Genomic DNA, 72,089 nt, shown 5'->3' on the forward strand with positions numbered 1-72,089 from the left:
GTAGAAGCTATAAAAAAATTCTCCACCCTTAGGAGAAAACCCAGGAATAGCCTTTTATGCCTGTGTAACCAGATATGGAGCATCACACATCAATCCCTGTGCTTTAATAAGAGGGTGAGGAAGTTGCAGTGCTACTGACAACCAGTTGATAGAACAGGGAATGCTCTAAGAAATCCTCATGAGAGTCTGTCCACAAAGAAATCCTGGTAGATAGGGTCCCATTCAGCCTACACTTCATTACAAAAACCATATTAACACAGACTTGAGCAGCCAAAAAAGTGTCACTCCTTGGCCACATAGCTGGACAAGAGTGGCCATAAGCATGTTCTTCTTTCTTTTTGAACAGTGGAAAGAGGGACAGCCCCCTGCCAATTGCATACAACATCACCATTCCCCCTGAAGCGGGACCCATTCTTTTTAACACATTTGGGTGGGGTACCAGAGGGACCTTGCTCTCTGCTGCTTCAGCATGCAAAAATCTACACCTAGATCACCCAGACATGTCTGTAACACAGAGAGGACAAAGTGTAGGTGAGCCCTCCTCTTGCATGGATATGTTGTTGTGCTCAGGCAAAGCAGGTTAGTTCAGATTAGTGACTGACAAAAGGTTTTTATTCCTTTCTACATTTGCTGTAGACACCTCACTGCCAACTGATCATGGAGCAAAGAGAACATGATGGTAGGATGAGCTATTTTGTGATTGTGATTTGTGAATTTGTTTGTCAAACTCTGATCAAGCCATTTAATCCATGAAAAGAAAGAGAATTGGATCCGTAAAGCCATACTGATGGAAACAGCTTCATGATCAAAAACATCCTGCAAAGTCAAAGACCTTGTTTGGCTTTATTCATGGCTTCATACTGTTCCCCAAAGTAAGTAAATAGATAACAACAGACATTTAACTAAGATTTACTGAGAGTAGTTGATCAAAATAGAGAGAGAGAGGAAAGAGTAATTAGGTGAAATGCTCTCAAAGACACTGTCAGGGCACTGCATGGGGCAAGGGCTCCCCAGGAGCCATGGGGATTTCCTTGGATCCATCCAATGGCAGGTCCTGGCAGCAAAGGTCCTGGCAGCCAAGGCACATCCCACAACCTCTGCCAGAAGCAGGGCTGACAGAGGGCACTGGGGCAGCCCCATTCCTGGGTATCCCTGGGACCAGTGACAGGCTGGGATGCAGGCCTGCAGGCCTGAGCCTGGGGAGTCCCATAGCTTCAGCCCCATATTTCAGCCCCATAATCCCACTGTCACTTATGTCCAATGCTTGTGCCAACTGCTTACACTCTGCTCGTCCATTTCGGGCTGGGTTCATTCATCCCAACATCCAAACCTCTCTTCTTCAGCTCTGCACTGACTCAGCCCATCCATTTCCAAATGTCAATCATCTCTCCTCAAGATCTGTAAGAGATATAAAACCTGTTTCAACATATATGTTTTCAAGGGAAACAGCTTCTGAAACTTCCAGCTTTATCCCATTCCTATTGCATACTGTCCTCCAATAATACCTGTGTTTTCCACTATCACTAGCTGAGCCATATGGAAGAATGGTAGATCACCTCCAGATGTTCTGCTAACTTTTAAGTAACAAAATGTTACATTCTCCCAGGGAGAGTTTATTTATTATCACCTGAACTCATTCCCTCTTGCGTTAGGCTCTAACTTTACATGCACACAAACATGGGGTTTTGTGCTTTTTAACACGCCATTTGGCCACCAGTGACAACCCTGAACTACCCCCTTGATCCAAAAGGGCTTCAGATAGTGACAACTTTTCCATAAAAAGTAATTTCTTGCAATGAAGTTTTTCATTGTATCACGTCCTCCCGAAAGACAGTTCGGAATGCTTCCCTCTGTAGGTTTTTAAAAAGGTAGAGGCACAGACAACCTTGTCTACATAGGGCCAGGCTCGAGCAGACAAGCATGGGGAGTCCATGGCTAGTTTCTGCTGCTGATACGTGCACAGGACTTCATCTTCTGGCCTGCTGGGACCCACCCTGACAAAATCCACATGACAGCTGGAGCAGTAAAGCAGTGCTTGTGCAAAACAACAGCAGTGAGGCTGTGCCTGTGTCAGGACCACTCATTTTGTTCTGCTGATCCTTAAACAAGAGGTACAAGCCTGGGAGTCTTCACCATCTATCTGGCCTGCTTGCTTACAAGAATTTCAGGGTCATTACACACAGTTCCTCTTTCAGCTCAGTAAATCCCACACAGAACAGCAGATGACATTTTAAACACTCCAGAGCTGTAGCAGGCAAACTTTATGTGCATTATGAAATTTTACTTCCTTTCCTGATGAACATTTTCCTGACGATCCTGTTTGCAACGCAGATATGGATTTTTTTTTACTAGGACAATTGAGCCTGTATTTCCCAGACAGTGATACACCACAACAAATGGAAGTCCCAACAGACCTCGCTTCTCCCTAGGTGTACTTTATAAATGATCTGTCACAGAGAATGAGTTGAAGTCCCTTTTCAGATATGGTCATATGTTCTTTTATCTCTTCTCAAGACATGTTTCAAGATTTGAGAAAAGCATAATGATGTTTGAGTCACATTAATAACCCTGTGCTGTTGTGTAGCACACTGTGCACAAAATTCCACAAACAGGATGGGACTGGAAACTCTGGTCTCTTTGCTGGCCTCCCACCATGGGAAACTAAAACAAAGCTTTAAAAAGCTTGAAATAAGTTTTTATTGTTGCCTTTAGAACATCTGTCTAAATTAAGAGCCTTTTAATTCAATTTTAATGCTGGAAGAACAAGGTCTGCCCTGGTCACATCTGCTCATTAAAGTAAGTAAGAAAGTGTTCTGGGGGGAAAAGATGCAGAATGTGTCCTTCCTATGCCGTCAGTCCTGCTCATTTATTACACACCTATCAAAGTTGAGAGAGGCTCATGCAAGTGAGTACCAGCAGCAGTTCTTTCACTGTGCTCACTCTCCTTACTGCATACCTGCAGCTCTGGCCCTGCAGGGAAGCTGCAAGTAATCAGGCAGTGAAAGACTGTATAGCACAGCACACACTTCAGCCAAAAGGGATCCTGTAATATTCACTGCTGTAGTTTGGGAGACACCCCTCCACATGGAAATGCAGTACACGGATTCTTAGGCAGTGCTCAGCTGAGCCAGCGTTCCCACACTCACTGTAGCTATGTTGCCCCCAAATGTGGATGTCCTGCAAAGACATTCAGACACCTCTGCCCCTGGGGTCTATTACTTAAAAAATTAAATGCCACTTCTTTTCTTCTGTCTGTTGCCTGCATAAAGAAAAGATTTATTAGTAGGTCATAAAAGTGATCTGATTAAACCTGTTTCGGAAGGGCAGGAAAATCTCTGTAAGACATCAAAAATTCTAGTTCAATGTCCATGTTCTTTACTCTTAATAAAGTCCTGGAAAATAATTTTTAAATTCCTTTTATAGAACCTCTGCAGCTAAAGTGTTGCAAATGCAAGCTAAGCAGCATGCTAGAGAAGCCAGAGATGGGGTTTGTGAATATTCCCAGGGTTCACATGCATTTTGGAGAAGATTTCTTTTTCTGAAGCACTGCATGTCCAATTGCAATTGCATAGAAAAAAATCCCAGGAATAGAAGCAAGGGTATTGCGTCAGCCAGACTCCATTATCCTTTATCCTTCTGTCATAAGGATAGGCAATGTTTTCATCTTACTGCAAGACTGTTGAATTATCATAACCACAACAGTGGTTTCTGTCTGTCCCTTGCCCCGAGTTCATTTCCTGCCAAGCTATGATTTTAGCCCTTTGCTCACGTAGTCTACTTACTCAGCTTTCCTCTCCTCACTTTTTGTGCTGTCGTGTGTATACGTCAGACATACATTCCTCACAAACCCACTGTGCTGCTCAACCAGGCAAGGAAGAGAAAATGCCAGAACTCCTTGGGGAGACTTTGAGGATGGGTGAAAAAGGTCACAGGCACAGCAGAGGATCAGCAAAGGGCAGAGGATCAGCATGGAATTTGTGCTGTCAGCCTGCAATCAGATGTTTTGTCTCAGCACTCATCATACATAAGGACTCCTAAACTTAAAGCATCACTCTGAAAAGAGAGGACAATCTGTGATTCAAGGTATCACATAGCTGTGTCTTTTCTTTGATGCTAAAATAATATCTATTTATTGTCATCCTCATTTTATTTGCTTTACTCTCCACACTGGTGATTGTGCAAAATCAATATCAAACTAAAAAGAATCAAATTTTTGACCCTTTGGAAATGAAAACATTATAAATGTTGTAGAGGCATTTAATAAAAGCTCACTACAACCAAAATGATTGTATGAAAAGCTCTTCTGAGTTAAAGAAAGTGAAAAGTCAATACATATTGCAATTGCAAGTTGTTCAGTTCATGTTTAATTTCATATTTAAAGTGAAGCATGTGATTTTATATTGGTTTTATTCAAAATTTCTGGGGGAAATAATTAGTAAAAATAATCAAAATTAATATCATGATACTTTTTCATTTTTTCTTCAACTATGATGCACCAAATTCATTAAAAACTGTTCCATAGATATTTATTTTTGATTCAGACAATGTGCTTTCCTATATATCTTACAGTAAATTCCTCTATGCCAAGTCATCAAACTATGTTTTGATGTATGAGAAAATGTGTTAGTATGGAAGATTTACTTCAGGGAGATATGAGAGTAATAACTTCCACTTTAAAAAGATTCAAAGTTCTCTTGTGTATAATGGTAAACTATAAAATAAAGTGTAATTCTGATATTAAAAATACTAGGGATTTCTACTCACATACACATCAGGTCTTACTTAATACTCAGAAAAGCCATGCACACCTGTTCTGATAACATGAGTTGAAAAGAAACTGTAGATGTTCACTAATAATGTTCACTATTTACTGGTTTTCAGCAGGAATACACATAACTAACTATGCCATCTTCTTCTTAAATTCTGCCATTAGGAAAAAAGGAATAGGTGAAAGAGGATAATTTCCAAATATGAGGGAAGCAATAGACACAGAGTTGTGCATAAAAAGAGAACAGACTTTGAGAGTAGAAGAAGAAGGAAATAGAACAGAAACATTTTCACACATGTATTTGCCAATTCTGCCTTCCATAAACGTTTGGAAGTCAAATTGCACCCTCAAAATGTCCATTAAGAATCTTGCTTCATCTAACTTCTGTTTGATGTTTCTTCACTTAACATCCTTACATCCAAGCTATGGTTTCAGAAGAATTACTCCCACTGAGGAAAAGCTGCTTTATAAATTGTTAATGCAATTAAAAATATTAACAGAATAAAAACATTTTTAAATCCCAGGGGAAAAAAAGCCAGTCCAAAAGTGTAGCTAGCATCAGCCAGAAAGAAGCTAGTTGGCCTCCGGAATGGTCAAGGGAGGTGATCCTTCCCCTTTGTTCAACTCTGATGAGGCCACAGCTGGAAAACTGTCTCCATTTCTGGACTCTTCAGTAAGAGAGATGTATGAACATACTGAAGAGAGTTCATCAAAGGCCCACAGAGATGACTGAGCATCTTTCATTAGAAAAATCTGAAAGACCTGGGACTCCTCAGACTTGAGAGCAGATGGCTTGGGGGGATCTTGTCAATGAGGTAAATACCTGATGGGAAAGCAAAGAGAAGATGGAGCCATTTCCAGTTCTGCCCAGTGTCTGGACCAGAGACAACCAGCACAAACTGAAATGTGGGCAGTTCCTTCTGAACATCAGAAAAAAAAATTTCTGCTGTGAGGATGACCAAGCTCTCGTACAGGTTGTACAGGGTGGTTGTGCAGTCACCATCCTTGAATAAAAGTTTTGACATGGCCCTGAGCAACTGGCCCCTGGTGGCCCTGCTTCAGCTGGAAGGTTGGAAAAGATCATCTCCAGCAGCTCCTTTTGTCTTCAACCATCCTTCAGTTCTTCTGTGAAAGATATTTCTAGCAAAATCAAACAATTTTTCCAGATGCTATGTTTGTACACAGCAAAAAGAGAGGAAACATGCAACTGGCAGCTCAAATACATGTCTTCATTGAAAAGTTTTTCTGTGAAAAGAGTGTGATTTGGTGAAAGATGAAATCCAAGGTGTAAAAAACTCCTCCAAAAATTATTTTGAAGGGGAAAATAGGTTTGGGAATATTTATCTTAGAAATTACAGCAGTCTGTTGGTACCTATTTAATAAAAAAAATAAAAGAATAGGTATTTAAAAAATACAGTAACTAGGAGACTTTGATTTGTCCATTTAAAAAAGATCAGATTAATAAACAAAAATTGAACATGCCTCTTATAATGTCTATTAGCCCTTTTCACATCTCCAAAAACGCAAGATTTTGCTGGAAGACCAATCCTGTCCTTTGATAGTGATTCATTACAATATGCTGCAAAGTTCTGCTACAAGAATGTGCTGCTATAATGTGACCTTCTTCCTGTTAAATAATGCCAAGATTTAAGTAATATGCTTGTTCAAACTTTTAAATTAATCAAATCCAAGCATATTTTTCTAATTCTTGTATTATCTTAAGAGAGTGAAGTGAGAGAGTTCACACAATCAAGAATTTTTCCACAGCAGTGCTCTGTGGCCTATTGCAACACAGCCTCATTATTAGAAGACCGGGAGTAGGAACTTGCATGGTAAATTCTGACATTAAAAAAAAAAAAAAATCTGAAATCTTCTGTAAAGCAGATTCAACTGTTTCCTACAAGGTAACTTATGACCTACCCCCCCCCCCCCATTTTTTTCATATGAGATTTTTCTAAGTTCTTAAATATTATTAAATAGCACCAGATCACAGCTACTTTCTGAAAGATCTAAGCCTGAAAATCCTTTTTTCTGAAGTGATTTCTCTGTACTCTGTGCAATTTCTTTGATATATGCCATCAGATATGAAATCTGAACCACGAATAGTCCAAGAAATAAAGTAGTCCTGCAAATATGGCTTTTCCAAACCAGTGAGTCCAAATGCACAGTGAAAAAAAAAATTTAAAAATAAATTGAATACTAAGTTATTTGTTTGTTTGTTGAAAAAAGAAGTCACACTATGAAAAATACAGTCGTCTAAATTTCCTCAGTTATGTGGAATCCTGAGAAAATACTTAACTTTACCAAAACACTGTTCTTTAGAACGGTTAAGTAACAAAACTTCAAAATTGATCTTTCCACCAAGCTTTCTATAGCCTACACCTTCCCTTCCACCCCAGCAGCATTATTTTAAGAGCCAGGCTGTCTTCATCAAGCCAAGTTCTAAACCATAATCTGAAGTTAGCAGCAACATACTTCACTGGCATATCTGTAGAATTACGTAGAAATTTGCATGAGCTAAGTCATTATTTCTTTCATGTAGGAATATCAAAATACAGCTCACTGAAATTTTTCTCAAGATTACTTTCAAGTAAGATTTAAAAATTACCCCAACTATGCATTGCCCTTCCGGGGATTTCATTCCTGAAATCAGTTTGTTGAACTGATGCCTTCAGAATGTTCTTACAGAAACAGGTGACTCTTTTTCTTTTCCAAACTACTTCATGCACATTGTAACACATTCCACAGTAGAATATTATTCATCTTTCTACAGATAGAAAAGTGTCAATTTTCACATTTTGTTCCTCAGGCATCTTCTTGAACAAACCAGCTCAGTGAGTGGTGCCTATGTGTTACTGCTCTGAGCACTGAAATAAGTGGGTTTGGGTAGAGAGGAAAAGGGTTCTTACTGCCAATCTATTTTATTTGGTTTTGCCTCCTGCTGAGCTCACACAGCACAGTGCTGGTTACATATACATAAAAACACTGTGCTGGAGAACAAGAGGAGTAAAATGGCAGGCTTTTTGAAATAGTAGAGAGTATTTGTAGCCCGCGGCAGAGGCCAGTGTCAGGCAGAGGATTTTGATGTAATTTTTTCACTTTTCAGTTCCTTGCCACATTTCCTCCTTGAGCTGGAAAATTCGCTGCAGAATTTCTGTACATTTCTTTTTACCTAATGTTCCTCAGGAGCAGGACAGGACTCCATCCATAGTTCAGCCATCAATACCTCTTTCCTCAGAGCACTGCCACTGGCAACTATTTACAGACTCGAACAGGACAGGACACTCAAAAATCAGTGTCTTGAGCCGCTTTATTTCAACATCAGTCTCATCACTTAACAATGGAGACACTCGATGTGAACAGCTCACTGATTTACACAGAATGCCAAAGAAATGTGATGTTACAACACAGCATAAAGCAAAATCTTTCCAAGTTTCAGCCAATCACACATAGAGCAAAAGCATATGGACATTACTTCTACCCAATTACATGGAACACACGTAGCTTCAGTTAAAACAACAGCGGCCTATTTTCTAACACAATGGCTCGTTCACATTAGCCTTCTAAAATTTACATTAAGTAAATTTGTTGCAACCAAAAAGGACAAACCACATAGGCTTATTGTTCTATTTCTCATGTCTAAGCTGCAGCCTAAAACTCTTTCTGCTATCTTGGCATTTCTCTGTCCTTGCTGGCCTTTTGGGGCCTGCTTTTTTACCATTTTCTCAAAACCCTCTAACTTTATGGATTCCAGCAATTCCCCCTCTCTGTTGACCTAAAAAGAGACCCTCATACTCTTGTCGTTTACTACTTGCGTTCCATAGCTCTACTCTAAACTTTTTGCTTAATGTCTGCTGAAGGCCTATTTTTGCTGATACTAAGCATAGCTATATTACAGCGCAGCAACTTAATGCTGTGAAGGCCCAGTCAGTGAAAGAGATTTGAATCACATCTGACATTGGTTACATGTCATTGTTCAAAAAATTCTTGTCGATTCCAGGGTCTTAATTCAAAACCTTCCTCCATTTCTATACCTTCGTCTACCATTTCTGTCAGATTTCGAACACTCTCTGTGCTTCTACTTGCTAATTCTCTCTCTTGTATGACAAAAACTTCTCTGACTGTTTTGTTCATCATTCGCCGCACACAATGAAGTATGCTGGGAATTACTATCAATATCACTACTAGAACACCCAATACATCCACAGGCAAATCTGCATGACAAAAAGCAGTTAAAACTCACCAATACCAACATACAACTTGCATTTGCTCCATCTTTTTCATGAGCTAAGTTTTGGCAGAATCCTTACATGTATATCAATTTCAAAATTTTGCTCTCAACAAAAACAAAAATTTCAACTTTTTCCAAAAATTAGCTCTGTTAAATAAACATTTAACATACAATTGACACACTTATAAAAAACATTAACACGAAATCAGAGTTTGCAGGTTCTGCTGATGCTCAAAGGATGTCAGGCACAAGGAACGTCAGGCGTGACCCGGGATCCCTCTGCTCGGCTCACGTCTGCGTACTTGCTTCCTCGGTTCTGGGCCCATCAACACGTTCTGGGGTGCGATACGGTTTGATGTTTTTGGTGGGGACCCACTTAATTCCAGCACCTGTAGAGACAGAAGCATACCCTTTGCCCCAAGTGATTAATTGAAAAGGACCTTCAATTTGACCAGACTCAGGGTTTTTAATTAGAACAGGAGGATTTTCTTTCAGTTTTGCCTGAGAATTATTTGAAAAGTGCCTAAAGATTGGTGGATCAGGTTCTGCACCCGAACTGTTTAGAAAATTAAAAACATACAAAGCTTTGTTCAGCCTCATCTGTGGTGTCACCTCAACTCCCCCTCTCTGCTAATCTAAGATGCATTTTAACATTTGTTGTGTCCTTTCAATAATTGCCTGGCTTGTGGGAGAGTGAGGAATACCAAAGATGTGACTAATGCCCCATTCGTTCAGAAAGGTGGCCAATTTTTGAGATATATATGCGGGACCATTGTCATTTTTTACCTCTTGAGGTACACCCAATGAAGCAAAAGCTTGCAAAAAATGATGACCAGCATGGTTGCCTGTTTCACCTGTGTGAAGAGAAGCAAAAATTGCACTGGAGAATGTGTCCACTGAGACATGAATATTTTTAAATTTACCAAAGAAAGGATATTTAGTGATGTCTGTTTGCTATAAGGTCTGCAGACTTTGCAAACCTTGTGGGTTAACAGCTCCTGTAGAAACAGGAGGTTGCACAAGCTGACAGTCAGGGCAAGTGCTGAGAATAGCTTTAGCTTGACTTTTAGAAATTTGAAACATTCGCACAAGTGCTTGTGCTTTTTGATGGAAAAAAGCATGACTCAGTTTTGCTTATTCAAAAATGTTTGGCAAAGTATTTGAAATGACCATTGTGAGTTTGTCTGCTCTCACGTTTCCCTCCACTAAAAATCCAGGAAACGAAGAATGAGCCCTGATGTGAGAAACAAAATATGGATTAGTTCTATATTGCAAAGTTGTAAAATGACATGAAAGCCAACGATATAAAGTATCTGATCAACATGTTTTAAAATTGACCCTTCTAATCTCTTAACTACATTAGCAACATAAGCAGAATCTGTGATTAAGTTAAAAGGTTGAGGGAAAAGCTGAAAGGCCCGAACCACAGCAGCAAGCTCAACAATTTGAGGGGATCCTTCTACTGTTTGAATGTTGGATTCCCAAGCATTATTTTATTGATCCAACCAAGTTACGACTGATTTGTGACTTTTGCCAGAGCCATCAGTGAAGAGAGTCACTGCATTTAAAGGTTCTTCACTTAATTTAGGATTTTCTCTGAAACTCCATTTTGCTTGTAATAGTTTGTGAGCTGGGTAGTGAACAGAACAAATACCTGGGAAACCCAAGAATGCATATTGTAAATCATCAGAATTTTGCATTGCCCAATTAAGGTAATCTTTTTTCAATCGTAAATAAATAACTGAAAACTCCTGGCCTGCTAACGTTAACAATCTGGTTCTGGCCTTCATTACAATGTGTGCAATCATTTCTAAAACTGTGAAAATAGTCTTTGAAAACCTGTAAGGAGGAAAAATCCACTCTATTATCAGCAAAGGTTCTGTCTCAGAAGGGTCCCACTGAAAAATGAGACCACAAAGTTGCGTCTTTTCTCCTAAAACTGCAAAAAAGAAAGGACTTTCCGGAACACAGCAATGAGCTTGTCTTTTCTGAAGAGCTTCTGTGATCTTGTCGAGGGCTGCACGAGCTTCAGGGGTTAAAGTTCTTGGAGAAGTGATGCCGCAGCTTCCTCTAAGCAAATCAAAAAGTGGACTCAGTTCATCATTGGCAATTCCCATCACCGGTCGGACCCAATTGATTTCTCCCAAAAGTTGTTGTAATTCTTGCAGGTTGTTGACACTGGCCCGGATCTGTATCTTCTGTGGTGTTATTGTTGTTTCAGTCATCTTCCATCCCAGGTACTTCCAGGGTGGAACTTCTTGAATTTTTGTTAGAGAGATTTCAAGTCCAGCCTTTTGGATTTCAGCAACAACACAATCACGGGTTTCTTCCATCTTTTCCTGTGTTGCAGCGTGTAATGAGCAGATCATCCATGTAGTGTAGAATCATGGATCTTGGAAATTTTTGGCAAACAGGAAACAAAGCTTGAGCGACGAAATAATGGCAAATTATAGGCGAATTCTTCATTCCTTGTGGCAACCATTTCCAGTGATATCTTTGGACGGGTTCTCTTCGATTGATGACGAGAACGGAAAAGGCACTTCTTGGAGTGTCATCGGGATGGAGTGGAATGTGGAAAAAACAGTCCTTTAAATCAGTTATGACGAGAGGCCAATGTTTTGGTATCATTGATAAAGAGGGAAGTCCAGGCTGAAGAGATCCCATGTCTTCAATCACCTCATTGATCCTTCTCAAGTCATGCAGCAATCTCCAGGAATCCGATGTCTTCTTGTGGATGACGAAGACTGGAGAATTCCAGGGACTGTTTGTGGGAGCGATGTGACCTTATTGTAATTGTTCCTTTACTAATTTATTAAGAATGTTTAATTTTTTCTCTGTCAAAGGCCATTGATCAATCCATATAGGATGATCCGTTTTATAGGTCAGCCTCAAAATGGATTGGTGGGGGTTTCATCACAGGCTCACTTCCAGTTTGACTCCCCATTGGGACAGGACGTCTCTCCCCCAAACAGTGAGAGGCTTCTGAACAACAAAAGGACGCACCGCTGCAGTCTTTCCCTCAGGACCTGTAATGTTAATCATGGATGCACTTTGCAAGTACACAGTAGCACCCCCAATACCTGAAAGAGAACCTGAGGGAACTACCAATTCCCAGTCATTGGGCCAGAACATGTGAGAGATTACAGTAACATCTGTGCCAGTATCTGGCATGCCTGTAGCATAAATGGTTTTACCATAATGAGTTAAGCTACAAGTCAATTGCGGTCTGCCACAGTCCGAACACTGCACCCAAGAGACCTCGGGATCTGAGGTATTAGAAGGCAGATACATAAATGAATTCTTGGAAAAGTTGCTTTGCTTGGGTATAGTTACAGGTGATAGAAAAGCAATAGCAATAGGTGTTTTTGGTGGAATTACCATAGGAACCTCAAGTGCAAGAGCCAAAATCATTAGTTCTTCATTAGTGTTTACTGAAATAATAGTAGGAAGAATTGAGAGTCCAAGAAGTTTGTTGTTTGCTTTACCTAGAATTAAAAAATCTTGTCCTTGTTGACAAGGATTGACAACTCCAGTGGGAATGTTCACCCAGCATAAATTATTTAAAAGATTAATTAATTTGGAGGAGGCCAATTCGAACCTTGCACTTGAGAGTATTGAATGGGAACCATTTGAGGATTGGTTGATTGAGGGCCGAATGGCTGAGGTACTAACATAATTTGATTGGGTCCCTGATGGCCAGGGGGTGCCACTACTTGTGTCTGAGCGCGGTGGTAATTCGTGCTGTTTTTGAAGTTTAACGAAAGAGGCCTACCATCGATGTCAAACTGAGAATGACACTGTTTGGCAAGATGCCTCCCTTTTCGGCATCGAGGGCAGATAGAAGGTTGATTCGAAAAAAATGTTTTCACACGGCAATCCTTTTTAAAGTGACCTGCTTTTCCACAAGCAAAGCAGCAATGCCTTTTATCAGAATCCAACTGCACAGTGCTAACAGATTGTTCCATATTTTTTTCTTGTTTTTCTAAAAGCTTTTCAATTTTATCCATTCGTTGTGTCAAATTATCTTCCAATGTTTTAGTCAAAGCCTTGATTTGTAAATTGGCAAGGTGCTGGGGTCCACCCAGTCTGCTGCAAGCTGTTAGCATCTGCATGACAGTTGGAGGTTGATCAGGCAAAGTTAAAATAATTTTTCTACATTCATCATTAGCATTTACAAAAGCAAGATTTTGAACAATATAGGAATGAGCTTGTTCATCTGGGCATTGTCTTTCAACTGCTTGAGTCAACCTATCCAAAAAGGAACCATAGGATTCTGCTTCACCTTGTTTAATCAAGGTATAAGAATTTATATGTGTGCCAGCTGGCTCTACAGAAAACAGGGCCTTCCTAGCAGCATCTTTAATGTCTGCTAATACAGGCCGGGGTAATTCTACTGCTTGATTTTCTGCTCTATGGTAAGGTGGGTCACCTGCTAACTGAACAACGTCTAAATTTGCATAATCAGTATCTGCATATTTTTCAACCAACTTATTAAGAGTTTCTTCCATTGTAATTCCCATAATAGATACTGTGAATTGGTTAAAATTAGAGAAGCCAAATTTCGACAATCAGCAGGAACTAAATCATAAGAGTTAAAAGTACTTTTCAGCACATTGTTAAAATAGGGAGAAGAGAACCCACTTTCTTTTAAAGCTTGACGTAGATCCTTTATGTCATGGTGAGTAAGTCTTTCATAATGAGGATTGCGGTCATTACGTCCATACCTCACAGGTAAAGCAAGAAGCTGTTTCTTAGAGTCCGAATCTTTTTCTAATTTTTGATTAATAGAAGACCAATCAGGCAATTTTAATGGGAATTCAGAATTGGAGCTGGCATTTTCACTGACTGCAGCTGTTCTGGGAACTCTGCCAGTGTCCGAATTTGAGACACTGTAGCAACAAACTTTTCCGGGAACTCTGCCAGGATGGACAGAACACACCCCCCTTGGAGCACTGCCCTGAGGGACGGAGGAGGAGGGCTCAGCCAAACAACACACCCCCTCCGAAGCCCTGCCTACGGGGCCGGGCAAAGGGCGTGCCCCCTGTTTTGTGGAGGGAAGTCAAAATTCAAGCTCCCCTGGCTTCCCTGGGAAACCGACCTTGAGTTGTTACTTTTAATAATTTCTACCGCACAATGACACGTTTCACAAAGTTCCTTTGCCTGTGAAAACTCAGCTGGAGAACAGCCAACATCTTTTCTCTCAACAGCAAAAGAAATAGCTTTCGAATTCCCTAAAATCTCAGTTTCTTTTTCTCCAGAAACCTTTCGAAAATCTCCTGCTCTTATTTCAAACCTCTGTCCGGGCAGAATCCCTCTAACTTGGCTTAATTCCTGACTGCTGTCCATTGCATGTGTCCCCCGCCCTGCTCTGCTCTCCGAAAACTGAGCCACAGTTCAGCCATTTCATTATCTGTATCAAAACTTTGACAAACAACAGAAAAATCTGGCACCGACTTATTTGACCAATTTACCAAAAAAGAACTCCCTGAATCACAAAGCACCCTATTTTTCTGAACCGAGTCCGAGGGGGTCCCTTCCCGAGAACAACAAACAGTCACAGGAGTGGTCCCCACAGCCCCCCGAACAGGCAAAGCAGATTCTAAATCAGTTTCAGTTGTCCCTACTGGTACAAATTGAGAACACATAATTCCTTTATCACAAAACCTCTGCAAATTCTCCTCTCCCTGCTCCGCGTGGCTTGCATTCCCACCCGAACAAATTTCATGAACTCTTACATTCCCGGAATACAACGAAACTCCCAAACACTTTTCCCGACATGGAAAGAGTTCATCATCTCCCGGAGGGGTGATAGATAGATTATTTTCTGCCACAGGGAGATTTGAGGAACCCAGAAGAAACCCAGGAGACACAGAAGACACGACCCCATCTGAAAGCTGTTCCGGTTCCCAGCCAACCTTTCCGGGAGATTCACTGGGCGAGTCAGCAGATTCCTCTCGACCAAAACCCGAAATGCCCCCAGAGAGGGACGCAGGCTCAATTTCATTTGGATTTAAAGGATCTGAACAAGATAATTTGTTTTGTAGTTCTGAAGAATTTTTGTTACAGTCATTTTGCTTAAAGCTCTCCAGCAAAGCTCTAGATACAGGCATTAGCTTGTATACAGTTTCGTCTTTTTTAAGAGAGAACAGATTATAAATCTTCCAGTTTATTTGATTCCAAAAAGCAAAAGTAAAAGCAGACTGTAACGTTATATTTTGAGTATTGGCTTTCACCCAAATTAACAACTTTTTCAGTTCAGTTTTTGAGATATCTGAACGTCCTTTATCTTGTAATATTTTCTCAAGCTGGTAAAAAACGTCCCGTTCTGTTTTACTTAAATGATTTCCCATCTCCGTAACCCAAGCGCCCCTGAAAAAACTACTTACAAACACGTGAGATACAAAGTCCAGGGGATGAACTAGACTCCTTCGGATTAACACTTGGGTCTCCAGTGGCCAGAATTATCCAAGATTTTCTTCTTCTCTTTTTTTATGCTGTTATACCAAAGTCCTCACACGGGGCACCATTTTGCCACTGGCAACTATTTACAGACTCGAACAGGACGGGACACTCGAAAATCAGTGTCTTGAGCCGCTTTATTTCAGCATCAGTCTCAACACTTAACAATGGAGACACTCGATGTGAACAGCTCACTGATTTAAACAGAATGCCAAAGAAACGTGATGTTACAACACAGCATAAAGCAAAATCTTTCCAAGTTTCAGCCAATCACACATAGAGCAAAAGCATATGGACATTACTTCTACCCAATTACATGGAACACACGTAGCTTCAGTTAAAACAACAGCGGCCTATTTTCTAACACAATGGCTCGTTCATGTTAGCCTTCTAAAATATACATTAAGTAAATTTGTTGCAACCAAAAAGGACAAACCACATAGGCTTATTGTTCTATTTCTCATGTCTAAGCTGCAGCCTAAAACTCTTTCTGCTATCTTGGCATTTCTCTGTCCTTGCTGGCCTTTTGGGGCCTGCTTTTTTACCATTTTCTCAAAACCCTCTAACTTTATGGATTCCAGCAAGCACTTCCTCTAATTCAGAGGAAAACCAGTATACATTACTGGATATATCCCAGAATCTAATTAGTTCCACACATTCATTATTTATTTCATTCAGTTTTCTTTACATTTACATTTACTAAGGAGTGTTTGAGTGATCCTTCACATACATAAAAGAGTATATTACTGCAATGATGCTAGGTCAAGGCTGAGCGTGATGGCTGTAACATGTAACAGAGATCTCTTCATATTTCTAAAATTAAAAGGTAGTGGACATAAGTAAGAGGTGAGAAAGTAGCTCAGTTTTCTGACATTTAAAACCCTGTGCATGCTTTGCAAGAAAGCCATTTCACTGCCCATTTAGGGAGAACTTTTTAGAGGTAATTATTCCACGCATTCTGCCACATTATTCCTCCCTTAGGACTCTTCAAAACACAAGTGTTGTTGTTCTTGATGCCAGCTCTAGGGCTTCAGGAGTTGTTGTCTCTACAGAAATGAGCTGTGGTTGGTATGCTGTTGTCTGTGAGTAGAAGGCCCATTAGTTCCTAGGAGAAAATTTCAGGATGTTGCTGTCATCAGCAAATGGAAAAGCAGGATACTTTTTTGTTGGGTGGTTTTTTAGCCTCTATCAAAGATAAGTGGAAATAATGCAAAATGATCAACTAGTATTTCCATTGAGAGAGCACAATTAAGAGACTAATTTGCTTCAACTCCCTTGTAGTTCCCCCAAAGAGTGAATAGAAATGTCCAAAGGCATATTCTCCTCAGCAGCAGAAAAGAAGAGCAAAAAAATGAGAATCTTGAAAGCCCCAGAAGTTGGAGAAGAGAGGGCTGTTGGGTGAAGATACAGAGAGAAGTTCAGGCAGTGGCAGGACCTGCACAGCAGTGAGGAACATAGATGGAGGAGGATGTTCAGCACAGGCTATTGTCTGAGTTGGGCAGGGGGAAGAATTCAAACCTGAAAAAAAGGCAGACTGGAGCAATTACTACTTGGACAAATTACAATCCTGGGAAAGCCAATAGCAAGGTGTTGCACCTACATCCACATGGCAAAAAGGATGGAGCAATATGCTGGGATGGTCAGAGAAAACAGCACAGATGACAGCAGGGAGAGGAAGATATGACTGGAAAAACTACTGTTTTGCTGTGCAAGCAGGAGGCAGAGAGATACTGAAAAACCTGTAGGTTTGGATCATAATGGAGATTTGGAAATTAGGCAGCAGTGGGTTAAATCTGCCAGACATGTAACAGAAGCATTCTCCAAAGGACACTTGCGCACTTTTGATGATTTGTGAGTGGCCAGGCTTATTTCATCCTTAGTTCATAAGATGGATATTTTGAACTTGCAGTGTGAATAACTGACTAAGCATTTCCAGATTGGGTCATTAAAGCAGATCACGCTTCTTAGCTTTCTTGAATGCTATTACTTTAAGTGGATTACTGGGGAAATAAATATGGAAGCATTTCTGAAGCCATAAATACCTCTAAAATGCGGAGATGAGCTTTTGAAAAGTTTGCAATCTGCCTAATTCAAATGTGGATTGTGATGCCATTGACACTGCCCATTCTAGGTAGTTCAAAAATAATACTGAAACAATGGCAATGTCAATATTATCCTCATCAATGCAAATCCTCAAAGGGACTAAGTTTTCCGGTACACTAATCCAGATGTTACTAAGTTTCTGGTTAAGCCAGCTGATGTTTCATGTAGGTTTGTGATAGCCTGTCTTTGTAGTGCCAGGGGAGTTTTTGATTACCATATGGTTGGAAAGTGTGTAACAGTCATTAAACAAATACACTTCGTATTTAGTTAGCACACCTGCTGTCAATATGCACTATATCTGTATGGCCTTTTCATTAGATTTTCTGGGACATATGTACCTCAACAACAGAAAAATCCTTGATCATTTTATCTAGAAGGACAACGAGCAGTTTGTTACAGAAAAAATACGTTCATGAACTCTACAGACAATCATGCAACTTCTCCAGCAAAGCACTAATAGCCCAAACCACAACTGAGCAGAGATTATGAAAGTGAAAACAGTAGCTCCACTACTCAGCAGCAGCAGTAGTACTGTAACAGTAATACAAGCAAATTTCTGTCTACTTCTGATTCCTGAAGCAACAGACTACAAACTCTCAAGAAAAAAACTCTCTGTGTGCTATTGTTAGAAAAACACTAGCAAAGTTTGTCTGAAACAAGTAAGGAAGAATGGGGGAGGGAAATGCCATTGTTTTCCTGGTACTTTCCTTGTTTTTATATGTGTCATTTCCCGAGGAAGAAGTGCACGCTATTTCAAACTTATTTAGTATAGTAGACAGACAGCAGGGAAATAAAATTGCAATAAGCAAATTCACTCAAAGTCATAATTGAAGCTTTTCAAAAGGATGAATAAAAGAAAATTATAGCATATGTTATTAAAAGAAAAACATAGCATATGTTATTTAGTCTGCCCTTTTCATGAATTAATTTGCTGCTTACATTCATTTACGTTTCAATCACTCATTCATGTACTATAGAGTGTTATCATTCTCTCCCCACCCTCAAAGGATTGCCTTGTACAGCTAATGCAATCAATACTTTGGTCTGAGGGGATAAACTCTATCTCAGACTTCCTATTGTTTTGTGGTTGATTTGATTTTATCTCAAACTACAGACATATCAAGCAATATTTTGTCTTCTGCTTGACAGGTCTATTGCTGGAATTTTTTTTCTTCTTCATTATTTGGACTGGAACCACTATTTGTTTTCATTTCCTAATTAGAGTTCAGCTGACCCACAGTCATGTTATAGATGTGACAAGAGTTATATTTATTTTTTTTCTCATCCAGGCTGTAACTAATTTAAGGTGGTAATATTTCTGCCAATCAAAGACACCGTTGATAATATTTTAGTAATAAATATTCATAATTAACTTACTGCAAAAGCTGACTTCAGATCTAATTAAATTGGCTTAACTTTTCACATATGAATCAACCTGTTTATACTGAATACTCACAGTCAGTTGAGTTTCACATAAATGAGAGACAATCAACAGAAGTGGAGCCCCCACAAAATTCTTCAGTATTAAAAACTGGAAACACTGCAACTAGGCAAACAAGTTGAAAAAAATTATTTTATTCTGAAGCACATACTTTCTAATAAAAAAGCCACTATGCTAAGTCATTGCTGGAGAATAAGGCTGCTCTTCTGAAGCACCTTTAGGGGCAATAACATGTAGTTTCTTGTTCAAAAGCACACACAGTCATTTGTATTTAGTATATGTGAGTTTTTCCTAACATGGTGAAGAGAAAAAATTGCAATAAAGCTAATTTTATTTCAATATTCTTCCGTCCATTTTGACATGATTGTGCCTCTTCTTGTCTCCTGTCTACAAGAAGAACAGTGTGCTGCAATTCTGCGAAGAATTTCAGAGGACAACCTTCAGCCATTCAAGACAGATGTATCACCCTATTCTCCGTACTTTCTAAAGAATATCTGGCCTAAGTAGTCTAGATGTTCACAATAAGAGATGCTTTGACTCCAGATTTTTTAGGACAGATTCTTGTTTCTAAAAACCTGGAAAGGATAAATGCACAGTTGCGGGAGTCCTTGTTTGTCTGTGTTTGACAAACACATACAAACACATATAATGTATTGTCATACATTGAAGAAACCAAGCCTTATTTGTTTGTCTAAACAGATTTTCACAGTTCTTTTTCAGATTCTATTGTCAGGAGTTCATCTTTGCCAGTCTTGATAATCAGACCTAGCATGCAACTACAATAAATTCTCTTGGTCTTTACAGTTAAATGATATGTATCTACCTCCAAAGCTATGAATGAACTTTGCATCTCAAGAGGGAAGGAAAGACTGGAAAGGAAAATCAACATATTCCAGTGACATTTCAGTTTTTATAGCAAAATATCTGTTTTCCATTGGAATTACTAAAACTGATAATAAATAAAGGAATAATTTTCTTTCAGGTCTAAAGGCAGACTTTCAAAATCACCTACCCACTTATCCATTCATATTTTGGTTGCAGAACCAACCGATTTATTGTTTCTGCAATTTTACCCACTATACATTTCACCTACCTTAAGAATGAGTGACAAAAGATGAAGAGCTTTATCACTGTGCATCCAGATATATCTTGGCTCTATAGCCTGAGATTTGCCTCCCTACTTAAATGAACCACTTTCATGTGTGTTTATGATCCAAAGGATTTTGAGAAAACATGAATGAAACCTTTGTAGAAGCACTGGCTTAGCACTGAAATTCAGCCAAATGTCAGGGCGGGTTACCTCTTCACTCATGCAAGGAGTATCACAGTGCAGCACAGGAAAGCACTTTCATGGATTTTCGCTAGTTTTCCTCCTTTGACATCTCATTCCTGGCCTGCATAACCTGCACTTAAGGACTTTTCTGACTCCAGCACAATTCTTCTCAAGGTGCAAGAAGTATGGTGCTGTCAGCTTTGATATGTATAGACCCCTAAGAAAGAAGGTCAGAGAAGGGTGAGAGTCTATTTTAAATTAATGCAATTTGAACTAGAGACAGTAAAAATCTAGGGTTAAGCATCTGGGCTATTTAGCTTGGCGACCAAATCCCTAAATCCATGTGGTCTGCAGCTTCAAAGCTGGTTCAGAGTAGCATAACAGGAACCCATTTGAATACAGCCCATTGTAAATGCAGAACATATTTGGACCTTCAATATTAGGCTGGAATACACTATTTTAAGGAAAAAAAATCCCTCATTTACTGTCAAAATTAAGGGACAAGCATGCAGCTGGAAATAAAGAGCAACATTACCTGGTGACCTAAGCTAAACTTGTTTTGGTTTAAATTGCAGTAATAAAAATGTCACAGGTGAGGGGACATAAAATTATTGTCCACATTTTGGAACAAAATCTGTTCAATCAAGAATCACGACATCTGTTCTATTACTGCTATTTCAATCTTTGAACCATGCTGTCCCTTTATAAATCAGCTGGATCAGATAAAAAAAGCAGCAACATATTTTATTCTTTCTTTGTCAGAACCTGTTAGTTTTATGACTGTGTCAAATCCTGCTATTTAGTATCTGGGTTTTTAATATATATTTAGTACATGAGTTTGATGCTTTTGTGTGCAACTGTTTTCATTTTGTGCTGTCTAGTATAATATCTGGAGTCATGCTTCAGTTGTTGTTGTGAATAAAGATTTACTGGGGAATGCTCAAATAAGGAAAGGCTGTCATGTTGCAGTGACATATCTAATGTGTGAAACAATCTTCTCCCTGTAAAAATAAAGATTTATGTAGATATAATATCTCCAATTACAGCAATTAAATTGAAAGCTATTTCAGGACAGCTGGTATCCAGAGAACAGTTCTCTCATTTCATGGGAATGATCATAATTTTCTTTTAAAATAATCTTTTTCTTGTTTAATTTTTTTCTCAAATACACATGAATACATACAGTCTGAGTCATATTCAGACAGATTAAGTTTTGCCTAATTTTCTCTGTCTTATTAGCAAAGAAAAACAGATGTTTCTGATTATGAACCAGATGTTTCTGAACCATTTTAACCAAACCACAAAGAAACATGAAAAGGGAGCTGGCCAGTACCAAGGTTGTCTAAAGAATGCCCAAAGGTCTGGTAAGTAGTTTTAGGTTTAGCTGAGTGGAAGTCAATCGATTAACTCCTTTGAGGTCTAGAATAAATTTATGGGAACAATTCATTTACGCCACAAACAAGCCTGCCTGTTGCAGAAATGACCATTATTCTTTAGTGACTTACCTAAGAAAGTATACTGATGTGTAGCAGTTTGAACGTTCTCATGACATAAAAGTTGTGTGAGCTTTTACTTTTGGAGATGACTAGTTAATTAAATTAAAATAGTTGGACGGTATGTGCTGAACTAAAGGAATACTTGATTGTAGAGAGGATGGAGACCTCCCATTCCAGGGCACAGACATCTGAAGTGCACTGATCCACAAGGGAATGCAACTACACTAAATGTTAGTTGATGTTTCTAAGGAACTCATTTCTTTTCAGGAAAATGTGAGAGATTTTTGCCTGGAGAATATATCTAGCAAGGGAAATATGCCAGAACAAAAAAAAAACCTCTCCACTGTAACCTGTACTTCATCGTCCACCACTTCTGTCAGCCAATTTATTGACTCTTGTTTATAGAAGATAGTTTTCCCTCATAGAAAATTATTTTTCCTCAAACGAGGAAGACTGCTTTTCAAGTGTTTGTTTCGTCCTTGTGTCATATTTTCAGCATTTTTGTTTCCTTAAACTGTACATTTTAGCCTCCAGGTTTCACACATTTTCACAAGTTCAATAAACCAAAACAATCTAATTTAGTACTCTTGGATTACACAGTTTTGAGACCACGATGTTGTTACTGTGTCTCGCCCTGGGAAATAATAGGGTTTTTGTACATTTAATGCAGCAACGGGCAAGTGTGTTCACAGGAGAGCTACAGTGGCCACTTAAGGCTTTCAAGCTGGTGTTACTGCTCTGCTGGGTCTGAACCTTTGGAATCAAAACATATTTAGCAGTGTCCAAATTTGATCGTGCAAAATATGAAAAGGAAAAAACAGTATGTGCTGCAGTCAGCCATGGTATGACTACAAAAATCTCACAAGACAATAGATAGAAAAGAAATAAAAGGAAAAAAATAAAAGAGGAAAAAATAACACCCTAAATAGGTTTTACTGGCCATTAAACTTGAGGTGAGCTGTTTAGACACAGAGATCCTTGTGGGACAGTGATATGCAGCTTCTCCACAGCCTGTGGCTAGAGCTGCGAATAGATACCCAGCACACCTCCAAATCTAAAAAGCTTTGCAGTAATCCCATGAGGATCCCTTACCTCCTGCCTCAGAAATTTTCTCCATCTCATGGTGCATTTTCTTTTGCTCTATCTGTTTTAAAATCAAGCAACATTGTTTGTGTTTAAGTGGGTAGATACTCTGGGTAGCATATGTGAAATTAAGAGCTGAGAACCTGTGGAATTATTTTAGCAACTTTGTGCAAGATAGCTGACAAAAAAAATAATCATAGTAAATCAATAGATTAAGATGTACAATAAATTTAGCCTTATATCTCAATAAGAAGACAGTGATTCTAGTAGAACTAGTTAAGTGGCTCCATAGGGCTCATGGCAGATTTTCCTGGAGACTTCAGAGAGTGAAAGAGCAGGTTTAACAAGCACTACTGGAAAAATATGACTGCCTGCTAAGGCTCCTTCCCTTCTGCTTATGCCTTGTTTGCTGGGTACAGTTTTCTTCTCATGCAATAAAGTCAACAATCTTCATACAGACCAAATGAAGAAAACCTGAAATATCAACAGGCCACCCAGATAAAAAGCAGCAGGAGGTGGATTTGTGTGTTCTGTCTCTGGGCTGGGCACTGACAACTTGCTTTCTTACAGACCTAGCCACCACCTGCAGCAGTGCTGTGTATGAGTGACTGGTACCAGTCTGTGCCTTCCTGTCAGTTGTCATTACCATCACTTTCTTTCTTCATTCTTCTTCCTACATGTGGCATAACACTTAAAATACAGAACATTTACTACTTGTTAGGACAGTTTCTGACTACCGACTTCCTCGCCTGACTCATTACTGCTGTGATCAACTCGATCTAAATTCACTGACTTTTGAGAGAAAGAGAGAAAATTTGGCAATACATTTTTATATATGGATTTTCCAGTTGATATTGAGAGAAATTTTTAAAACAGGTAAAACTGTCTATTAAATATTGCAGGTTAGAAGGAGATAAAATGTATTGTTTAAATGTGAATTTACTCCTTTTTCTATGCCTTTGACTATATTTGTTGATTTCCTCTATTACATGTACAGAGAAATAATTATAAAAATTTGGGATATCTAATTTTAATGAGCAGCAACAGTAAACATTAAAGCCCAAATTCATCAGTCAGCTCTTTTTTCATTGTAGTTGGATGGAATTTTGTAACACCTGCAGTTTCATTAGCATTCTCATGTCCTTTTCCACATAAAGAGAAGGGAATGAAATTTGCCATCAAGTGTCTCACACTGGGATTGTTATACATTTAATATTTATGGCACTTTTATCTGCCTTATAAAAATATCTAAAAATGTCTTTCCAAACAAAAGCAAAAGGTACTTTGTAAGGAAATAAAAAAGTGGTGCTAAAAAGGTCTGTTTGGGACAGGTGGTGTAAATCAGAATAATTTCACTAACTCCTACATTGCTTCCAAGCTAGGAAGGAGGTTTTTCCTGGTTTGAGTCAAGTCAAGTACTTTTAAATCAGCTAACTTGAGCAGCAAGTTGAACAATTCCAGGTTTAAATGTGTTTGAGTAGTCCTTCTCCACCCACTATGTGGCCTGAGGGAAGGGGATGAAAAACCATAAGACAGAGTACAGCAAATAAAACCAATAAAAGAAGCAGTATCTGTAGAATCATATTGCACACATCTTTGGAGATCTGTAAAGCCCATGAACCACTGTAGTGGCTGGAAAGCAGCATTGAGCTGAGACAGAGAAAGATGCCCTCTATGAAGAGAAGCAGAATAAGTTTTGATCTACTGGTTTATATGAAAAGAATTAGTTTTACTGCCATGGGTGCAGTGAAATTGTCTAGTCTTTGTCTTTTTCAGCTTTTATGAGAGAGCTATGCTATAAAATGTGTCATATGAAATCTTCATAAAAAACATCTTAACATTTTATTAAAAGCTCGAGATCTGGCTTCCAAAGGAAATGTAACCTTCCCATTCACAAAAATTTCCTCCTGGTAGCACTTATTTTATATATACTCTTTGCCCTCTTACCACTTTCTTACCAACTCTCTATTTTTCCTTTGGAAAAATGCAGTCCATATGGTCAACATTTTGTCCACAAACATCTTGAGATGGAATAAAAATCTCTGTCAACGCTTTTAATCAAGACTTGACAACATGCATTTCTGTTTGATCTCTAGCAGTCATGTTTGAAAACACCCTACTAGGAAATCCCTTGACAGATTCAACAGAAGCAGGGAGGACAAGAGGCAAAAGTACTTTTTAACATCTGAATGAAAGGTACACTGAGATGTTCACGTGTCTATTTTCTCCTTCTTTCCTTTCTCTTATTCTTTTCCCATTTGTGAGCAAAATTATTTCAAAACTAACTGACATTTTTCCTTTCACTGTCATGGTATTGTTCCCATGGCATTAAGGAAGATTGATGTCAGCCAAAAGAAAAAAAAGAAGTCCCTCATTAAGAGGTGAAAGGAGACCTGCATGGTGCCAGGCTGTACTGCATCTGTCTAGCATGAGGGTGCTGTACAATGCTCTGTAGCATCTGGCACTGGCCGCTCTAAAAAGGATGGTGGATTAGATGGATCATGGATGTAATCCACTTTGACAAGATCTATATTCCTGTGACTCAAGGAACATAATCCAATTATTCAAAGTAGTGGGCACACCATATATAAAAACACAGACTCTTAGGTTTTCATTTGAAGCAATATAAATGCAATATGTGTTGTATTTAAAGACTGTGCTGATGAGACGTGTTTGTTCAAATCTTATTTAAACATTTGTTTTAAGCATAAATTTGTGTGTGTTTCTGTTAGGATTTTTGCTAAAAATGGTAGAATGGCTAAAATGTTTACACCTGCCCACTCAGACTTATATATTGTAATGTTTGATGGCCCACAATTTTAATGACAAAGTTACATTAAAGAGGAAAACGTAAAAGTACAAATTTACCTTCTGCCTTATCCTGATATTTTTAAATAAGTCTAGCCCACTACACACCTAACTCTAAAGTACAGCAGATAATCTTTGTTGTTAAGTCAGATGTAGAAAAATCCTTTTGTTTCGTGTCCCTTCAGTTTTTCCTTTATACATTTTTTTTTGTTTGGCAGCTTCATTTTTATTTGTTGGGGGGTTTTTTTGTATGTATGTATGTATTTTTTCATTGTATGTATTCATTAAGGTTGCAGCCTGACCTTAGTTACTGCCTTAGTTAATGAAGAAAAATCTTTGAGGATTGAGTGGATTCTCTGGGATCTGGCAAGCCATGCAGCCCAATTACAGTTTTTCATGTGGTTTGGAAACAGAGAGGAGAGTGTATGATTCTTGCCTGACTGCAAACTTCGATCTCAGAGAAAGCACTGAGAATCTCTGTTATCCTCAAGCCTCAAGAAATATCCAACTAAATTATCAAATGCATATGGGGTGGGAAACCAAGTTATTGGGAGAAGGTGGTGCATGGTCAGGAAAAGGCAGAAGGAAGGATAACAAGCAATATGAGTACATCCACTATTTTCCCTTAGAAAATTAAGTTAAAGTGAAGCTGTAACTATGACTCTGGGTCATTAGATCATCAACTAGTTTAATCCTTGCAATTTTTTTAAGCACTTTAACTCAGCTGTGAATTGGCCCTTGACTTTAGTATCACTGGCTTTTTTCTCATGCTCTGTGAATGATTTGTGATTTTAGAGGCACAGAGTGGCAGACATCCATAATTATGCCTGCATACAGCACAAATTAATTTGTGTATCTCTTTTCCACGGATTAAAAAGCTCTCTACACAGCATTTAGCTGGTGCTTCTGTGCTTTCCTATGCACTGCTTGCTCTAGTACTGTTTTCTCTGGGTTCATTGAAATAAGGGACCTCAGCTTCTACAGTCAAATCCCACCTTAAAGCTCACCTTTTCAGAAAGTTTGTAAGCTGGTATTCAGGTAATAACACTCACAACAAAGGCTGATTTGAGACTTTCTAAATATTTCAGGAGCACAATAGGCATGATTAAATATTGTGCTATCAAAAAGGATTTGCCAACTTGGAATGGTGTATTTCTCACTTCTGCAGTGTCCATTTTGTGGTTATCACAGGTAATCACAAATAGTTATATTACAGCAGCACTGACAGAAAAGGATTTACTGTTATTAAAAAGGATCTATCATAAATTCCCCTCTGCACAGGGAAAAAAATTGAACTTAAACAGAAAATCAACAACTTCTTTCTGAATATCCCACATGGGTAATTTTCCTAGCCAGGTATACAGAGTTTATTACTTGCAATCTCTGGGTCACAACTCTTTTGATTGCAGTCCCAGCAGTAATATCTAGTAATAAGGTGTTATACAAATTTTTCTAATGAATAACTGAGAAGACAGGAATCAAAACTCAATCTCATGAACCACATTTCCTCTTGAAACATTCTGAACCCATTTTAAGGCACCCTTACATTGCAAAGCATTATGTAAGATGCCTACCTAGCAAGCAGACAGACCTGACACTATAAGGTCATAGTGGGGTATTCCCTTCACATTTTAGATTGTTACTGCTTTCAACAGACACTGCTGTAAAACACTCAAAAACATCCATAGCATTGACTGTTCACTTCCTAAGTTTTTAGGAATAATGCACAATTGGCACTGTAGTAACAGAAAAAGCTGAGCTACAACTGATTTGAGCATCTTTTGTAGACCTACAGAAAGCAAGTCACGTAAGCAAAATCAGGAATTCTACCTAGAATGGCACAAACGCAGTAATAACATGATCACTGTTTCAGTTCCTGTTGTCCCATCTGCTTGATGTCATTCTTATGTACAGAACAGCAAACTGGTACATAAGAATATGACTCCTGATTGTCAGGGAAAAAGACTTGGAGTCTTCTATTAAATTCTAACCTAGTCTTCCTTAAAACCCTGGTACTTAGTGCCTTTCAAAGATACTATTCATGCAAACTCTGCATTGATTTGCGTCTCAAATTCATTTTCATTGATAAGTTTGCATTGATACCTGTTGGTCAGAAAAAGATGGTTAGCTTTGCAGTAAAGATGTGAAAACTTGATTCATAAGAAACAAATCAAATACAACACAATTAATCGATCCCTTTCTTTCTCCCCCAGCCTACTTTGACAATTATCAGTTTTATCTGAGCAAGCTGACATCATACCTCCTGGATGTTCATTTTCTAAGAAAGCCTTGGCCTAGGAAGTGAGAACCCTACTTCAGCCTACATGCTTCAGCCTCTATTCCTTTGCTTTTACACCTGTGTATCTAACAGTAGAACTTACCTTCTTTCAGCCTTCAATCTCAGGTTGATCTGTCCCTCAGTACAGAAGTCAATTCTTTCTTGACAGACACTTTCAATCATTTTGTACTAATTGCTCTCTAGACATGACACATGACATAGAAGACACATGAATAACTGAAAATTTTGAACATGGATTACATATTCTTTAGACTTCCTGAAATTTATCCCTTTTTACTGGTAATAAATTATTTTGATTACATTATAACATTGATAACATAAATTTCATCATGATCAGTAAAAAATGCTGATGTAACAGGAGACATGGTAGACAGACGTCTCCTGCATATCTGGTATGCTCATATCCACAGGTTTCTATTAAAAATGTTGTTTGTAGGAACTCTTCTCATCCGGTTCATGCAGGGAAGCATAGCTAGAAATATGTGCCAACAGGTACACATACACACCAGTAGCAATAGTGCCTGTTTAGTATATTTACTACCACCTTAGATACATTATTAAAGGTACTCTAATCTAAAAACCTGTAAAGGGACACAATTTTCCTGGTTCAGCATTCTGGAAAAGTCTCTAAGGGAATCCATCAGGAATAGTATTTTGTTTATTTGTTTTAAAATCTCATTCAGTTTTCAAATCTAACTGCTAGAGGTATTCAAGGAGACCAGCCCATTATATTTCAATATTATTATATTGTCATTATCCATTATCTTGTCATTGCTGTTTTGTTATTCAGATAATATTTATTATTCCTACTGAAGAGCACTGAACCTTCAAGACAAAGCTAATGTTATGTTTATAGCCTGAGTGCAGAAACAACGAAACATTTCCTAATGTAGTTTCCCCTTCTCTTCCACCATGATAAATAATTACACCGTGGTAAATAATTACATCATGATAAAAAGGCTCTTCAGACAACAGTCTTTTTACTTTTTTGTTGGAAAAGTTGTTTTCAATGCATTACATGCGCACAACATTGACAATTCAAAGTCAGAGTTTGACTCCTCATCCAGATTTCTCCAAGCTCTGCAGGTAATACCTTTTGCAAGAGGCAACCTCTGCTACTCAGGCATATCACTTCTCTATCTCAGGTATATAAAAAAACCAATCTGTAAGAAGTTCATTCAACAGGGAACTCATCATCAAGGGGGCAGAGAAAGTCAGTATGGACACATGTTGCCCTTCTGGATGTGAGCTGTCCCTGATCTTGCACAGTGTATGGGCCTCATAACTAATCCTCCTGCTCACAATTCTTATTCAGTTAATAACAATTCACACTTAGAAGAGCTCTAAGATGAACACCCATGCAGGCAGACAGCAAAATGATTGGGAAAGAGAATTAAGACCCTAATTGGTATAGATTGGCACTACCTGGCACTAAGAGCTGAGGCTGTCACTTGGATAAGAAAGCAAAACTACAAAGCCATTTTCGTGGGTATAATTCATAATTACATGAATGAAAATGTAAACCAGTGAGATGATTCCCAGTAACTGCAGGGTGGATCATCATGGATTCTATGGGTTACTCCTTTGATTTCCTGTGCCTTTTCCCTCTGTCCATTTCTTTCTAAGGAGCTGAGATAACAGGGTTGTAAGAGAAAAGGAAAGAAATAGAATCAGTTAAAACAGTGTGACTAAATGAACTTGGCAGCAGTCCAGAAAAGCTGATATCAGAGTGAGGAGACAGAAGGCTCTGATGGCTGCAGGCTCTGGCAGCTAAGGTGGGTCATCTATCAGCCGAACAAGACAGTTTTAATGGATGGCATATAATTCTTTCATGGCCAAAATTTTGTGGGTGGGACAAGGAAATGCTTGAGGCACTAATGCTCTGTTGTGTCTTCTGTTGCACCAGCAGCAGAGGGCTGGGGCAGTCGCCAGCCAGGCGTGACCTTCCCTGAGGCTGCAGTCGGACACACTCACTTAATTCTCATCAGATGAGCACAAAGAACAGGACTCTCATAAATTCTCATCTTTGGTGCAGTTCCATTATTAATGTTGGCAGTAAACATCCATTTGGAGTAAAGACTAGTCCACCATAAAGCTCTTGAGAAACCTGCTCCTATGTGCCTGGCTGTCACCTGACTGGTCAAGTAAGCCCAGGCTGGGCTTTTGAAGTTCATCAAAGAAGTTTCAGCAACAAGCACCACAAGGAAAAGGTGTGTCTATCAGAGAAACTTTTCAGCTCTCACAAGCACAGACTAACTTAAGCACATGCAATTTTGGAATTTGAAATAACTTTATGTATTGCCTTTCGTGCTTAACAAAACCTTTCAGCTGAATACCTTCAAGTTTTAGTGAAGATATGCTATATTTGCTTTCCTCCTGTTTGAAAGATAAATATGTTTGCAGCAATGGCATTTTGCTGACATTTTTATAGCCATATCTACAAAAAAAATTCCTTTTTGAGCAACTGTTATCCCATGGTGGCCTAACTTTTGAGTCAGTAACAACTTGTATGATAGGAGGCACGCTTTTCCCGGTTTACAATACCTGTAAACCTACTAGCACTTCTCTGTCATACCCAATCTCAGCTGTAATTATTTTTATAGGCTAGCTGCAGCCTTTGAAGACAGGGACCTAGCTCATTTATTTATCTTTTTCTCCCAACTGTAAAAGAAGGATCATTTTATTCCTTAAACTGTTTTCCAAAAAGCTTATTTGCAACAACAATCAGTTGTTTCTATGCTATATAATTTCCATAGCAACTGTGCTTACCATGAGAAACAAAGCCCTAGTTGACTGAACCATGTATGGTAACGTAGTAATGTTAAAGAAAGTCATCTTTTCCAAGCAATTTTCCAAACCAATAAATCACTTCCACAACTCCTTTAAATATTTTGAGGAAGAGCATTGGCACATTGGAACTTTCCTTGTTTTTAACAGGAAACACAGCCAATGAGACAGTATGGCTTTTCACACACTTTAATTTACAGAATATTTCATTTTCAAAATTACTCCTTGGACAATGTATGTACTAATATAATTAACTTTTAAAAAATAACAGTTTGTGGAAACTAGGATTATTCCTTGCTAATTACTAGCTTGGAAAGGAAGCAATATTAATATTAATTTCTCAGAGAAAAACTTCAGTCAATCTCTGAAGGGATTCATTGCAATTTGCATTGTCTACATCAATTCAAGCAGAAAAAAAAAAAGGACTTCTTACATCTCTAGGCTTCTTCTAATGTTCTTATTGGGGATCTCAGCTTTCAACTCCCAAAGTATAGAGGAAAGTTAGTATGTGACCATTAGTATGTGACCACCACAGTGCATGCTTTGTCCAGCTAGGAAATTAATTAACTAATTGCATAGTGAATTTGTTCATTTCTGGGAATATCAGAAGTAAAGCATTCTTTTCCACTTTCTCAGTAACTTTCATGGCAATTTTTCTTGCCTGAAGGTTCAGAGACTGCTTTTTCTCTTTATAAATGAGTAGGCTGTGCATTAGGGACTAAGGATTTAGCAGGAAGAATGTTGTTAATGTTGCCAGCTCAAAGTACAGTGCAACTGAAAATGTGATGCTGTATTATTATATCTTCAGTATTGAGTTGTCACACTTTCCATCACTGAAATCACCAAACTGATGGCTTGTTTCCACAACCATCAACCAACCTGATGTCTTTGTGCCTTTCTCTGGGTTCCCAATGCATGATCTCTGCCCTGTGCTGAGGTTTTTCTGCTTCAAAGCAGTCTCTTTTTCCATTTCTTTTTTTTTTTTTTTCCTTATACCCTTATACCAGCCACGAGCTTGATTTCAGCTGCAATCTCAGAGGGAAGAGACCAGCTGCTCCTTTCTCCATCAATCCTCTGAGCTCCTCAAGCTGGTGCCAGCACATATAGGAAGAGACATGATGATCTCCTTCAGATGTCATGAGTTGCTCTTCTGTCCCCTCAGGGCCTGGGAGGAACAGAGTGTTTCTGAATTACAAGAGGTATGCAGAGGAGGATAGGGAACTTCTCATCTCAACACATATCCCCACAGGGCAAAGGACACCTCCCCTGAGCAAAAGTGACTCAGAAGGCATAATGCATAGAAAATACTGTAATTCATACCATACAGCAGCAGCAAAGGAATTATAATTCACTCTTCAGATTAGAATCACATTTAGATTCATGGTGAAATACAAGCAAAAGAAGCTTTTGCTTTTAATGACCTCCAATGGAACCAAACGTCTGAGAATAATTTGGTAGAGGGCAGAAGAGCCACTTTTCAAAGCAGTCTGAAAAAATATAATAAGGTCGGTGCAGTGTGCTTCCCACACATTGAGATTGGGATACAGAGACTTAAGGTTTGGCACCCAAGAACCTTTCACACAGCCTCTCATGGTATTCAGTAGAAAAACTACTCACTGCTTGAATGAAAAGCAAACAGAACAAAATTAAAAGAAGCATTGGCTTTGATGGTTCAGATTTTAGAACTAATTTTAAGCCTCATGGGCTCCTCTCTTTTATTCATGTTGAAAAAGTTGAATTATCTTGATTGATGTGCCACCTGCTACAAGCTTTACCTCTTGGGCAGGGTTTATTCCTAACAAACTTTTGTGCAAAAAAAACCCCAAACATATATATGCCAAATATCCATGAAAACTATATCCTAAAATACACAGATATCCTCTGTGGCAACCATTCACATCAGCTCCATTTTATTTACTTTTTTCTAAACTACTGCCACAACACATTTGTTTTATGAACAGGGATGTTTGATTTGTGTACATCCAGCCAATACCTAGGTCAATAGCAAACTCTTTACTCCAGACTCTGACATTTGGATTTCAAAATACCAAGACATTCAAGAATTCAGTATTAATCTTCACAAACATCTGTCAGGTAACCCTTTATCCTGGTGACATATCTATCAACCTTGTGGTAAGACTAGAAGAGCACTTTATTCTTCTTTGTGTTTTTAGAAATTACTTTGATGTTTCAGTGCATCTGCAAAAGGCAATGTGGCCTTACCAAAGGTGTCTCATTCCCTTGCTCTACATGTAGCTCTCTGTGCTGCAAGGCTCCTGGTAGCTCCTTTTTCATGCTTGTACACCTCCCTGTGCTTGAATGTGGCTCTTGACCATGAAGGTGTGATAAAGAGTGCAGAGACTGTCATTTAGACTGACATTGTTGATCTCTGACAATCTTTTTCAGGGACAAGGTGAGGTTGGGTTTAGGCATAGAGCAAAGAGTGTGTAGGCTGCCAAGGAAGATGAGGACAAAGGGTGCAATATGTGTGGCAAGGACAGAGCTTCTGCCTGCCCAATCTCTGCAGCTCACTGAGAAAACAGGAGAGGCACCAGAACATCACTATGCCAAGACTCTCCTGATCAGCCCTTCTATGGAGGGCTCTGCTGCAGTCAGCTCATAGAAGTTTTCAGCACAAGAAATAGCTAAATATTACAAAATGATTAGGCAAAGAGAGGAAAAGCATGAAACAAGACAGACAGAGCAGCTAAAATAATATTTGCTACATCATGTGAAAGAGTACTCCTCAGGCTTCTCTCCCTGTGAAGATTAGTAATAGAGCAAAGACAGGAAAGACATCAAAATACCTCTAACATTGGGTTTTTTTACCAAAATCTTCTCTTCCTCTTACCTACTGCACATTAAATGAGCTCCCTAAAGACCTTAGTGAAAAGGAATAAAGAGATAACTGTGGACAAGCAAGTGGGCAGAACTATTACTGTTATTTCATAAGGGCAAATGGAGACTCAAGAGTAAAGATCCTTTGTTTATTAGTGTTCAGGGAAAGAAAAAGCCTAACAGTCTGAGCCAGAACAAGCTTCATATTATTTTGTTCTGCTTTGAGCAATGCCACCTCCCTGGCTCTGTGAAATTCTAGAGGTTTCTTTTGGGAAAAGTGCAATCACTATTTCTCCCAGGGCAGGTCTAGACCCGCACCCTCAGACATGCATGCCTACATGTACATCTAGTGTGTCCACAGGTGCCACCAGACTGCTGGTAACTGCACACATCTAAAACCCTAAGAGTTTGCTGCCCAAGTAGACAAGATAGAGGATTAAGAGGATGAGATCTCCCTTGGCAAATTCACACAGCTGAAAAAGGGAAGCTAGAAGCCCAGCAGGAAGAAGTATCTTGGATGCTTGATCCCTTCTTACTCTTCTCTAAGAATTCATTGAGCTTTGGAGACAGGATGAGGTATACATGCACCTTTGGTTTGATCTACTACAGCCATTCCCTTCAAGTTGCACTTTTAGTTCCACTTTTTGTCTCTGTTTCTGAGCCTGTGTCAGGCTCCTTAGTGCTAAGTGGTAAAAACAAACAAATTAGAAAATGCTGAAGCAGCCTGTCCTCTCTTAATGCTTTGGTTCAGGCAATTGCATTTGGAAATTTTTACCTCTGCTGTTCATATTGGTAGATTATTGGTTAGGATTCAAGTTGCCAGTGCATAAAAGGCAGTATGGTTTATTGGCCAGCTGACACATCAGAAGCAATATCCAATATGTGCCATATAATACGCTTCTTGCTACTTCCCAAAGTTCAGCACACCCTTCAGCAGAATACCAAAATCAGAATTAACATATGATCTGAGGGTTGGTAGTACCTGAATTCTTAGTAGACCTGGAGAGTCAGGTTTTCTGGAATCAGTGTGGGCTGGCTGAAAAGACAAGAGGAAACAGCCTCAGGCTCTGTCAGAGGAGGTTCAGATTAGACATAAGGAAGAATTTCTTCAGTGAAAGGATTGTCAAGCATCGGAAAAGCAGTAGAGACACCATCTCTAGAAGTACTCAAGAAACAACTGGACATGTGTCCTAAGGTCTAGTTTATATGGTGCAGTTCTGTAGGTAAAGTTTGTGGTAATTGGGAGTGGGGCTGCAGCAGAGCCTCATCCCTAATGGGCTACAGCTCTGAAAAGCAGGTGAGCAGCATTGACAGCAATGAGCCATGGAGTGCCCAGGTGCACTGACCAACCACCAAAGGGAACAGAGGGCACACAGGTGCAATGCATGAACATGAGGGGTATATGAGGTTGGGCTAAAGAACAAGAAGGGCAGGTGCTAGGAGCCTTCTGATGTGATATTATGTTACTCTGTATGGGCAGACACCTGGAGCCTTCTGATGAGGTATAGCGTTACTCTGTATGGGTTGAAGCTTTCTGAAATTGTATGAGGATACTCTGTGTATTGTGGCCATCTCAACTGCAGCACATGCTGCAGCGTGTGATGAGACAGTGTTTGGTCAAAAGTTGGCTCAGTGATCTTGGAGATCTTTTCCAACAAGATTCTATGATTCTGAAGGCAGTTCTCCTACTTATAAGTAACTGTTTTTTCACTTTGTATTTCACATTTTTCCCTCATTGTTGTGTGACTTATTTGCTGTCTTACCGTTATTTGCTGTCTTAGTTTCTGCTAGAATTTCTTATCACAACTTACAGATTTCAAGTAACAAGTGAGCTGAGAAGTGATAGCAAGGTGTTAGCCTTCATTGTTCTTGTCCTCTGCTGCCTTTGAAGTTGAGGAATGTTTTATCACAGATAAGAGTGGAGCTCTTTGGTTCACTGCAGATGCCACTTCTGCTCTGAACAGGTCCCACCATTTTTTCCTTATCCCGCCCTACACCCATTGTGGCTGGACTAACATATAATGCTTTTCATCTCAAACAACATTGTTTCGGAACAAAAATAATCTTGCCTTTTCACTAACAGAAACTCCTCTGTCAAGCCAAAGAGAATATAAGTAACTGTGGGGTTTGATGTGAGATTTTAATTTTTTTCCCAATGATTTCTCATTGATTTTTTTTTCATTTTTTTTCCAGTGGAACTTACTGGGGATAAACTGAGATTTAAGGCATGGTCTGGGGGACGAAGTACTAAAGGCAAGGCAGTGCAACTGTCTACTCAGTGCTACATAAGAGCAATATTAGGACAATAAGATTAAATAGTTTGAGTGAGTCAAATAACCTTTCCTCATTTGCAAGAAACAGCTTTGTTCCTGTGATTCAGTTGATTGCTCAGTAAAGGTTGTGCAGCTCATTTGCTGTGGTTTTTACACCAGAAATTAATAAATGAGGCCAGAGTGTTCTGAATCTACTTGGTGACCCACTGGTAGGCAATTTTAGCTACCTGCCTACTCTTTGAATGAAGGCTTGCATGACTGAAGCCTTTCAGCAACATGGTAAGGAATGATACATAAAGCCATTCAAAGAGTGTCAATCACACTTTCAAACAGCTTGTTCCACAGATAGTTGTGTGTCCCTCAGCATCTCCATCTTCTCAAAAAAACCTTTTACAGCAAGACACTGCTGAAGTGTAGAGATGACTTCTGCTGAGAGGTGGGGAGAGGGGTTTTGTTTTGGTTTATTTTATGTAAAAAATATAACTGCAAACAGGGAGAAAATGCACATATTAAACTCACTATATGAATCCAGTTTGACTTACCTGAACAATATAAAAAAAATTAGAAGGAATAAAGTTTTCCAAACAAGATGCTGTCCTGTCTTCACTGACTTCTCAGAACAGAGAAAATGACAAAACTTTTGGAAGCACATCTCTTTTAGTCAGTTCTACCCAGAGATTTAACCAACCTCCACATACATTTCTTAAGACCCCTGGCACCCTGAGTGTTCAATCTATGCTGCAAGTGCCCTCTCACCTATGTGTGTCCCTCACAAGAGAAAGGTGTGGGAGATATGGACAGGTGCCCATGCAGGTCTTTCCCAGTTCAAAGCTGTGGTCCAGCAGTCTTGAATCTCTCCCCTCATTAGATGCAGCTATTTTAAGAGGACTGTGATGAAGAGAAGGGATTTGACCATGTCTGAGGAGGTTTGACAAGCTGTAATTGCTTTCTAATCTCCTAACAATACATGCTTGAAATTATGCATAGGCTTAAGTGATTTTCTGAACTTGGGCTGCAGTGGAAAATCAAGCAAATGGTTTGGAAGGATGTCTTCATAGATGAGGATATTAGCTATGTAAGGTTAGAATAATCAGGCAGTGATAGATGCCTCAAGTTCTAGTGCACATTTATCTCTTCTGTTTCTTACTGTTTCCCTTTTACGTTAAAAATAAAAAAAAATTACATGGTTTCAGGGTGCTTTCCCCCTAAACAGCTTCTTCTGTAAGTGATTCCAGAAAACCCCTACATTGACATGCATATGCTAAAGTGATACATATCTTTTGTTTTCCTTTCTCTTGGCTACCAGAATGGGCTTTTATTTTCAGGAATGCTGTACGCTCTTTCAGATGACGATAATGTAAATTGATATATACCCTGAAAGGATAAATAAGGGTACTGACACATAGCAGCTGATTGACAGGAACTGTTTAAGGGCTGTCATATGGCTGGCATGTCACTTAGTGATCAAATTCTTCTCCTGCCAGTAAAAATTACATTGATCCCTCATGTGGATTTTAGCCTCTCTATAGCACCATAGCTCCATTCACAGAATTTACTATGAGTACCATACATTTAAAGAGATTGGACAAAGAAATTGCCTGGGCTTGGTTGAGTCCTGCTCCATATTTGTGTCAGCTCTGCCTGCAGAATAACACACACATCATCTACTGGTCCACAGACACATTCTCCAATTTATATGGAAAAATGCAGAGTGAGGTCAGTTGGGCCTATCATAGCAGTACATGGGCCTTCCAAATCCTTTATTGGCACAGAATATCCAGAAGATACCCTTTTAGAGACAATTTTTATAATTTTAAACCATGACTAAATACATAATCATGGCATTATGTAATCAGGACATTAGTCTGCTGAAGGTATTTACAGAAACTTAAGTACAGTATCATCATAGCTCATCATAACTGGAAGTTCAAGGAAGGGGCAACTGCAATTTCATCTCTATTAACACAGCTTTCTAGACCCCAAATTATTACAAATGCAATTATGATCATTTTGAATTCATTGAATTGTAGGATTATAGAATGGTCTGGGTTGGAAGAGACCTTAAAGATCATGTAGTTCTAATTCCCTTGCCATGGGCAGGGACATTTTCCACCACACCAGGCTGCTCAAAGCCCCATGCAATTTGGTCCTGAGCACTTCCAGAGATGAGGTGTCCACAATCACTCTGGTCAACCTGTTCCTCTGTCTCACCACCCACATAGTAAAGAGTTTCTTCCTAAAATCTAACCTTAACCTACAATCTTTCAGTTTAAAGCTTTTACCCTTTATCTAGTCGTTCTTGGACCAAAACTGTGCCTTTTTTTTGAAGGATACTAAGTAGAGGTTTAGCCTAAAACAGTCCACACTCCCTGCTATTAAAAGGTTGATTTTAAACTGGCTTCCTGATCATAACAAATATTTAAATTCCAAGTGCATACACAGTTAGTCCATTTAATATTGCCATATTCTGCACTACTGGATCCTTTGTGAGTTGAACAAGCTGGGACCATGAATGCATGTAGTGCAAAGCTGCAGGCCAGTGCAGAAGAAAGGTGCCACCAACAGGAAGCAAGCATTGCTGCCCCAAGGAGAGCATGCACACCAAATGCACTTGGTATGCCAGAACTGGGGAGTTGCACCCTCCCTTCCTCTTCATGCTCATTATTTGTCAGATGTGTGTCATAGCCCAGCAGTCACTGTGGGAGGGAGGAAAATAATTTCTGCCTGGTATGAGGTAGAGGAGGGCTGGTAGAGTTTGAAGACAGATTGGCTGTTGTAGAGGCAGTTTCCATTCCTTAAACCATTGGCATTGAGGCGAGCAAGGTGGGAAGCCAATGCCACACAAGGCAGAAAGGCAGGGCGGTGGAAGTCAGCATTCTGAAGGCACTGATGGAAAGAGGGAAGGCATGAATGCAGTGTCTCTACTTTGCATGTTGGAAAAAGAAAGCAGCATTGATCAGCACACACACAGTGTCTGAAGACCTGAGTTTTGATGACACCAAAGGAAAAATCAGTATAGGAGAGAAAGGCATAAAGAATTTTAGCAATGGAAAGTAAAGCATCAGCATGTACAGCACAGACCAGAGGCAAATTTAGCAGAGGGCAGACTGCAGAACTGACGTTTTATTACTGTCTATTTCTGCTCACTGTGGAAATATAATATAGTAATCAACTAATTCTTAATCTTGTCTGCTTATTAACTTTCCATCTAATTACATGATACAAACCTTGAAATTAACAGAACATTTAGGTATTACAGATTTGTTTATTCAAGGTTCCCTCTGCTAGCTGCTGAGGAATTATTCCAAAATTTGAAGTGAAGTATTGATGAAGAAATCCTTAGGAAATAAAGTCATTACTCAAGGGAACAAAATCCACTTCAGGGAAGCTCTGAAGACCTGGCAGTCATCATATTTTTTAAAATCTGACTTAAATTCAATAAAGTTTTCATGAAATGAGCGCACCTGTTCTGGAGCAGCTGAATGCTCACAGGAAATCTTGAAAAACCTACAGCTTAGGAGTTCTGCCAAATGGCCTATATTTTATCTTTCTTCCACTTTGACACATTGATATAAAAAGCAACATCTTTGCTTCTCAGAAGTTCATCTGTCTCTTCTCATGATGATTACCCAGATGAAGTCATACTTCTCGCGATGACAGTCATTTTACTAGAACTACATTTGATTCTGCAAACAACGGGGAATTAGTCACAGATGCTGATGGACTCTTAAGAAGCCAAGTGTTCCCATGGAGAGGCTCCCCTGTGATGAAACCATGACAATAAAAGATCCAACACTCCTGGCACACAGAATGGTAATGACGTCAAGAAGAGTACTTTGTGACGTTTTCCTGGAGGCATCCATTTTTGATGCTGTACATCATACATGATTCAAAAATAGACTAGTGTGTTTTGAAGAGAATACAGAAGAAAATATATTCCCAGGAAAAATCTGCTTATAAAAACCTGCTTTTGATACAGTGCTTCAACATATTAAATAGATGAGAAATAAATAATAGAGGAAAATAAGTAGTAAAATATTATTTTTCATACAAAAACATGCATAATTTGAACAAAAAATAGAAGAATTGCAACGTGTTCTTTCAAAACATGTTAAGAACCTTTGCCCTGTTCTTAAAAAAAGATAGAGAATGAGATGAAAACACTGGATACCTGCCTCTTGGGAAGGCAACCCTTGGTGGTAAACCATTGGCATCTTGGCATCCCTCTCCATCCCAGCTCTTTCAGGATGATTTCCCTTCCTACCATGTATGCCACCAGCCCATTGCCAATCCCTTTCCACTTTATCTGAGCCTTCCCCCATTTCAGAAATCAAGTGCTAAGCAAGTCTAGCCCACCAAACCAGCCAGCCTGCAAACACAGCCTGGTCCTCATTGCACACAATTATCTTCTGCTTTCCTGGTAAAACAGCAGAGCAGTCTTCAAAAGAGAGGATTTCCTCTGCTCCAACCATGAGTGTATGACTTCCTCAACATCTTCTTCCCCTGCCCAATACTGCAGGCTTTCTCAGCACAACCAGCCTGATACCAGGGTTCTCTCTGCCTGCTGGGGTGATTTGTAACCCTGTGGTGCCGGGAATCCTGCCCCCTCAAAATGTCACTCCTAACTGCCTCTCTTAGTTCAACTTGAAGAAAACTTTTCTTCTGAAATAAAATACTCACAGAAATAAAGGTCTCATGATCAGGCCAAAGCCACATGATCAGTCAAAAAAGTGAGAAGTTTTTCACAGCATCAGGGTTACAGTCCTTCTCAGAAACAATAACTGCTTTACAGAGAAATAGATGCTCTCCTTCCCTAGTTGAGGCAGTAGATAAGCTCTATTGAAGTCAAAGCAGTGAATGCACTTTGAAATTCTGAGAAGTACTTTCACAGCAATTTCCACAAATTGATCTCCTTTTCTAAAGCACTGCAGAGTGTTAAGATCATTGTTGAGCAGAAAGAGTTAAGTGTAGCAGTGCTACAGAACCCTCATTATATGCTGACAATGATGTTTTGACATGTTTTGACTTCAGTGCTCTCTTCATACTGTGGACAAATACTGAGTTGTCTGCCTATCTGCTCTGTGCTGAAGTTCTCCTGAGGTTTTCAAACACAAAGGGTCTAAACCCACTCCAAGCAAAATCACCATTGACTTCCAGAGGCATAAAAGAAGGCTTTATAAAAGGATCATATTAGAAGATACAAAAAAACCTTCTTTATGAAATATCACCCATATTCTCAAAAGCTATACAGTTATTCCATAATCCAACTATGTTTAACAACAGGAGTAAGAACTATTTCATCTTACAGAGCAGCTCCTCTCTTCAATTTTTGAAGTGCAGAGCTAAGTACCAAATGGTATCTGTGATGATAAATGACAAACCGAATCTGAATTTTGACCAGCAATATGCACTCATTTTACAGCTACAGGCCTTTTTTGAATACACTGGTTCATCTGAACAGGTAGACATCATCCATTAGGAGCTAAACTTACCTCAGCAATTTTGTGTTATGGCATGAAATATAGAGATTGTTTCACCACTGCGGATGGGTGGGACCATTAGCACACTGATCGAATTATCCCACATTTGTAGGCTTTATTAAATAGTTCCTGAACTCAGACTGATACAGAAGAGATCTCTTCCCTCAATGAATATGCTGCAAAGTACTCCTGCCACATGCCCTGCTGACCCAAATGAAGCCAGGGATTTCCACACTCCCAATTCAGCGCAGCTACTAGGTGGCATATAAGAGCCAGCTCTCCTGACTCGCAGTCATGCCTGTGATCTGGAGATCCCTGCCCATCCAGGGAAACGGCAGTGATGGGCCTCTTCATCCCTTTTTGTGAGAAGCCTCAAATTTGGCAGATTACCCAGCACCAAGGACAGTGCTTCTGACACCATTTTAAGATTCTGTGCATGAAAGAACAAAATCTATGCCTCATGCAAATGTGATAATAAACAGCTTTTAAAAGTTAAAAGTATATCCAGGATGGCAGGTAAAAGATGGAAATGAGCTTCCATAACTCCTCACTCATGTTGTAACTGGTTTTACCTTATTGCTGGCTTTACTTTACTACTGCCTTTCTTTCTGTAGTAGAAAAATCTCACTGAATTTTAGTTATCTCACTATCGCCACTAGCAACAGAAGCATATTTGGTCTGGTAATTCATTTCTGAAGCTGCTGTGGGGTAGGCAGAGTAGTGATTGCTAAAACTACTGTTTTGTCTGACCATGCTATAACAGAAATCAATTGTTCTTCTGACAGAAGAGGTCTCAGAGGACAAAATAGTGCAAGATCTCAAATGTATCCTAGTCAGTTTTTCAGTCTCTGTATCTTTAAGAGATGGCAGAAAAATATAAATTCAGTTTAAAGAAGGAAGAGGCCCACTCAAGTCATCCACAGGTGGTTATGTTTTTTTACCCTCTCCATCCCACAGGAACAGGGACACCATTGTATAATTCTTTAACCTGTCCTGACAGTATGGTAGGCAACTCAAAGGACTGAAATTGCATCATGCCAATAGATTGTGAACACAAGGAAGCTTTGTAATGAATTTTTAAACCCATTTTTTCTACATCAAAGTCCCCTTTGGTTTCTGGCAGTTGGATTTTGCAAGAAAGTAGAAATGACAATTTGTGGAAGATACTAGGAGGGAGCAGGGGCAACAAGGGGGACTGAGGTAGAGCTTCCTGTGTAAGGAGAGAGGGCAGACTTGAGGATCATCTTAGCTGAATTAAATCACACCAGCAGATGTACTCATACCTGCTGCCAGCTCCACTGAGAAGATGCAGGCATAAAAGATAAACCCAAATTGCCTTTTATGAGGTTATGTTGCAAAGTTGAGAGGTGGCATTAGGATGATTGGAGGCTTCTCAGAGCACGCAGCCCAGTGATAAAGTAGAACATTGCAAATGCAGCAAGCAAAATAGTTCTCTCATCCAAATCTAATGAATTCACTAATCACGTTGCTGTAATTTTCTTTCAAGATATTGGTAGAATAAGTGGGTACCTGGGGAGCCAGTACTGCTTGTGGAATCCAGAACTTCTGCTGTTCCTTTATTGGTGTGCGTGGGAAAGTGCTTTCCCTGGATGTATTTATATGCTGGCTTTAAATACTTATATTTACTTGGGGACTCTAAATACTGTTATAAGTGGTAAATTGTCATTAGGTCATCTTCCTGATGCATCCCAGATTAAAGCTAATGCCCTTCAGGTGGGTGATATTAAATTAGCCTACCACCACCTGACAGGTATCCTCTAATCAAAAATGTATTGTCTTCTCTGTTTAGATCAACTTGAGCTCCTTCTGGGTAGGAAGATAATCCCATGAGCAGTCCAAATGTTTTCAGATGTGTGGAGTTGTGCAGGCCAGAAACAAGCAGGAAATTACTTGTTCCCCTTAATTATAACTACAATTTATATTTGAGTAGGACTTTTATTAGGTGGTAAAACTTTGTGCTTTGAACTTTTTGTTTGCATACATAAAATTTGAATTACCAGTTTGATGCTGCAACAGAGCAAGCAGTGTCAACTTTCTAAGCGTTTTGGTGGTTAAAAGCTTTCTTTAGGGACATCAACAATTCTGTTCATAAAGTCCTAAATTTCTTCCAATGCCCAAATAAGTGACTGCTCCAGAATGCCAAGTTGATTTAGGACTGATTGAACAGGAACTCAGATATCACACTTACAGTTTACCACAGTGAAAACTGGATTGGTTAGGAAAAAAGTAGCTGGGCATAGGTTAATTTTTAATTTCCTTTTAATGGGTTTCTGATATTTCTTTGTATTAGAAGAGGCTGAAATGCTGAAGTGCACTTTCTTTGCAACCCATTTTGCATGTGATGGGGCCCAAGAGTTTGTAAAGAATAAAGGAGTGTCTGCAATTCCATTTCTATTTGCAGGTAACAGCAGTTTCTTGCCTTTGTATCTTAGACTTACTTACCAAGTATTGTCAAAGAACAATTCCATTTTATTATATGAGGTATTCCCTCATCTGTAGTAAGCAGACAAATATTCTGATTTATTTTCACAAGAGTTGTCTAACCTAGGCAAGTCACATAGGAGTATTGTAGTATAAGATGCTCTTCAGACAAAATAAAAGCATTTTGACAATGAGTTAGTTGACAGATGTCAATTTTAAACAAGATTATCACACATTATCCCAAGAGATTGAAATTATTATGGAGAGCGCATTCAGAATATAGATCAGTTCTCTAAAGAAAAAGGAGTTAGATGCAGCTGAAATGGAAATGGAGGATCCATCCATATAATCAGTCTTCCATCCTTTGAAAGAGATTTGGCATAACACTCCAGAAAAACATGAATAAACCACCTAATATGTCCTCTTTGGTCAAAGCCTTTCCTTCTAAAAAATACATGAAAATAAAAGAAATTTTGTAATTCTTTGAGCTGACACAAAGCTTTTCACAGCATCCATGCAAAAGTGAATCTCCAACTATATTGGAAAGTTGATATTTTAATTTTTTAATATATAACTACTTGCACACACATACCCCTACAACTCATGACAGTCCAAGTGTGTGCATGTACATGAGTAAAGCAGATTGATGAAAACTTTTGACCTATCAAGTGCATGAAGGATGTCAACCAATCTTCAGTACAAAGTGCTAATTTGCTAAACATTATTCCTGGCAATTTATTTTATCTCAGAGAAAATATTTTATTTAACTGAAACTGTGAGTTATTTTCATAAATTTTATTAGAGTCTATTCCATTACTAAGTTTTGCTTGATGCAGCCCCTCAAAATTTGCCATGTTGCATCTCCAGTAACCCTGACCACTAAGCTACTTCTGTTGGTGTTTTATTAGAGTGATTAATAACAATGTAACATGATTTATAAAACACCAGAAAATGATCTTCACAAACTCTGAAAATAAAGTATAATTTCCTTGACACCATTCCCAAACATGTAAGCAAGTAGAGAAAACAATTAATAATGGAAGTAATGAATGTTCAAAATAGCTCTTTCAAGTCAAATGAAAATGGAACATGTTGCAGGAATACTGCACAAGATCATCCCATTTTTCCTATCCCTAGATGACACAGCCCTGAGATAAAAACACTGAGAAGCCTGGATTAAGGTAGCCCTCTTAAGGCCTGCAGTAGGATTTTATGTTGGGATTTCTGAAGTGAGATCTGTGGCACACAGTTACTACACAGCAGAGATTTTGCAGACTGAGGCAGGCTTCTTCCAAGCAGCATCCCAGTACTGTCCAGATTGCTGGCCTTCTCTTTCTCTGAATTTTTAGAATCTAGCACAGAGAAAAAACAAGCAGCTGATGGTATATTTGGAAATCTCTTTGACTGAAAGCATAGACTTTTCTCCTTTCTTATTACCCATTCAGATGGCTGGTAACAGGGAAATAGCTGTCTCATTTCTTCAAGATCCCTCAGAAGCTGGTCCAGCATGAAACAAAAGTGAATGGCCCCATTATGCTAAGGGATCATAATTTTAAAAATACCGGGGATGCTTTTCTTAGCCAGTAATTGCAAATTCAATTTTAGTACACTGAATGTCAACAGGCTTCGAGGAGCAAGCACATTGCAAGCTGCAGTTTGCCAAGTTCAAGACAATCACAAGTGCTCTTTATTTCTCTGGTCACTCAATAATATTAGACCTCATAAAGAGAAAGGATTGCATTGCAGAAACTGAGCCCCAGAGATAGCATCCACTTACAAATACACAGAAAAACTAAACTTGCAAGCTACCATGGCAGAGTTTTAGCTGTCACCAAATACAGAGAATACCACCTGGTATTCTCATTTAATATAGCCTTTCTATTGTTCTGCTTACAGGATGTCAAATACAGACAGAAAGACTAAAATTAGTTATCAAAAGAAGGACTGTAAAATCAGAATTTGCAATAACACTGTTTATAGGCTCTAATCCATAGATCGTAGAATTATTTGGGTTGAAGGGACCTTTAAAGATCACCTAGTTCCAAGCCCCCTACCACAGGCAGGGGCACCTACCACTAGACAAGCTTGCTCAAACTGGTCCTTGAATCCTCCTGGGATGGGGCATCCACAACTTCTCTGAGCGACCTGTTCCAGTGCCTCACCACCTTCAGAGTAAAGATTTTCTCCCTAAGATCTGATCCAAAGCTACCCACTGTCACTTTAAAGAATTCTTATCTGTCCTGTCCCTATGTGCCCCTGGAAAAAGTCCCCCTCCAACTCCCACAGGACCCCTTTAGGTACTGAAAGGTGCTCCAAGGTCCTCCCAGAGCCTTCTCTTCTCCAGGCTGAACAACCCCAGTTCTCTCCATCTGTCTTCATAGGAGAGATGTTGCCTCCCTCTGATCATCTTCATGGCCCTACTTTGGACTCAATAAGGTCCACGTCCTTCTTGGGCGTGTTGGGGGTCCCAGAGCTGAAGGCCTGTATTTTACTGTTAAAAGAATAGTACTCACTTTAATTGCATTTTGCAGGGGACTGAACCTTTTCACCTTAGCATCTCAGGGTGCTTTATGTGACACTCCACCTCATGGTAGTTGAAATGCTGCTATGAAATCCCACTGGTATCAAGCACACCAAAACTCTGGTAGAACTTAAATAAAAATGAATGTGTAAAGAAAGCTCATGGCCCTGTGCTGCACCTGAGGTGTGCTGTCACCCTCCCTGCTCACAGGGAGCTGTGCTTGCCCCACCAGAGACAGAAATACACCTACTGCTCTCACATTTTAAACATGCATATTAATTTATTTCTAAAGCCCCCAGTCATGTGCTACCCATTTCCTCTTTTCCCCATCTTCAATTCTGAATGTAGAACAGTATTTCATGTGTTTTTCTTTAAATGACAAACTTGCCATTAATTTATAAAGAAATTTTGGGTCCACTGATTTTAGTGAAAACGTTGCACCTGGAATGGAGAAAACATCCAGGCTAAAGATGATTAAGTATTCATATTTGTATCTGCCTTTCAATAGACATTCTCTCTCCCAAGAGATTGGGGATCAACCTCTACTTAGGTATTTCATCATTGCCTTTGGCATTAAAACCCTACCCCCTTCAAGCACTGTCTTAGTAATGTTCTTTCTATTCCAAGGAATAAAAATAACAATGAAATGAATGATTAGACATGTTATATATGGCATTCAGTGATGGAGAAAAATGAGATGGTAAAAAAGCTGCATTATATTTATACTGCTTCCTTATGCTTACTTTTTTGTTCCAAGAATAAGATGCTTTCTCTTTTACATTCTGATTGTGCTTTGTGGCAATCATTATTCAGGGAATGAAGCATTTTAATGACTTTAAAATTAATTTAGTAGTCTCAGCCTAGCTCCCAGTGAACACGTGTCCACGTTAAAAAAAAAAAAAAAAAGCCCACTAATTGGCAGCCTCATTGGCATTCACAGCACAGAAGCCAGGAACTCCATAGACTTTAAAGCCAGAAGTGACCATTGTGATCATCTAGTCTGACAGGTCATGGGACTTCTCTGAATTAATTTTTGCTTCAAATCTCAATAGCTGTGATATACCTCAAGCCTGTTTTTTACTAAAACATCCAATGTCAATTTTCAGGTTTCAAGTAATGGAAAATCTACTACAATTCTAATTTCAGTTATTCTACAGGCTGATTGTACTCCCTGTTAAAAAGAAAAAAGAAAAAAACATGATAACTAAAAAGAAAAAAAATATATAACTAAAAAGAAACTGCACACCCAATCTCAATTTTCCTTTGAATTTCTGTACTATAAACTTTAAAGTTTGTGAACATCTTACACCTTAGTTTGCTAAAGTGAAGTGTCCTACTTGCAAATTATTAGGGTGATATGAACATCAGAACAGGAGGATGTTTTGTTTTTAACAGTGTTCTTTAGTTGTTGTATCATTTGTCCAGGAAATTAAAAATCTGTATTCAGAGCATTCCTAATCTTGGGAACAGTGGAACCCACAGTACCCATTTCCCACAATGTCCCAATTGCTAGGCTAACAACTGCTGGAAATTGAGACTGGACTCTGGAAGTAGTCTTCTTCTGGAAGATGGGTCACTTTCTTAGTCAAGAACACAGTATTTCTGAGGACAAAGAGAAGACACTGGAAATTTTTGTATTTAGCCTGAAGTGTGTGAGGCCCTTAATTAAGAGAGAGTACATTATACTACAGTATATAGCATATACATTATATAATATTAAACTTAATGTCTGAATAGTGGACAAACTCAAAAAAGAGCTTAAAACTTTGCACAGTCCTTTCTGTCCCTATCCTCTTTGCCTGCAGAGTGCCACAGTATTTTTGGTTATAATTCAGTCTATCTTCTTTATAATTTCACCCCTATATTTCCTGTGTCTTACCTATTAACTCAGTACTACTCCCTGGATTTTACCTTACAGATCTGGTAGTCCAATATATTGCATCACCAATAATTTTCTTGTTAAATTGTCAATGTTAGTTTGCTAATTCTTCAAAGTTAGAATATAACCAGCTAACTACTGGCACTATGGTGTTGGAAAGCAGCTCCATCTTTTCAAGGGACATAATTAGACACAGCTAGCACTGCATATGCCAGCAATAGAATAAGTGGTTTTTCCAACAGATTGAGTTAATAGGGATTCACCCTAATTAAAAGCTTGAAGTTTTAATGAAAATATAAAGCCTTTCTTGGGAAAGATCTCTGCTTTGATTCACATTCAAGTCACAGTGGCAGCATGGTTCTTAAGAGACCACCAGCAGAAATGAGGCTGTTGAACACTCCAGGAGCCCTCAAGAGGACCAAGGTATGAAGCTTATAATAAGAAGACATAGTAGTGGGTCAAGGTCTACCAGTGAATAAATGGTGCATTTGTGCTCTAATTAAAGCACTGCTGTTTCTTTCTTTTTTGGCTATTAGAGTTTATGTGTACCTGCAATGTGCTAGGGTAGAAACCCTGACCTCTAGTTTAGACACAGTTTAGTCTAAGTAGACTAAACAATATTTTATTCTATTTGCTCAACTGAAATTTAGGAGATTTTTTAATGTTTTGTTTGGGGTTTTTTTATGCATAAGATCCTCTTTCCTGTAAGTTCAAAGAGAAGAAAAAGAACATTGAACAGCTGATTACTAAAACACACACTGCCTTGGTGTTAAGAAATTCTTTTTAATAGGTGCTTTAATTACTTAATAGCCTGGAATAAAGTTATAACCCTTTGGTTGCGGTTATGATTACTGACAGCTAAAATATACAGCTCTGGCAAAGTCCCTCTCCAGAAAATAAAGCCTCTGCCTCTGACACTACCCAATACTCCACTTAATTACGTTATCCTTCATTTAGATGGTGATTCTATTGCAACATCTAACAAGGAGAAGATATTGCACAGTAATGGTGAGTGGCTAAGACAGCTTCTTGATCAAGCCATTTATTGAATTACACATACTGATGATGCAGCTGGACAGTGAAAACTGATGCTTTCACTAGGTGATGAAATTCTGCTCTGTTGTCTTTTAATACAGACTGTATCTAAGTAAAGATTAAAAGAAGAAATCAGGAGTATAATAGATTACACGCACTGTAAAATTTCTGCCCTGATATTTTTATTCACAACAATATTATCTCTCTTATTATCTTCATGACACTTTAGGATCATTTATTTGGCCCGGCTACAGATCTACCAGTTGTCCCAATTAGGTGAAATCTTCAGTACAACAGATATTAAGTGGAGCTATTAAAAGCTTCTGCTAAGCCATTACAAACTGAACACAAACCATACCAGGGCATGTGTAAGGGCTAACCTTTTAAAGCCAAGTCCATCTTTCTTTCCAGCAAGAGAGCTGTAATCCAGGATTTCATAGGGAATGTGGCTCTCTGGCAGTGCCTCTGCAGGGAGGGAGCTGCAGGGCAGGGAGCTGGTTTGCTGTGCTGGCAGCAGAGCTGGGGCTGAGGAGCTGGCAGCCCCTGCTTTGGAGCGCTGCCGTGAGCACAGCGGGGCTGTGCCAGTGCCCGGCCCCACGGCTGCCCTGGGCTCCAGGGACAGCAGGGACAGCAGCCTGGCACCATCCCACGCCTGGCATCCCATGCCTGGCATATGGACTGCCCACAAAGGAGCACCCCTGGGCCCTGCTGACACAGCGTGGCGTTAGGATGGTCTTTGGGGTCGCACAGCAATTTCAGAAGGCCTTTAGGACTCCCTATTTTAATTAGGATATTAAGCCTGAATGGCCACCAAAGCCAAGGGATAATCCTGGATCAAAGCCAGGAAAGACAAACTGGATCAGCCCCAATACAGGCAATCAACACAATCAGCACTGTAATTATTTTAGAATAACATGGCTTAGCAAATAGAGGTGGATTTGAGTTCAGGGGCTCATATGCTCAGCCTCAGTAGCTATGCAAAAGACCTTTCCTGCAGAACAGACCATGATGTCCCACCTCTGGGTCTTTTCTCCCTTAGCAGCCAAGACAGCATTCCCATTCCCCAGAGTGCTTTACCATAAGATAAAGCCTCAAACATTCTGATCTCTGCTTGCAAAAGAAAGGTAATCCATTCTGATTTAACTAGAAAAGACCTCTCAAAAATTTTTTGGAGGAAGAAAGAAAAGAAAATTAAATTTTATTATTAAATGGGAGAAAGTAGCCAAGAGAATGGCTCATGAGAGAATAGCTGAGTCTTCCTACCAAAACACTTCTCAGTATTTGGTTTTGGTAGCAGTGACTTCATTTTTAAACATTTGAAGGAAAACTGTGCAAAAGATTTAGAATAATGCCAGTTAGGATTAGCTGTTCTACAGGTTAAAGGCATTTCTTTTGCCTTACTCTTGATTCAAGAAAGGTAGAAAAAATTTTATGTGCATTTGGTACATTTTTTCAGTTACACATTCACACACATACAAAGGATCATCACCTCCAAGAACTTTTAAATAAACAATGCAGCCTTCTGGAAGCCCCACGTGGTTACACAGGGAAAGACACATGGCAGGGCTGCTCTTAGGACAAGCATTCAGATGTGAGCACTGAATTTCATTCAACAGTTTACATATATCCTCCAATGGCCAGTTAATTGACCAAATGAAGCACTAAAGTCTAATTCCGTAATTCTGCAGGAGAGGACAGGACATGGAAGTCTGACTACAATTGCCAAAATCTTGCTTTGAGAGACATATGGCAATCTAGCCCAATTGCATGGTGACTGCCAGAAAAATTGTGTTTCTACTTTAGGCTCAGTTCCTGCTTCATCATTGTCCCTGTCCCCATGTAGTCATTTACACCTGTGCAAAGTGAATGGAAAGCATTACCAAGTGAGAATGAGAACAATTTATCATTCCTTTCTACATCCACAGCAAAGAGAGAGAAGCAGGCACTGAATTTATCAGGTTCCAAAGAGATTGAAAATTCAAACAAATGTTTTTGTACAATTCTTTTACAAAGGAAATTAAAGACAAAATTTTAGTCTAATACAACATTATCATTTTGAATTTGCCTTCAACCAGGAAATACATAATTATGCTACCCTTGGAAGCCACTGCATGGCTACATTTTGGACATTGTGAATGCTATTAACTCCATTGAAGTTCAATGAAGTAATACATAAACAAAATTAGCTTAAATAGCAAGAAAATTTAAATTTAATTGGCTTAAATAACCTTTGTTTGAATTTACATATTTATGCAGATATATACACCATTTCTCACTAAACTTAGTACAAAATATTAATTGCAGAAGAATGATGTTCAAATTACAGTTTCAGAAACATTAAAGTGTTAGAGTAACAATATCAGAAAGTACTGACTTGCACATAAATTCTCACATATTTTTCCACATTGATTCAACTGTCACGGGAAGTTCTGTTTTCAAAATCTTTCTGTGACCACCAGGCTGAACTAAAGCTTAATTATATCCTTGAATACAGTGATACAGAGCTTTGGCTTTTAAATTATGATATAAATAATAAAAATCATCAGAACTTGGAAATAACATAGTTTATGAAAACAAAATCACATTTACATGAAGAGGTAATAATACTTCAAATGGGGATGTTTCATATCAAGTATTTGAATCTCTGTTTGAAAACATAAAGAAATGTGAATTTACAAGCTGCTAAGTACAGTCACATTGGATCTACAAACTGTTTCACAAATGCTCAGCTACATCAGGTACAGGGTAAATGGAAAAGAAGAATTATAATAATGGCATCATGCAGATATTTACTTCAGGTATTAAATGTGATTAGATTTATTTGCTGTTTTAATTAAGTTTTCACTTTCTGTGGAGCACTTTATACACATCCAAGAATGTATAATGACAGACCTTGATTTTTTTTTCTGCTGAACACACACCATTATTTGAGAACCAAAAAGAATGGCAATAATGCAGCATGATTTAAATCTGCCTTCCAGCTTTCTTCAACAACAAAAGGAAAAACAATAGCCTTCTGCAAAACACTTCTTATAGATGACAGCCAATTTTTACTAATTAATTCAAATGTCCATCTCTGAGGAAGAAACATGTTTGGTAGAATGTAATGTAAAAGATCAGCTCCACACCTCCAATAAAATAAAATGTTTACTAGCATAACATTTTCAACACTTATACACTTATTCTGTTATGCAGATTTTTAAAATTTCAGTCAAATATTATGCATGATTAATAAAAAATTTGAGTTTTAAATAAGAATAAATCTACTAAGGAAATAAAACTACCAAGAAGCACCTAAACTATAAAAATTTATCCTTAAGTTTTTGCACTTATGTGTCTTTAAATAGTGCTCAAACTGAGCCAGTATCAACACAAAATGATCTTTCTTTCATATTTATGTTATAGAAATTATTCAGCTCCAAAAATAGTTTTCACAAATGAAGTTTATTTCATATTAAGTCTAGCCCACTTACTGATTTGATCAACAGTGCCAGGAAATATGTTACTGAGAAATAAAGCCAGTATCCACTCTGTCCCTGCATTATGAATCTTGTTTGACTCTTCTTAATTTTACTTTCAGAGTAAGAGCTGCCTGTCTCCTCAGACTTCTAGTAGAGATAGAGCATGATAGATGGTACTAGGGAAATAAAATTAGCCAGCTGATTCGCCCCCCAAGACAAGGGAGCAGAAGGGAAGGTGGCAGCCTGGCATCCTAAAATTGTTGGAAGGACTAAGAGATGTGCATCTATTGATCATTTCTGTCTCAGAGGGTGGTAAGGTCTGTTAGAAGGAAGAGGGATAGATGGCTGGAGAGGAAGCCCAGGCTTCAGCCGCCCTGAGACAAATTTTTTCCACAGCTGAACCTCTAAGTCCTGGAGCTGGCTGGCACCATGCAGCCACATGCCCGAGGAAAGGCTGACAGGCTTAAACATACAGGGCTCTCTCCAAAACAGCCATACATTGCAATAAGTGAGAGTGGGAATTCATTATTTGGATCATCAGTATGAACATCAGTAATGGAGAAGAATTGAAGGGAAGCTACAAGGTTGGGGTTTATTGGAAACCCCAGGTTTCATCAGGCACTACAGTGGAAGTGAAAGACTCATAAAATGGAATATTAACTAGCATTTTCACATAATTTTCAGTCTTTGCAAGTTAACATTTTACAGTTTCAGTTATGACTGAACAATTATGGATGTTCAACTATTTTTAAAGCGCACACAGGAGGAAACAACCGTGTAAGAGCCATTAGACTCTCAGTACCTTCTCAATGTGGAATCCCAAAAGTTGATGTTCTTCCAGACAGTTATAAAAACTGAGGAATTATTTCATGCAAATGCAGAACAACTTGTAATCAAACTATTCTTAAACTAGGTCAAAAATGTCTAAATTAGGTGCTTTCTAGATTACCATAAATGGAAATCTGAAACACAGCTTCCAATGTGATTATCAGGCCTACAACACCACAAAAGCCTGCCAAGCAAAGTGGCATGATTCTTCATACACAATATAAAAAATAAGATTTTTCTTAGCCTTGCCTATTTGGGTTAGATTGTATAACAATTCTCTCAGCAGAAATGCAGTACTAGATGAAACCAGAAGCTTAGCAGAAAGCAAAAATTAGAAAGTTCATAAACTCTTTATACACATATGAGAGAATATGTTCTAAAATTTTAAATTTAAAAACTAGAATGGTCTATCTGGATTATTCTTCACCCACCTACACTGCATTATTTGTCTATTAAATATATTGAGAGTGTGTGTGTGTGCCCACAATTTGATCTCACTATTCTTCTAAGAAGTAAGGAAACATAATACAGTTTTACAGATCTCTGAGTTGCAGAAAATGGCTACAAAATACTGAAGGTTGAAAAGGTTATGTATGGGGAAGTTAGGATGTCAACCAAAATCCAGTTTTAGCAATCTCAGTACTCACAGAGGAGGAAAACAAAATTCTCTTTAATTTAATAGTTTAACAATGCTCCAAGCACTTCAATTTTGTTAGTATATAACTTTCTATTTGTCCTCAGCTTTTGAAATTGCAAGGTGCTTCTGAATTGCACTTTTTATCCTCAATAGCAGAGTTCAGAAACAATTTTTTTTAAAAAGCAAACCTGAGTCTACACTTTTCCATAAATATATGAATATTTCCTTTTTCAATTACAATTTCAGCAGTTGAGGCATTAAGAAATACACCAGCCATTATGATAAAGGGAGAAGGGCAGGGATAATGGTGGTACCACATCTCATACTTTTTCTTTATTTTACTTCTTAAAAATGTTTTCTCATTTAGGTCTGAGCTATTTTAAGACCCACTTTTAATGCCTGGATTTGATACAATGCTTTATAGTGCAACCTTGCTTCATTTAAGAGTGTTGTGCATACCACCAGGAAATCCCCAGTATTACACCTTTATTAGAGACAAAAACAATAATCATCCTTTTCCTGCTGAAGCCTATAAAATGGAAAATTCTGGGGCATAGTAACCAGTTACACAGAGGAAATAATTTCTTTGGAGCTGCACCAATCACTAATAGGTGCTACTCCATCAGAAGTCAGCATATTTGAACTCTTTTCCTGGGTGAAATGTAACATTTGGTAAACAAAAGGAAACATAGCCCTGTGAGTTTTACTGGGGAATCACCAGCCCAACACCACTGCAGGCCACAGCAGGAAAAGCTCAGCTTCAGGAGACTATAAAAGGGGCCTGCAGAAACAGCCTCACCTCTCACCAGGAGATGATCTGAACGCCTAGAATACCCCCTTTTTAGAAAGAACAAGCTTTTTTTTCTCCTGAAGCTGGGGAGTGCAAATAGCTCCAGGATCAGGTATGCCTGTGCATGAACAATTGTGCATGACTCTTTCATGGTTACTCCATCTCTTGCACCTATTTATCCTGTCCATCCATGGCATTTTGTCCAGATATAATGCTTTAATCACTAGAAATTGCACCTATTTTTCTCTATTACTAGAAGAATTGCCATGGGATTTTAAACCCTTTCACATGCTACCTGTGCAAACAACCTTTCACCTTAAACAAAGAGAGGCTACTTTGCTTTAAGCATAGTTTGATGTGTGCAAGAGAAGAGGTTGAGATCTCTTACCTTATTTCTAAATACTCATTTGGGCCCTGGGCAAATTTCAACACATATTGCTAGTTTCTTGTTCCACTGAGAAAGAAAATACTGATTAGCTTTTCCTCTGTACAGAACATTTATCTGTCAGATACAACTCTTCAGTTGTGGATTATAAGGCTTATGTTTTCTCAACAAAAGAGGTATTTTCTCTGATAAGGAGTATTCTTACAAAATTCCATTCTTTGGATATAAATGATATGTGTTCCTCTGCTCTGCGTGTGCAAAGAGTGGAGTGAGCTGGTCAGTGCATTAAGAGGATCACAGAAAGAACAGGAGAGACCAAGAAAAGAGATGCCTAAATACAAACATGCTGTGGGGACATGAGTAATAATTTTCCAAGGTTTTTAGCCCCATTACAGTTTTTTTTTCCTCCAAGATTTTGATCAATTCTTAAGAACATACAAGCAAACTGTAAACAAGGACCATTGAAATGGCTGGTTAAGATGAGCTTTTTCTACAGTCCTTCAAAATTATTCAGGAGCCTCATGGAACTGAAGAATGACTAAGTGTCAGAATTTGCCAGGGTTTTTTCCAGCTATGTCATATTACTTGTTCTAATAAACGTACTATTTCTTCACACACTCTCTAACATATGGAAAATATGGAAGGCAACATAAAGTTTAAAAATATTGGAATATTGAGCAATCTTTGTCTTCAAAGCATCCTAGTCACATGTAAAAATTGTTAAGCATAGGCTCTTTTGCTTCTATGTGCAAATTACTTGAAGACTTTTTTTGTTTGCAAACAATAATGCATCTTCAGAGCAGAGAAATTCATGTTGGTTTTACAATTACTTCAGGTGAAAAATTCATTTATGTTACTGTGTGCTCCCAATCACCTGAATATCCCTGCTTAGAAATCAGAGACATTACAGAGTGGGTTCCCAGGTTGTCACTGAACTGATAAAGGCTGTGAGCAGAGAGCTGACTGGTGTTACAACTCTGCAGCAGTGGCAGTTCTCCAAACATGTGAATACATACATTGGTATCAAACAAAGATTTAGAAGTGGATAAAGCTTCACAGATCCCAATTCTGGAGTGTAGCAAAGGAAATCATTTCCTCCACAGAGAATGTTTCTCTATCAAGGACATAAAAAGAGGTTTAAATTTCATAATATATCTTCAGATGTTCCCCTTTTTAAGCAGAAGTGACAATGAATACATTACTACACATATTTTAGATTACATTCCCCTTAGTGACATTTTCATTACACTGTTTACTTTTTATTTTTATGCTGGTCACCACAGAACGGGCATAACAGCTTCTTTTTGGAAAATCGAAACTGTGTTTTCAATGAAAATGGAATAAATTGTTCAACTTCCTCTTCCTCAACATCTAGCATCCACTCTGTAGCAAGCAATGCTGTGCCCATTCCCTCCAGCAGCTGGAGAGCCACTCAGGATGTTGGAGTAGGAGCTGAGAAGGGAACACACCTTACAAAGAGCTGGCAAACCTTCATTACTGACTCAAACTACATTTCTCATGCACAGGGCATGTGTAGCACTGTCACAGTCTGACAAAGAGAAAGGAAATATTTCCCCTGGCTGAAATGGTTCAGCTTGCTACTCCAGAGAGTAGAGAGAAGAGGGAGCACTGAATAATGCTTGTCTTTAAAACCCACTAATATGCTTCCCACTAAAAGCTCAGGAAAGAGAGAGCCACATCCCTTCCTAATCCACACAGGGCTCTATGCAATGTCTTGTAGGCATCACTCTTAGGAATTTTGTGCAATTTTGACATGGTCAAAAATTATTCCAATTTCCTTTCTAAAGTAATCCACACACTATGATTCTACAAGAGACTCTTTTTCTCATTGTTATAAATTACTGCCAGTATCCCTATTACCACCATCAGTTTTTCTCTGTATTGTATTTCTATTAAAATCAGCAGTGCACAATTATTGCTCTCTTTATTAATTTGATGAGATTCTTCTGGCCCAGACTCTTCAGGTCTGACTCCAGAGGAGAATTTTCTGACAATGAGGAAAGGGCACACATTGTTGGTGTTTTCTAGCAAAACCTGTAAGGAAACCTAAGCAGGAACCTACCAAGATTGAACCCCATAGCTGCCTCTGAAACAGAGCATGTTGTGTGTATTGAGTCTGCATCCCAGATAAGCTGACAAGTTGATGATGCCTGTTACATCATATTTAGTCATCTAGAACACAACTGCTGTTACATCTGCTTTGAACTGAGGTAAGCATGGGACTGGACCCGGGTGAATTTCGTGCAGACCCAGTTTCAAGTGCATGGCATCTGCTAAACAGTGTAAAGGAAAACAAAAGCCAGCAGTTTGCTTGTTCTCCAGCTGCTAGTTATGCTCCTTTAAAACACATTTTTGCTTTTCTTTTGAAAAAGGCCATGGCAACAAGAGAGAACTACAATAGTCAAAAGGGCAGGATTTAAGGAGGTGGAGTATGTTAGTTCTGAAAGTCATGCATAATGTTTATACTCATAGATTTCCACACAACTTAGAAGGTGTGAAATAAAATACCATGCATTTCTCCCGCAAAGGAAGAAAATTCAAATAGTCTTGTGATTTTTGCCATTAAATGTTTGGAAAAAAACAAGAGTTTTCTTCTGATTTTTTCATCTTTCTCTGTTTGTTTTTCTCAATAAATGAACAAAAAGGAATGTATGACAAACTTGCAGGTCCCAAATTTTGCTGAGCTCTCTTTTGCATATTGCATAACATCTCTCTGTAGACCCAGAAATAGTTTGACTAGAGGTAACAGTTTTCACTAATTTATAGATCTAAAGGCTGTGGATCAGCTCCTGAGATAGAGAGTAGTGATGTGTATAATAGAATAAAATTGTTCCTTCATCTTGTTCCTTCATCTTTTATCTTCCTCTCATTTCCTTACACTTTTAAAGTTCATAACCTTACAGAGGTCCTAACTATTTTATTATGGGGTTTTTTTGTGCCAATCTTGCAGTTTTCTTGGTCTGCAGCTAGTGAGAACTGGTTGTAGGCAAATAAAATGCTGGATGACCATCCATTAGAATTCAGGCAACTTTGGTCTGCTCTTAAAAGGGTGGATTTCAGAAACACATTAAAAAAGAGCTCTTACATAAAAGTACATTTTGCCAGACATAAAATGGGTCAAAATATGAATTTAAACTGGCTTTTTTCCTCCAATGAAGATGACATCCCCTCATTCAAAATACATTTTGTGTTTAAAGGAAACATTGGAAATTTCCACTATTTGGTTGTCTTTACTGATAAATGGGCACACAGAGTGCTGTACTGCTGAACTTATCCTTTTTTTCATGGCATAAATTAAAAGTAACACTTTGCTTTAAAAAAAAACATTAGAGTTATGATTTGGTCAGCTCTCTACTATTATTTAGGACAAGCAGATTGTACGCAAAGCCACTTGAGGCAGTTTTTACCTTCCCCTCACACCCTTCAACAGTGTTCCTGACATCATACAGAGTAAAGGAAGCTGTTTATAGCCCAAACTGCTGTAACAAAAGCCAGACACGGAGTATCTGGGATACAATCTGCACGTGGGGGTGTAAGAGCTCCAAGCTGAATTCAAGCAGAGGAATTATGCAGGGTAATGTACTTCCAGTGCATGGCTTAGCAAGACACCCAGTAGTAGCAAGGCACTTAACTGCACAAGCAAGTGCAAGCAAGGCATCAGACACTTGCAATTAAACCCAAAGAGTGAGAAAGACCTGAGCCCCAGCCCTCTATCCACAACTACAGTCTCACCGTATTGCTGCATCCACAAAACAGACATGTGCGAGTGGAGACTCAGAGAGATCCATATATGCCCCAGAGACACAAATAGATGCACTTAGACATCTCATGTGGACTGCTTTTAAAGCAATTATTTGCTCCATAGAGACTCCTGTGTTTTTTCTAATAGGAAAATGAGTGGCCGTACTATAAATGGGTTGTATAAAGACCATATTGTTCTAGTTTCCTAAAATAACTTGGACACCTCAATTGTAACCTTTCTTAAAAACAAAGTAGCCTTTGATGTGAAGCTTTAATCATGAACAGACTACAAACTTCTCTGGGATCTACCATGATGTAGTCACTCAAAGTGTCAGAGCACTAACTAAACAATATTCATTAAATCCCAACTACAAGTAATGTCTGGAGAAAACGCAAGGGAAAACTAATGTCTGTCACATGATGTGTGAGCTGCGTTGACTCACTGCCATGTAGACTTCAATAATTTTCATCAATAAGGGCACTTAAATGTATTTCTGCCCAGTGACTCCCTAAATAGCATCTAGAAACCCTATGGTCTTTTTTTTTAGTTTTTCAAGTGTGTGCAGAACAGAGACTTAGATTTTTTTTCTGAAGAGGGAGGAGGCCATTTTGGCTTTCTTATGTCATGCTTACTTATGTCAGTCAACATGTTACTGTTTTTCTTTCATTGATGCTCTTTAAAATGCTTCCAATTCACAGATATGTGCCGATTAAGTAGTTATGAATTTTCCTACAGGCTACATTTCTAGAAATCCTCTTAGGATCTTGGCACTGCCCAGAAAGTAGAAAACAAAAGATAAAGTCCCTGATTGGCGACTCCTCTTTTCATTGCCCCTATAATTTGTCCAACCCTATTCACTGAAAGTAGTCACATTCCTTCAGATTTTAAAAGGGAAAGGTTGGCAAAAATTCCAAAACCCAGGCACCCGATTTAATGTGTTTTCTTGGAAACACTTTTTTTGAGTGAAGTAATGATTATTGAAGAATTTGTTTTATTAATTGGTATTTAATAATTTCTGATCACAATTTATCCTTTTATCGGTATCTCTGTACTGACATTAATCTGTTCTCCATTGATTTCGAGATGTAAGTGGGTACTTTTCAAAGGAAATTGTTCTCTTAAGGAAAATTCTAGAACATCAAAGAACACATATGTCTGACCAGGTAGATCTGCAAGGCCTTGAGAAGTCACACTCATGTCCATAAAACTCATGCACATTGCCACAAGGCTGAACAAAAGCATCTTGTGATGGATGGAGGTGTAGGTCTCAAACAGGAAAAACATTTTGTGAAAATGGGTTGCCTGTAGAAAAATTCCCTGTTCATATTTTTCAGCATTTAGTCATTGTCAGAAAATTGGACTATGTTATGGAATTTCTGGTCTGAAGAAACTTTGTGAGATAATTCCATCATGACAACAAAGAGGGTGTCTTTTGAAAAGGTCAAGATTCAAAGGAAATGTTTTGAAATTCTAAATGAGGTGGTTTATTGAAAAGAATTTTTTTTCTATTTGTTTGAGTCAGGGATAGTTAATTTTGGTATTTGTTTTGAGTTTTCGAGGACTTTAGGTTTTGTCCCAGTGTTAGATCTCCAACTCTCATGACTGAAATGAAGGAAATTGAAACCATCCTCTAAGTACAGAAAAGTTCCCTGGCATCTGTCAGGTTACACCAGATATCTACAATTTTTCACCTAAAAATAGAAAGCAGAGCACTGAAATATTCACTGTGTTGTAGGCATATGTCCAAAAAGCAAGGAGCTGCATTGAATAAAAATACTGCAAGTAGAAGCGTGCACTTTAAGCCACTGGCACGCAAAGCTGTTCCAGTTGGGCATTTAAACACCATGACAGCACAAGCCAATTAACTATCAATCATCCTGAGACCTCAGCAGCACCTCTCCATCATTGAATGAGGTGGAGAGTAGATTTCTTGGAGGTCCTGTTCACCAAATATCTTCCCTGAGGTGATAATATCTTCAGAATTTTTATCACCATGCAGAAGGGATTTCAGAGTTAGACCCTTATTTGGAAATGGGAAGGCAGATAGTGGAACACAAGCTTGACATAAATGCAGGTGAAAGAGAAACACTCAAACAGAGTTTCAGCCTTTTTTAGCAAGTCTATTTATACCTCACCATATCCTTTGAAAACATAAAATTCTAGTCCTAATTTATTAATGGAATGTGCCAGCACCAAGTTATTTTTAAATTTAGAATATAAATGGCCTTCATGAACTAGAGCAAGCAGGCAGCATCTGACATGAGTCTCAGAGCTAGTGTGAAATTTACTTTTAAATTGCTGCTGTCTTTCCAAAAATTATGCACCGTGAGCATGTGTCTTCACTCGTGTTAGCTTTTGCCTTAATTAGAAAACAGAACCGCAGGAAGTGGCACGTAGAAAGGATCTCGCCCTTGCTTGGATGTAAATAACCCTCTCAGCTTATTTCAGCTGTTTCTTCCTAGCTAAATTCAAGTTGTCAGAGGAATGTGATCCTGAAAATAAAATCAGAAATTTCAAGCTATTTGTAAACATAAGAGGCAAAGGTTAGTTGTATTTTATTTTATTTCCTAACCTTTTTCTTCTTCTATGGCAAACAGAAAGTGGGGACTGAAGACAAGTGAAACAAATAAATTAGAGAGGGTTTTTTACCTCCTGGGGACTCTTATTCCCAATATTAAGTGCAACAAAACAAGGTATTCTTCTGTAGACCTGTTCCTCAAAAGAACCTTGCAAATCAGTCTTCAGCCATCTCAAATTATCTGCCCTTTCACTTACACACTGTTGACTTTTTCCGTCTGTCCTCATCACAACTTTATAAGCCCATTAGAGGCATGCATTTGAGTGTTTTAGGGAATGACTAGACACAGCAAATGATTTCCTATAAATAATTTATTCAATGACTTCAAAATTCTCAGTGTTCCTGTAAGGACTGCCTGTCACAGAGCAATGCTGGTAAGAAACAGTAGCTTTCTTCCCCAGTTCCACCACCTGACCCAGGGCCCCTTCTACAACCCACAGAAAAGCTGCTGAAATTTCTCCTGGGTTTTTTTTCCCTCTGCCATCTGAGTTAGAGGGAATTCTTCTAATAAATTTAGGAGAAACTGTACAAGTTCCAGGACCTTCCTGATCTTCTTCACTTTCTGAGAACAAAATCTAAAACTGAATTGCTTTGCAAGAAAATGTCCTTGAGCATGAGTCAACTTTGGGACAAAAAATGTGGCAGTCAAGAGTCTGATCTCACAAGCTCCTCAAGAAAGAAATGTTAGTATAAAGAATAAAGTTTTACAACACTAAAGCACTGAAGGGTTTGCAAAGGTTCAGTAAATCCTTTTCATACTGAGCTTTGCTTTGTGTTCATATTTCCAGAAACTAGTACGCATAAAAGTGGTTTTAGAGTTGTTTTAGAATAGGTGAAAAGATTTATATCAATTTTCATTAGTCTTGGGTTAAGAGAAGGCTGAACTTTAAATGTTTGTTCATGTGAAAACTCAAAGGTCCTCCAAGAGGACAAGAGCAAATGGCCTCAAGTTGCACCATAGAAGGTTTAAATTAGATATTAGGAAAGATTTTTACATGGAAAGGATTGTAATTCCTTGGAACATATTTCCATCCCTGGAACTACTCAAAAGAAGTGTTGATATGACTGTTGAGGACGTGGTTTAATGGTGAACATGGTGGTGCTGTTAGATTTAATGTTGCACTTGATGGTCTTAAGGGTCTTTTCCAACCTTAACGATTCATGGTTCTAAGAGAAGTTTTTGACTAGGGAAGAAGTTGATGTTGATGTTTTGATACATAAAACATGCATTTGAAACATTTCTGTGTATGGTCATATTTGCTGAGAAGATTCTTCATATATTGATCACTGTGTTCCCATACTGTAACATCCAAAACAGCAAAGTCCTACTCTATTAGCTCTCCTATGTCTGTCAGTCAAGCTTCTGCAGTGTCCTTGAGTTATTTTTGAGGTAAAAATTTTAGATAAGTCTTTCTCCTTTCCTTTGTCACTGAAATTTAAAAATAAGTTGAATTATTAATTAAGATTAAATGTAATTATTAATTAAGATTAAATGCATACAAATATGCTGGCAATTTATCTATCAGTGTTAGCAGTGTTAAACAGTGAGAATGTTCAAATTATCTCACCTCAGTGTCTGATAAACAATCAATGGACTTTATTTAATGGCTTCATCTCCAGTGCTAATTGTATCCATTTCAATTAAATTATTCTGATTGTTATTCCATGTAGTTATTTGGTGATATGAGACCTCTGAATAGATAGTATTGATTTGGGGCAACCAGGCATCATCCATCACAGCTGTGAAGACAGGAATTAAATTTAAATAGTGGGCTATTATTTTCTTAATGTCTTTGTGGACAAATAGGTAGTGGAAGCAGGATAATTAGGAACTTGCACTAATTTGTCTACTTGATTTATAGGTATATGATTCCTGAAAATAAAATGAGGTCTACAAAGTAATCAAGAGAAGCTGGCAATAGGTAAAACCTTGTGACTCTTTTAGCAGAATGGACAAACAATTGATGTGCTACCAGTTTTTAAAAGGTGTTTAGACAGCTAAAAGAACTACTGTGCCTCCTGATGAGATTTACAGCAGTACCTAAAATGATTTTGGACTGTTAGATAGAAGCAGAGTAAAAAAAAATAAAAGAGAAAAAAATAAAAGAGAAAGATCTTTCATTGCCCCAAATTATAACTACCACATTAAAAAGAAACATACAAAAAAAAAAATCCAAGATGTGTGACAAAGATAACTCTTGTGTAATGTTCCTGAGGTGGTGGAGGTATAAAAACAGCTACAATTTTACAGAACATCTGAAGTTACAAGTAAGCTGAACAAAATCAATGAACTCGTAAATCACTTTAGGCTGGATTCTAACTAACAGTTCTCATTTTCTGGACGTTCCCAAGGTAGTTGACATATAAATGCAACCTCATTTTGATCCCAGATGCCTAGAGAAAAATGGAATAACAGTGAGATTTAGATCTCACCCCTCCAAGGAGGATGCCTGTTACAATCATGAACTGTGATTCACACCAAATATATCCCTATACAGGCATTCATGCATTTCTCAAATGTCCTGCATGCTTCTGAGCAGGGAAGCCACTGATATAGATGCAAAGGTTCTCTCTAAGCAGTATAGCAAAGCGTTTTAATGAACTGTGTGATGGGCCCTGGGAGATGAGCCTGAAACCTGACAAAGCCATGTATAAGGAGTTGCTGGGATCTGTCCCATAATGCCAAGACAGCAGAGATCTCGGAGGAAAAACTCATGCTAAGCACAGAAACATAATTTTGAAACAGAACAGTGATCTCTGGGAACATGTTGGGTAGGTGACAGCTGATAAGAGTTTTGAGAAGATAAATTTCAGACTGAGATCCTTTCACGTATTTGCCACATGCAGATCTTCAAGGCTTTGTTTATACCTCCATAAATCCACCTTCAAGGCCAGGCTCGTGGACCCTGGAGACAGCGAGCCTACAGCAACAGGTCAGACATAACTACAGCTGTGTATGGCTGTGCAAGCCTGGATACACACAGCCAGACAATACAGAAGGTTAATCTGGGCTGGCTGTCCGTGGTTAGTGCGCAAGCTGCCTGTAAAGAGGTAGAATATAGTAGAAAAGCAGGAGGAAAGCAGAACATGCCATGTGCTTCCAGACACATATTACATCTTTTGGAGGTTCATGAAAATCAAACCTCTGCAAAGTTGTGGCAAATGAAGAATCAGCTAAAACCTTCATTGTCAGTGCAAACCTCCACAGCAACTTTCTATATTCACAGTAATTAATCTCACATGAATTATCTTTGATTGGTTTTAATTGCACAGTTCAACCGTCAACCAAAACACAAATATCTTATGAAATTCACTCGAGGTTTTAAAATTGACTTGATAAGGAATTTGACATTAATCTTTTCTCATAAAAATGAAGATATTCTCAGTGGTAAAAGCAATGCCAATAAACTAGGATCACTTAACTAGAAACCAGATTCCAAAGATGTAAGTCTTAGTATCATCAACCAAAAAGCAGAGCTACTGGTACACCACTGCAACACTAATTTAGTCCAAGAATGAAAAGATATCATTTCATTATTGTCTTTAGTTTAAATCTTTCCATTCTCAGATGTCTTTCAAACTTACTCTAAAAAGAAAAAAAAAGGGTTACTAATCTGGCTTTCCTAACTGCAAATATTTTGATTTTTAGCAATAAAAATGCCTGCTAAGATCAGTGAATGTTTATACAGAATCTGGAGGAGTACAAACAGAAGGCACAGACCAGTTATTCTTTTGAAGGCAAAATTTTTTTTCTTTATTTGCATCTTGAGGCACAGGAAAACCTTCTGTAAAATAAAATAACAAAGTAACTATTATACGGCTGCTACTCACTTCATGAAACTTGCTCTGTCCGATGCCTCCCTTTGATGCTGATGTCATATTTTGGCACCAAATTACAAGAATCAAGATCAGCTGGTCTTGAGAGTATGCAAGGATGTTAGAAAAATTGCTACATACCATTTGAGTAGGAGAGAATGGGAGCATTGGATGGAAAGTGACAGAATCTGTATAGTTAAGGGTACTTATTGCAAATCAAGTAGTAAAAGTTATTTTCTGATCTGTCATATGAGTAGGTGCAGTTCTTAACCAGTGGAGCCAATATCATTCCACTAAGAGAGGGAGCAGGGAGCAGGGAGCATGAGCTCAAACAGTGATATTTAGAGCAGAAAGACTAACTCCATGGTGGCATTTTGCACAGTAAGGGGTTACAGGGGGCCTTTGGATGAGGAGTGCTGAAATGAACTTTTGGAGTTCAATCCACTTGTTGCTCTCTGAATGATGGACTAAGTGGAAAGCAAGATTCCTGGGGCATGAGGTGCAAGAAATGAAACAATTGTGGGATATTGCTGGCTGGAGCAGGAGAAGAAAACAGCTCTGATGCTTCAGAGGCAGAGATCTGCAGTCACTTATGGAACAGAAGATTCTCCTGCTGAAACACCAGGACAGAAGAGCAACATAGAAAGTGTGCACACGTGAGAGGTGTATGTTCTAATAGCATTGATTGTCCATGTGTGACTTCATTACAGCCTCCTGCAGGGCCTGGAGGAGAACAATCCATCACAGACCTCCTCGGTGCTCAGCTGGTACTGAACTGGCAGAACTTCCACCAAAGTTTCCACCCAGAAGCCTGAGCACCAACTGGAACCAGCACACATGTGCAATTGTTCCAGCCAAACTTTGCTTTTGATATGGAAATTAAATACTAACTGCTCTTCTCCTGGGCTGAGAGCACTGCCAACCACCAGCCTAGTGAGGACTTTTATAGCAAAAATGTATTCATTTCTGGGAACTGAAGTTTTATCATGTGTAGAATGAGTCACTCTTTACTAGTGCAGTAATACAGATCTGCGCTCTAATCACAGATTCCCATCTGTACCATTTATTTGGGAATTTATGTTAAAATATTAAGCCATTCCAGCCACATTTTGAGTCTTGTCCTATCCTGACACATTTTACCCTTGTTCACTTCCTTCCCTTTTTTCAATAAATTTGTTTCCCCCTTTTGCTGCCCACTCAGACAACCTCTGCATTTTCCTTATATTCTAGTATTTTCCAGCAGCAAACACAAGACTGAGTCTGTGAATTGTTGGGAAACCCAGATGTATCTACTTCCTTTAGCATTTAGTGTTGTCTATCCTAAATTTGCTTTTTATTAACAAACGAAACCTAGCATATAATTTCATTGCTTCAGAACACTCAGAATAGATCTGAATTAAGGAGAATCAACCAAGAAATTCCAAGAAAAATAATTTTAAAATCCCCATAAATTAGAAAACAAAGTCCTGCTGTTTCTCTAGTGTAAACTTGGTTGGCAGATTTGAGTTCTGGAAATTGTTTAGTTACAGTATAATAAGGACATTATTTCACTCAAATTTTAATTTAAAAAATGACTATATAATCACAAGGGTAACTTTTAAAGCTAAACTAACCTCATGCTTACTCACTAATGTTTTTTTATTAAAGTGAAAACAGCATTATGGCAACTCAAACACAAATGTTAGTATGCACTCTAGACTACAAATAAAGTGCCATTTAGCCAAAAGTGCCATTTAGTCACTTATCTACATAGTGTTGAGTTAGATCAGACTAATTCAGAAAAAAAAAAAGAGTTATAGCAGCATCAATATTCATGTGTTTAAAGGTGTTTTTATAAGTTTTAGAGGTTGAATGAGAACAAACGCAGCAGATGGATAAACAAACTTAAATGGATGGTGCTCTGTGAATTACAAACCTTAGCCAGAGATAATGTCAAAATTTAGCTGACATTAAATATCTCTTGCTATCAGTACCACTGTCACTAGCTTCATGGCCTGTCAAGCTACCTCTGTGACAAGGCAAAATAATTAGAGAAACTATAAAGAAGACATTGCTGCAATTAAATCACTCCATTACTAAGCAGTCAACACACTAAGTAGTTAGATCATGCAAGGAAAAAGCAGTCAAGCAGTCAGTTTTGCATCAAAACATGTAAATATGAGGTCTTTTTTTTTTTTGGCTTACCAACAGCCCCACCCACCAGCTTGAATATGGCATACATCAGTAGCTGAAATTCACAGCATTGGGTTAGCATACTTATTCAACTCTATGGGGTTGAGAAAGGCTTAGGAAAGAAAAAAATTGATTATTTCCTTGTATAATTACTTGGTGTTTTATCATTACACAAAAACTGTACAATGGACAGCTCCCTGGCAATAGAGAAGGACAGCAGCCCCTCCAGCAAGGGTTCAATCCCACAATGCCAAAACCAGGCAAGCAGAGGAGATCCAATGGCAGTCCCTGCTTTAGTCCCTGACTGTCATCAAGCCCGTTCTCTGTGACAAGATCATGTCCAAGGGCAAGCAAGAAAGTCAAGTCAACAAGGCCAAAGCAAAGCATTATCACAATTAAGTATCTGCAAAGGCTGAGCACCAAAGCTTCCTAGGCCAGTGGGGAGGATAAGTCCTTCATTCAGATGGTGGCTTCTCATTTTGTCTTTCTGCTGATGGAGAACAGGGGCACTCATCCATGAGGGACCATAGTTTGGGTATCTGTGCAGTCTTGGAGCTCATTGGGGAATAGACTGGTTTTGGCTATCTTTGTAAATGGATCAGCAAAAATTAAATGTACAGGTTTACACCCCAAATTTGTGTTAATATAGTGACTAAATGATTTGCTATTCATTCTCATTCTGTGCTGTTTGAGTGAAGGATTAAAAAAAGCTGCCTTCTTTGCAAAACTAGAATGAGTATTTTAAAGTGAGAAAATTCTAATGAGGCAAAATGAAAAATAAAATATCAAAAGGTAAAAGGAATTCTGATAGCTCACTTCCTTAAAAATAAAAAGGAAAATTATTAAAAATTTGCCTTATAACCAAGATGGCCATCAGTTCTATAAAACCACAGCATCTGGAAAATGCATTCCCCTTTCTGTGCACATTGTTGAACCAGTCAGAGCTCTCACTTACAGTGCGTTGAAAGATGCTACATTTGAGAATACAGCTGTTATTGTTTTCAGATTTATAGACATACCTAGAGGTAATTGTAAACTATTTGAGCAACTGCCATAAGCTACCCTGAAATGACTGGCAGCCTTTCCCAGCAGTTACTCAAAAGGAAGTTATAATCCCAATACAAGCAGATGAACAATTATGGGAATACCAGAGATGTCTGGAACCGATTTTTGTTTGAATTTCTTCTAGCAGATTTCATCTGAAATGTAGCACTGGAAGGGACCTCCTGAGTTACTGAATCCAATTTCCTATTATCACTGCTAACAGAGTCAGAAACACCATGAATTTGGCAAGAGTTCAGTGATGGTAAACTGCCAGTCTTCCTGGCTTGGCATTCAGAGGGAAAAGCATAAGCAGGTAGCCAGTGGTGGCTGAATTTACTGAAAATTGCTACTGAAATGTAACAGTTTCTCGGACTGGCAAGGAACTGGATCTTGCAGGGTTCAGCACCCAGATAAGGGTGAGGGAGCCCTCCCACCAGGGAAGGGCTGACAGTGGCTGGGTGCCCAAGGGCTTGGGAGTTAGAAGGTAACAACCTAAAGAGCTCCAGAACAGAGGCTTAAAGGATAAGAAATACCTATGCATAAATTAATCGTGCTCCTCCTTAAAACAAATGAATCGATGAAAGCAGCTCCTGCAAAGCCTCAGCTCTGTAGCTTCCAAAACCTTGAGGGCAGTTTCTATCAATAGTCTGGTCCCAGCATCACAAACTTCAACACTGAATTTTAGCCTCATACAGCTCAGAGTAAGACTGGGTTTAGCTGAATCTTGAATGAAAGGCATGTTCTTTGGGTAAAAATCCAGTAAAACAGCTTAAGTTTGGTAACGCATCCATGCAAATTTAAATCAACATCTAGAAGTCTATGGCGAGAGGGAGTTCCCTGTGAAGTGTTGCACCTTAAGGAATTGTTTTGGAGCTGTGGGGCAATGAAAAGTCTCTCACCCTCAAGAAGAGTTCCCCAAAAGCAGTTGTGTTTCCTGAAGTTCTCCAACTCCCAGGAAATGGGAGGGCTGGACTGTCATGTCTGTGGCTCTGAGAAGTCCAGCTGGGGAGCTCATCAAAGCTGAATAAACATTGCATTTTCTAGGCAGCAGTATACATTAAAAACTTCTGAACATGCTGGTAATGCTTTGTCCAACACCTCTTGGTAAGGTAAGTTTCCTTTCTGAGGATGGACACAATGATTTTATCACTCTGCCCCTTAGAACCTAAAGAGACTCTCCTATAAGAAATATCCCTGACTCCTTCCCTCAGTACAGGCTGGATCCACATCTTGGCCTTGTTGCCTCAGAGCCATGCTGGTGCTGTAAAAAAAAAAAGAGGAAGTTATTGAAACTGGATGAATGGTCATCCAGAATGACTTTCTCCTTTGAGCACAGCGCACCAGGAGCAGAGTTACTAATTGCTGGGAGCAGAGCTGAGTGCCAGCAGGCATCCAGGCAAGGGGTCAAGTTTCACTCTTGTATCCTGTCTATAATAAAAATGAAAAAAAAGTTATTACACATTATAAAACTCTTCAAAAATGAAGATATTGTGATCTTCTTTTGACACTGTCACTTCCTCCTCTGAACTGTCAGAGGAATCAAAGTCTGATCTCCACATTAAATCAAAAGGCCATCCCATGGTACCTGGCAGATTTAACTAAGGGTAGAGTCTTCTCTGTTGTGTTTTAATTAGCATTTTGTTTTCTTCCAATGAAAAAAAGAGGAAGTCTTTTGTGTCCTGGAATGCAGAAAGAAAGTGTTTATAACCTCATGAGAGCTTCATTGATTAGTCTGTTTCTCTCAAGTGGCGCCATGACCTTCTGTTTTCATATGGAAATATACAGAAACATAAACATAAATGGATGTATGCCTTATGGACTCAGGAGGAAAAGAATAACAACAAAAATTGCAGACCAAGCATTTAAGGACATTATTTTTTTCCTGCAGTATTGCTGTGCAAAGCAGTCTTGAAATCACAGCATAATCAGTGAAATATCATTTAGCATAAATTGTTCTGTGACTTCACTAAACATATTTGCTGAAAATTACGGCTAAGTAATGCAAAAAAGTCACATCTTGTAAATAATATATTGATCTGCTGATGGACAACAATCAACTAATACATCATTAGATAATGTGTCAGCCAATCACATAATTGGTAGACTAATGAATACGATAGTTCATATATAATTTACTCAAAGAAATATGCTTTATTTCCCAGATTTAAATAAATGATTCATCTAGATGTATTTGTTAGCTAATACAAATATCTTCTTAAGGTCCAAGTGAAAAAGATCTTCCCACTGCATTTGAACACAGGCTCTTTAGAGAGTTTAGAGCATATCTGCCAATGCCTTTTTACTGGAAAAATGACCACAGATTACAAGTGTACCTACATGCTTATATGTTTCCATAAATTCTAGTGTAAACAATCAGCTTGGGTTTTTTTCCCATCAAAAAGTCTCCAAAGAGCCAGCTCCGTAACAAATTCCAATGTCTGTGGATAAGTGTCTTAATTTGTGTTGCTGCAAATTGTTATTTGAGTTCATTAGTATATTTGCACATGATTTCTCTACAAAATATAATCACCAGTTTTCTGGCAAATGCATCTGATGCAAATGGAGACCAGAGCAGAACGTACGGTTGTGTAAAACTACACAGCTCAATTGAGCAAGGTGGACATTAGAATTGAGTCTGGCAAGGAATATCAAGGAAAACAAAAAGGGCTTTTAAAAGTACATCGGCAGCAAAAGGAAGATTAGAAAATATGTCTACTTTGCCTCAGTCTTTACTGCTGAGGATGTTCATCAGGAATCCCAGACCTCAGAGGTAAGAGAGGAAGGCTGGAGAAAGCAAGACTTCCTCTTGGTTGTAGACAGCTGTGCTAGAGACCAGCTAAGCAGACTTAACACCAATAAATCCATGAGCCCTGATGGGATGCACCCATGGGTGCTGGTGGAGCCACAGGTGCTGTTGCTCTGCCGCTCTCCATCATCTTTGAAAAATCACAGAGAGCAGGGGAGGTGTTCCATGACTTGAGAAAAGCCAGCGTTACTCCCATCCTCAAAAATAGCAAGAAGGAGGACACGGGATACTACCAGCCAGTCAGCCTCACCTCCTCCTGGAACATATCATTCTGGAGATCATGATCAAGCATGTAAAAGAAAATAAGGTCATTGGAAGGAGTCATCATGAATTCACCAAGGGGAAATCATGCTTGACCAATCTGAGGATTGGTCATCTCATCCATGATGGTGTAATAGGATGGGTGAATGAAGGAAGGGCAGTGGATGTTGTCTACCTCGATTTCAGCAAGGCTTTTGACATTGTCACCCATAATATCCTCCTAGGTAAGCACAGGAAATGTGGATTAGATGAATGCACAGTGAGGTAGATCAAGAAATGGCTGAATGGCAGAGCCCAGAGGGTTTTGATCAGTTGAGCAGAATCCAGTTGGA

Source organism: Molothrus ater, chromosome 1 (genome assembly GCF_012460135.2).
Source record: "Molothrus ater isolate BHLD 08-10-18 breed brown headed cowbird chromosome 1, BPBGC_Mater_1.1, whole genome shotgun sequence".
Taxonomy (NCBI): Eukaryota; Metazoa; Chordata; class Aves; order Passeriformes; family Icteridae; genus Molothrus; species Molothrus ater.